Genomic DNA, 72089 nt, shown 5'->3' with positions numbered 1-72089 from the left:
TTATATTGACTCCAAGAGTAAGTTATAATAACTTACTCCACATCTTGACCATTAATTATTTTCAATCTAATGGTTAAAATTAATAAGGAATAGTTTTCTCTTTCCACATTTAATGACTTATTAATTTTAACCATTAGATTGAAAATAATTAATGGTCAAGATGTGGAGTAAGTTATTATAACTTACTCTTGGAGTCAATATAACCCTCCTAATATATATATATATATATATATATATATATATATATATATATATATATATATATATATATATATATATATATATATATATATATATATATATATATATATATATATATATATATATATATATATATACATATATACATATATATATATATATAACTTAGATGGTAGTATAGTGTGGAATTGAAGGACAAAAATTGGTTTAGTAGCAGAATCATAGAATCATATTGTGACAATAGGAATTAGTAGTTGCAGCAGAAGCAAGTTTTCAATAACAGGGACTAGTGGTAATAATAAGAATTGATGAAAACAGGACCGAATATGAGTATTAGTAATTTTGACCGACAAAATTTAATTAAACGGTTTGGATCGAAAAATGTCTGAATAATTACGGAATGCGTGTAGGTTGTTTTGATTGAATTGGTAGGTTGAATATTTGTTGGAAACTTGTAAACTTGCAGGTGATGTGAATTTAGTTGAATTACCTCTAGCTATTGGCAAGATAAAGTTGTAGGCTTGATAGCCAATGTTGATTTGTCGTTGAATTGTCGTTGAATTATTTGTGTTGCTTTATTGAGTTGTTGTTGAGTTATTATTGTTATTATGTTGTACTGTTGTTATTTTATTGATGCTATGACAAAGATGAAACAGTTTAAAATGATAAACCTGCAACGATGTGACGATGGTGATTTACCTCTAATTATTGGTAACAACAATGATATAGGTGTATGCCTCGCGACGAGTTTTGTTATTGTTGAGTATGTGATGTTGCATTCATCGAGTCACATACATTTGCATAATTTGTGACGGCCTGGATTGAAAAACTGTGATGAAGGCTTATGCCTTGTTTGATGCCTCTGTTTATTGGCAATTTAGAAATGGGGGAAAAAGCCCTGGGTACCACATGCATGTGCATAGTTATTGTCACATTTTATAATGCATAAGTGTGAATTGATGTAAAGTGTTGTGACTTGAATTGCTTGTCGGATATAATGATGTAAAGTGAAGTGAATTATGATGTTGATGTTGTGAATTGGTGATTTTAATTACTCGAATTCTAATATATTGTTTATCATACACTCGTTTATATGGTTCGATATCTCACCCCCTTTGTTTGAATGTTATCCCTATGTTGGTAACGCGCGGGTTAAGAAGATTAGTGCGCTTTCGGAGTGGCTTGGAAGATGTTAATCTTTTGTTGCCTACGTCGAGTCGGGTCTGTAGATGTTTTGATTGGCTGCATTTTGTGGTAAAACATTCATGTGTATTCTGTTGTCTTGACTAAGGTCATGACATGTGGTGTGTAGTGTTAAAGGTTATGCAGGTTCTGGTTGTGTAAGCTAATACATGTTGTGAGTTGGATGTCATGCTCGACGTCATGACATCAGTGTTTGACAGCAGTAGCTGCTACTTTTCTATTCTATTTCTATTATGTTTCCTTATTTATCTCAGTCTTTATTTTGGGAAACTAAAGATTGTGCTGATTGTACATCAGTAATAGAACAAATCATGGGCTGTCTTTTTGGCACCCTGATATGTGAGAAGCAGAGAATTGAAGTGAAGAATACTGTTTGCTGTGATTTATGCAGAACAGGTACAACATCAAAATGTTCTATGGAATGTCACGACATGCTCTGTGACATCAGTATTTGACAGCAGTTACTGTTATATTTAGCTGTCACGCGCCTGCTGAGCTGGAATATAAAGATTCAGTAAGTACTCAAAAGATGCAGAATTTTCTATGGAATATTATGCAATCCTATGTGGCGCAGGTTTAAAGGTCAAGAGAATCAAGATTAGAATATTCGAGAATTATGCAGTTTCTAATTATGAAGATAAATTAGGAAACTTATGATTGAAGACCTTGTTTTTAGCAGAAAGTTTTCTGTGATTTGTAACAACAAATAATGTTGTGATTGTAAGCCCAAGTCCAGTTGGGAATAGGTTATAAATAGGAAACTTTGTAACCTAGTTTAAGAAGCTAGCCGAGTATTGACAAGATGTAGTTTTTAGGGTTAGCCGTGTAAGTGAACCACACAGGTTGTGGGATGGTCACTGATTTGTGCCTCGAAGCCTGTAGGTAAGAGGTTTATTATATTCACTCAGAAGCTGTGAAGCAATGAGTGAAGATTGTGTTCTTGGAACTACTCCATTATGTATATTTAAATTGTTGGTGATTAAGCCGTCGATGCAGTGGCTGAGTTGTTGACTGCTAGACATCATTGCTATGATTGGGAGTGGAATGGAGATATTCCATATCTAGGGAGAACCTAGGTAGAAGGGTCATTGGGTAGTGATTAAGTGAGGAGTTGTAAACTGGGAGTTTAGCTCTGAATTGATACTGCTAATAGTGGACTTCATCCCTGGCTTGGTATGCCCCCAGAGTAGGTTGGTTAGACCGAACTGGGTGAACAATTTTGTGTGTTCGTTACTGTTTGTATGCTGTTCTTTATTTTCTGCACTGGTTTATTAATCTGGTATAAGATGTCGTAACATCCAATATGACATCAGGGAATACTTCCAAAGCTTGTTCTTTTACAGAACCACCTCAGATCAAAATCTGGTTGTGATAACTGAGTTATCATTATGCATAAATGGTTCCAGTATTAGTATGATAGTTTAGCATACAGGTGTTGAACCAAAATTAAAGATCATCCTATCCTACCATTGCTGCGTTTATAACAGACCAGATGTCACAGCATCGAATATGACATCTGGGTTCTGTCATACCAGAATTTCAATTGGTATCAGAGCGGGCATCCTGTCTGTTTCTGGATGAGATCCATGGGAGATACTTTCTGGTTGTTGGAGGTAGTTGATTTTTTGAACATTCATGTTCATATTGAATGGTCCCTAGAAGTGGAGGATGGACCTATGTGTGGAAGACTGGACCAAACTGACCATAACAGGTGTATTCTCTTGGCAATGGAAGATGGTGTTACTGATATCCAAATGATTCATGCGGGATTGAAGAATTTGGGGTGTTTTATTCAGCATATAGCAGGGTACAGAGAAGAAGATTGTCAAAACCTTCATGCGGGAGTGAAGTTAATGATAAGGTATCCTTTGTGCTTATCTGTTTCTTTCTGGTCAGAATATTGGTTAGGTCTTGTTGTGTTGCTTGAAGAAGAAGCAAGCATATCGTTGGATTGATCAGCTGCAATTCTTGGATGTCATACTTACAACTAGTTCTGGGAGTAAGCATTGTGTAATCTCTGTTGATATATGGCTGTTTTCTGCTGCATAGTATCTGAAGCATAATCCTATCTTTGAAAGAAGATCTCTAGGACTATATGGTTTTCAACAGAATTTGTAGCTGGGTTCTGTCAACTTTAGTACAAGTATCAAAGATACTTGAGATCTTTTCTCAAGACCACTCATAAAGGCATGAGAATTAAGGTTGAAGAGGTTCATATGATCAGTGTTCCTCATGTTCATCTGCAAAGTTGTTTGATAATCCTTAAGATTGTCAAGAATTGTGTGTTCCAAAAGAAGGAATTGATGGAATACTGGTATGCAGCTACCAGTTGAAGAACAGATGTTCTGGTGCTAAACTTATGTAATGTGTGTAAATCTTTTTGGAACCTACCCCTGATCTGGAAGAGGAGACATCTGCTTTTTGTGTTGATTGGTCAGAATACAATCAATTGAACCTTCCATCCCAAATGTCAGTTTAGTTCAGGCATAAGCTTATGGGAGTTGGAAGTAGAGCTCAGTGCAAGTGAAAGGATTCATTCAGGTTTTCTTTTCAAGACCTCTATGAAAATTCAAGATGAGCTTATATCTGGTATGTTCTTTTGATCAAAGGAACCAGATGTGTGAATTGTTTTATTAACCATAGAACAGTTAGTGGTGAAAACTGAATACTGTGTATCGTGCATAGTGAAATATGGTTTTGAATATTGTGTGATGATTCAAGGGAGTCAGATTACTGTGTGGAATCTGAGGTGTTTTCAGGAGTTATGTCATAAGTGAATCTGTTCCAGAAACCTTGTTGAGGGAATCTCCTCATGGGGTACAGATTGTGGCATCCATTATCTCAAAGTCAGAAGAGAAGTCTGAAGAAAAGTTTATTGAGATATGGCATATATTATCCCTTAATCATGACTGATGTGTAGCTGAGTTGATGATGTTGGTCGTGCTTTCTTTGTCTTTCCCCAAGTGTCATACAGGAGATGTTGAATGAGAAATCCAAAGAGTCTAAATGAATGATGTCATAACAGATGTTATAACATCATTTTCAAGAAGAATGCTTTCATGTATGAAGAAGAGATCATTTAGAAGGACCTGGTGTGAGCAGCAAATTCTATCTGAGTGACTAATAGGTGCTTTGACGGGAGACTTAGTACTTATTGGATGTACAGCCTGAATACAGATTCATATACTCTGTCGGGAGCTAAGTATGTGTATGAAGTGTCCATGGTCTGATTTGAACTATGCATCAATTATAGTTCTGTGTTATCTTCAATTAAGCATTAAGAAAGGCAATGGTTGGCTGGTGAGTTGATTCAAGAAGAAGAAACATATAGGAGATGGTGAGTGTCTTGATGGGAGCTGGATATTTACATCAACTATGTGGAAGAAGAAGAAGATGTATGTGATGCTTTGTTTTGTATGTTACATCACAACACTTGAAGACACCAGTAAAGATTAGGTTCAGACCTATCTGTTGAAGACATGTTCAAGAGCTATTTAGAAGTTTCTTCTACTTCAAGGTACATGAAGTGGCAGTCTGGATCTTGTGTAGCAAGCAAAATAAGGATTCCAAATTTGGAAAGTGTGGCAGTTCCAAATGAAGAATGCTTCAGGTTAAGGACAATTATTCAAAACATCCTTATGTTGTAATTCTCAGGGGGAGATGTCCGTTGCTTTGGCAACATTTATGGCCAAACAGGGGGAGAAGAGAGTGTCACCCCAGATCATATTGAACAAGTTGGTTCTGTTCATGTTATGTGACAGTGTAGCTTGTGGAACTTGTTCAGCACGACTGATGTTTTGATGTGCTTTAGCATGTGCTTTAGCATGTGCTTTAGCAATTTTGCATAACTGGTAGTTTGCTAGTTGTTTTTCTACTATGTTTCTCTAATGTGGTGACAGAATGTTTTAGCCAAAAATTTGTCAAAGGGGGAGATTGTAGATGTTTTGATTGGCTGCATTTTATGGTAAAACATTCATGTGTATTCTGTTGTCTTGACTAAGGTCATGACATGTGGTGTGTAGTGTTAAAGGTTATGCAGGTTCTGGTTGTGTAAGCTAATACATGCTGTGAGTTGGATGTCATGCTCGACGTCATGACATCAGTGTTTGACAGCAGTAGCTGCTACTTTTCTATTCTATTTCTATTATGTTTCCTTATTTATCTCAGTCTTTATTTTGGGAAACTAAAGATTGTGCTGATTGTACATCAGTAATAGAACAAATCATGGGCTGTCTTTTTGGCACCCTGATATGTGAGAAGCAGAGAATTGAAGTGAAGAATACTGTTTGCTGTGATTTATGCAGAACAGGTACAACATCAAGATGTTCTATGGAATGTCACGACATGCTCTGTGACATCAGTATTTGACAGCAGTTACTGTTATATTTAGCTGTCACGCGCCTGCTGAGCTGGAATATAAAGATTCAGTAAGTACTCAAAAGATGCAGAATTTTCTATGGAATATTATGCAATCCTATGTGGCGCAGGTTTAAAGGTCAAGAGAATCAAGATTAGAATATTCGAGAATTATGCAGTTTCTAATTATGAAGATAAATTAGGAAACTTATGATTGAAGACCTTGTTTTTAGCAGAAAGTTTTCTGTGATTTGTAACAGCAAATAATGTTGTGATTGTAAGCCCAAGTCCAGTTGGGAATAGGTTATAAATAGGAAACTTTGTAACCTAGTTTAAGAAGCTAGCCGAGTATTGACAAGATGTAGTTTTTAGGGTTAGCCGTGTAAGTGAACCACCCAGGTTGTGGGATGGTCACTGATTTGTGCCTCGAAGCCTGTAGGTAAGAGGTTTATTATATTCACTCAGAAGCTGTGAAGCAATGAGTGAAGATTGTGTTCTTGGAACTACTCCATTATGTATATTTAAATTGTTGGTGATTAAGCCGTCGATGCAGTGGCTGAGTTGTTGACTGCTAGACATCATTGCTATGATTGGGAGTGGAATGGAGATATTCCATATCTAGGGAGAACCTAGGTAGAAGGGTCATTGGGTAGTGATTAAGTGAGGAGTTGTAAACTGGGAGTTTAGCTCTGAATTGATACTGCTAATAGTGGACTTCATCCCTGGCTTGGTATGCCCCCAGAGTAGGTTGGTTAGACCGAACTGGGTGAACAATTTTGTGTGTTCGTTACTGTTTGTATGCTGTTCTTTATTTTCTGCACTGGTTTATTAATCTGGTATAAGATGTCGTAACATCCAATATGACATCAGGGAATACTTCCAAAGCTTGTTCTTTTACAGAACCACCTCAGATCAAAATCTGGTTGTGATAACTGAGTTATCATTATGCATAAATGGTTCCAGTATTAGTATGATAGTTTAGCATACAGGTGTTGAACCAAAATTAAAGATCATCCTATCCTACCATTGTTGCGTTTATAACAGACCAGATGTCACGGCATCGAATATGACATCTGGGTTCTGTCATACCAGAATTTCAGGGTCATGCTCTGATATGTAACACTCGGGGAGGGATGAACGTTTGGTTGTTTCATCGTTAAATCTTAATTACTGTTAAAGTATTTCTAAAGGATGATTTTGAGTAGTGTTGAACGTAGTTGCCATGTTGGCTTATAAATGAGATACATGTTGTGTATGTTGGATGTAAAATGTTTTGATAACATGAACAAGAATTATTTTCCGCTGTGTATTAAAATGCGAAGTTGATATTTATGAAGATACTTTGGTTCATCCAAATATAAGTGTTATGTATCAACTTGTTTAACTTGAGTGTGTTTTGTTGTTTCGAAGAAAATGTGACATCCTATCCTTATGTTTTAATTATTATACTCTGATTATTTGATTAATTACCAAGGGTAAAATTGGGGTGTTACAAGTACTCACAACACAATGGGATTATTGACTATGATGATATTTTTTCTTCGATCGTCAAACATACTTCTATCAGGACCGTGTTAGCCTTGGTAGCTAGCCAAGACATGCATTTAGAGTTTATGAATGTGAAGACAACATTTTTTTCACAATAATCTAGATGAAAAAATGGAGCAGACATAGGGGTTTAGTGACACTGGATATGGACGACTAGTTTGTAAATTGAAGAGGTATTTGTATGGTTTAAAGAAGTTTCCAAGACAATGGTACAAACATTTTTATTCATACATATGCTCATATTGGCTATAGAACTTGTGAGTATGATTGTTTTGTTTGCGTTAGGAGCCTTGATTATGGATCTTTTATTTTCCTGTGATTGTATATTAATGATATGTTGATTGTTGCTAATCATTTATATTATGTAAATGAACTGAAAAACATGTTGGAAAAATAGTTTGACATGAAAAATTGTTGCTAAGAAGATTCTTGGTATGGAAATTCACTAGGATAGAAATGGTAGAAAATTATGGCTCTCTCATAAAAGTTATGTTGAAAAGGTGCTAGACAAGTTTGACATAAGTAGTTCGAATGTTACGAATACTCCATTGGAGAATCACTTTAAGCTCTCATTAGATCATGATTAGAGATAGATGGAGAAGTTTAGTATATGTCAGAGGTTCCTTATGTCTCTGTTGTTGGTTATTTAATGTATGATATGGTCTGCACTAGACCAGATTTGCCACAAGTTATAAGTCAAGTTAATAAGTTTATGTCCAAACCAGACAAACGTCATTTGAAAGCAGTCAAGTGGATTTTCAAGTACTTGAAGGGTACAACTGGTCATGGTATCATGTTTACCAATGAACATAGTCATCCTTCAATTGTAGGATACGTTGATTCAGACTATAATGGTGTTATGGATGATAAGAGGAATACAACAGAGTATGATTTTACTTTACTACGAGAACCTATTTGTTAAAAATCATCAGTTCAATCCATAATGGCCATGTCAACAACTAAAGTGAAGTACATGGCAGCATGTGAAACAACCAAAGAAGCTATATGGCTTATAGGATTGGATAGTGAATTAGGTTTTGAGCAAGTGGAGTTTAGTTCCATTGTGATAAGTCAGAGTTCCATTTATTTGGTAAACAATCATGTGTATAAGTTTCACAAGATTAATGAGTTACTTACATCTAGATAGATATTACTTGAAAATGTTCATATTTTATAATTTGAAAAGATTCATACTTTAGATAATGTAGTTGATATGTTGACCAAACCAATCATCAATGGCAAGTTCATACATTATTTGTACTTGTTACATGTTTCTCAGTGTTAAGTAAGAGGTGTATCTTCTTAGTTGCTAGAATGTGATCACGTCTTGTAGGAAATTTATGTAAGGATTTGATATTCGTTACAACGGAGTTTGTTGAGCATGACTCATATTGTGGGGATTATAATAGGTGTTGTTGAGTATAACTCATATTTTAGAGATTATTATGAGTATTAATGATAGGGCCGATTTTGGGCATGTTCAACCTGGCCCGTTGCACAGGGCCTAAAAAAATTGGAGCCTCATATTTTTGAATGATTATGATGAAAACAAATTATAGTATTGATACATTAGTGTAGAGGAAGCATAATACTTTTTTAGACAAGAGAACATGTGTTCGAATCTTGAACACACCATTTTTTAATATTTTCTTTTTTAAACTGCTCTTTCTAAAAATTGTTACGACACAGGACAAACAAGGAGATGAGCCAAATTATTATTAATCAAGAAAATTGTTTTTTTCATATAATATATGTTGAAGTATGCCTTAAAACCTTCGTTGATGAAGAGAAAGAAAACATATTTTGAAATTGCCAAGAATTCAGAAAGCCGAAAAGTAATCTAGTTCGAGCGATTTACGGGTATCAAATTCGATCGGTTCGGTTTATTGATCCTTTCATTAATGTTAGAATATTTTATATTAATTTAGAGATCATATAAGCTAATATAAAAAGATATTATAAGATATTTATAATATTCTAAAAGATATTATAAGATATATTTATAATAGTCTAAAAGATATTATAATATATATATATATATATATATATATATATATATATATATATAATAGTCTAAGAGATGTTATAAGATATTTATTATATTTGAGAGATATTATAAGATTATAATAATATATTTTATTCTAACAATTAAGGAGATATTTTTGGGATTTGGTATGGATTTGTTGGATTTTGGGTATTATAAATATGTATCTCTTATATTATTATAGTGAGACAATCTTAGAGCTTACAGCAACAAGGGAGAACAAGGGTTTAGGGAATTCCAAGGGAAAACTTAGAAAGGCAAAGGTTTTTGGAAAACCTTTGAAGTTATCTAAGGGGATAGGGAAATACTTCTAAACACCTTGGGTTTGAGTGATTCTTATACTGAGAGTTGGAGAGGTTAGGAAACACTTGTAGGGATGTCAATTTGCCTCCGTTAGCGGGGATCTCCGTGGGGATTCTCTGTTTGGGGCCCCAAAGATGGGGAATTTTCCCCCCGCGGGGATGGGGATGGGGATCAAAGTCTCCCCGAAGGCACTTCGGGGACGGGGGTGGCGTAAATATCCCCCGCCCCGTGGAGTCCCCGCCCCGAATAAAATAGCATAATGTCCTTAATTAATTTATATATAATTTTAAATTATTATGTAAGTTTATTTGACATTTTATATAATTAATCTTATACACAAATTTAAAATATATATGTATTGTTAGTAAAAGAGTGATATAAATGATTTTTTCATTTTTTTAGTTTGAAAATTTTGTTCGATATTATAGATTAAATATTGTAAAAACAATATATTTATTGGTTAGTTTTTGAAGCTTTTACTATTAATTTGGTTTAAAATTATATATAAAAAAAATCATGTTTATAGATCTCTGCATGATCCGTGGGGATCCGTGGGGACGGGGATGGGGGACAAAATCCCCCGAAGCGGGGATCCGAAGTGGGGATGGGGACTAGATTCAATGGCGGGGATTGTGATGGGAATGTATCCCCCGTCCCCGCCCCGCCCCATTGACATCCCTAAACACTTGAGTAGAAAATAGGGTTTGTTCTTTGGGAATTATGAAGGCTATTTTATTGTAACTCATCTATAATCTCTTGTAACAACTTTCTGAGTATAGTGAATTGGAGAGCTGCTCTCTCCCCCAGAGTAGATCGTTTGATTGAATTGGGTAAACAAACCTTCTTCTTTTTCTCGCCTTATTCTGTTATATTATCTGTGTACGAATTATTATTGTTGTAGACCATTTATGTTGGTTCCTACTTTTCTTTGCCTCACAAATTGATATTGAATTTTGTCGTAATTAACAACAAGATTCATAACAAGTGGTGCGGTGAGCATGGAGCAAAGAGGTATTGTTTACAAGTGAGCATCATGGTTAGATGGAAGATCGAGAAATTTTCCGATAACAACGACTTCGGATTGTGGAAAATTAAGATGCAAGTAATTTTAATTCAAGATAAGTGTATCGATGCTTTGAAGAGTGAAGCATTGATTCCCGCAGGGCTTACACAGGTACAGAAGACCGAGATGGTGGATAAGGCCAGGAGTGCCATTATCTTGTGCCTCGGAGATAAAGTTCCAAGAGAAGTCTCTAGGGAGCAAACTGCGGTTGCTATGTGGGCAAAACTTGAATCATTGTATATGACTAATTCTTTGGCTCACAGGTTGTGTTTGAAACAAAAACTCTATTCATTCCGAATGGTGGAGTACAAATCCATAGTTGAACAGCTTACAGAATTTCACAAGATTATCGATGATCTTGAGAATATTGAAGTGAAGATTGATGATGAGGATAAGGTTTTGCTCCTGTTGAGTTTATTATCCAGGTCCTTTGAGAACTTTAAGGATGCCCTTATTTATGGTAAGGAAGGTACTTATGGTAAGGAAGGTACTATTACTTTGGATGAAGTCCAAACGGCGGTGAAATCAGAATTTTCAAAGTTGAAAGATTTGAAGATAGAAGATAGTGGTGAAGGCTTAAATGTGTCAAGAGGAGGAGGTGCGCTTAAAGGGATGTCCAAATCAAAGAGGTCCAACAAGTCAAAGGTAAAATGTTTTAATTGTCAGAAAATTAGTCACTTTAAAAGAGATTGTCCTGAGAGAAAGATTAATTGAGATTCTGTTCAAGTTGTTGTTGCCTTGGGTGAGGAAAGTTATAAGGATGCCGATGTACTAGTAGTATCCAGTTTGGAAACTGAATATAGTTGGGTCATTGACTCAGGTTGCTCTTATCACTAGTGTCCAAGAATAGAATACTTTGAAACTTTGAAGATAGTGCAAGGTGGAGTTGTTCGCCTTGGTGATAATAAGGCTTGCAAGGTTCAAGGTATTGATACAGTTAGACTTAGAATGTTTGATGATCGTGAACTTCTTATTCACAATGTGAGGTATGTTCCAGAACTCGAGCAAAATTTGTTATCGATAAGTATGTTTGATGATCTAGGCTATTGTACTAGAGTTGAACATGGAGTGTTAAAGATTTCGCATGATGAATTGATTATTTCTAAAGGGTCTAAAATATGTGGTATATATATTTTAGAAGGTTCAAATGTTGTTATTCATTCATCATTAACTAGTGAAGGCTTTCATGACAAAGAAGAACTATGGGATTTGGGTTTAAGGCATTATGAATGTCTTGAGAAAGTTTCAGAGGAGTATAATGAATTTTGCAGAAATCAAGGAATAAAAATGCATGTTACCGCTGAGTTGTTATTAAGTTTTTGGGGAAGAGTTGAGGTTAAAACATCTTACTTGGTTGGTAGAGAAATTCTTTAGAGGGAGAATAGTGAAAACAAAGGGAGAAACCTGGTAGAAACTATAACGGAGAAAACTCAGTTTGAGATGGAGTTTCCTTCTATGGATACTAGTAGTAGTGAGGAAACAATTACAGAGATCTCTGATTATCATTTGACTCATGATAAGGTAAGGAGGGTTATTGTAGCATCTCAAAGGGACGGTTATGCTAGCCTTGGATATTATGTTTTTAATATGGCTGAAGGACTGCAAAATAAAAGAAGAAAAACCTTCAGGGAGACATTTGAAAACAGGTGGAGTCAAGGGTGGTTGAAAAATCATACTTGTAGGCTTGTTAAATTACATAAGAAGAAAAAGGTAATTGGAAACAAGTGGATGCAAGTGGCGAGATCAAGATTCAAGAGTTGTTTGAATTTGATCAAGATTATTGATTAGAGTTTCAACTTGGTAGAGAGCAGCAATGTTGATGATTGTTAAATTAGTATCAACACGGTTTAAAGTCAAGGTGGAGATTGTTGAAGTATGCCTTAAAACATTTGTTGATGAAGAGAAAGAAAACATATTTTGAAATTGCCAAGAATTCAGAAAGCCAAAAAGTAATCTGGTTCGAGCGATTTACGGGTATCGGATTCGGTCGGTTCGGTTCATTGATCATTTCATTAATGTTAGAATATTTTATATTAATTTGGAGATCATATAAGTTAATATAAAAAGATATTATAAGATATTTATAATATTCTAAAAGATATTATAAGATATATTTATAATAGTCTAAAAGATATTATAAAATATATATTTATAATTGTCTAAGAGATGTTATAAGATATTTATAATATTTGAGAGATATTATAAAATTATAATAATATATTTTATTCTAACAATTAAGGAGATATTTTTGGGATTTGGTATGGATTTGTTGGATTTTAGAGCTTATATTATTATTGAGACAATCTTAGAGCTTATAGCAACAAGGGAGAATAAGTAGGACCGGCCATGGGCCGGGCAAGCAGGTCCATAACCGATGGTCTCACAAAAAATAAGGCCTCAAAATCATATTTTATGGGCTTTGAGAAATTAGTGCTAATATATTAAATATAATATATTTCTGGAAAATACAAAGCATTATTCAACTTGTCCCAGCGTTAACGATTGCCACTTAATCCTATAAATGAAGGATCCATAAGATGGATTCGATACTTGATTTTTTGTTAAACACTTAAAATTATGTTTTAGAAATTTGTGATCCTATAGCACATAAAATGTAATTTATTCTAAGTTTTTAATATTTTATTATTTTTTAGATTTTAAAATATCACTTAAATATAATTTTATTATACTAAAAAATTAATTTTTAGATAGATCATTTTAAAAAACTATATGATTTTAGTTATATTATAATCTTTACTAATAAAGATTTAAATAATTAGATGTCAAAATTATTCTTTTAATTAATAAAAAAATAATTTAAATAACTTTTAATACTTTTAAAAAAATTCTCATAAAATCATGTTTAAGATAGGCTAGTACTTGTGTGTCTGACAAATATCTAAGATTTAAGAATTTGAAACAAAAATCTGATCTAATCTTTAAATCAAAAGATCGAAGTGATTTTGATTTTCAGAAGAAAAAAAAATCTAGGTGAAAAGCTCAACAAGTTAGTTCACATGTTGAAGCGTGAAAGGATTATTTTAAGAATCCTAAAAGAATCATCATTATTCATCAAAGAGATTCTTTTATTGAAGAAATTGTGAAATCAACTTCATGGTTTTGTTGGAAAAACAATTTCAGTAGAGGAATGATCTTCCAAAGAATCATTGTCTGCTAATGAAGAAGCTTCATCAAAGAGAATATATGTTTCGAACAATAAAGATGATGAAGAAGTTTCGGTCAACAAAATTTTTAAACCAAACTAATCAAATTCTTTGCTCATATGCGCTTTTATATTTATATATAATCATTAACCTTTCATATAAAAATAGAATAAAAAATAATCAAAATTCAAGGTTAGTTGCTCTATTTTTTTTATTAGAGGTCTATTTTTTTATTTGCCCCGGGCCTCCAAAAAGTCAGGATCGGCCCTGAGAATAAGGGTTTAGGGAATTTCAAAGGAAAACTTAGAAAGACAAAGGTTTTTGGAAAACCTTTGAAGTTATCTAAGGGGATTGGAAAATACTTCTAAACACCTTGGGTTTGAGTGATTCTTATACTAAGAGTTGGAGAGGTTGGGAAACACTTGGGTAGAAAATAGGGTTTGTTCTTTGGAAACTATGAAAGCTATTTTCTTGTAACTCATTTGTAATCTCTTGTAACAACTTTCTGAGTATATTTAATTGGAGAGCTGCTCTCTCCCCCAGAGTAGATCGTTTGATCGAACTGGGTAAACAAACCTTCGTCTTTTTCTCGCGTTATTATGTTATATTATCTGTGTACGAATTATAATTGCTGTAGATCATGGTTCCTACTTTTCTTTGCCTCACAAATTGATATTGAATTTTGTCGCAATTAACAACAAGATTCATAACAATATATTTTTTTAATTTTTTTAACAAATTTTTTTAAAAATATTTATTCATTATCAAACTTTTATGATAAAATATAATAGAGTGGTTTTATCTATTTTTTTATATAAAAAGATTTATTATTTTATTATTTTATAATTTCTTAAAATTTCAACAATATTAAAATTATTTTTAATTAAACTTCTATAATTAAATAGATAATAAATAAAATTAAGAGATATAAAATATATTTAACAAATTCGGATTAATCTAACCTAAAATTTTTATAATTTTTAATCAATTCAACTTTTTTCATGCTATTATATAAACTCTAATAAAATTTGGAGACCTTTATTGCAATTTCTCAAAATTTTGAGAATCTTATAATTATAAAAATATTTTTAAATATAAAATTTGTAATGTTTATATTTTTCTATCAATATAAATTAACACATGATTACAATTGCACTAGTTATTTGTTAGATCTTTAAAAAAACAAAGAGTCGTGATATATTTACTTATTTTACGACAATTGTTTTCATGCTACTATATACATTTTAATAAAATTTCAAGACTTTTATTATAATGTCATAAAATTTTGAGAATCTTATAATTATAAAAATATAAAAAAATTTATGTTTATATTTCTCTATGAATATGCATTGACATAGGATTACAATTGCACTAGTAGTTATTTGTTAGATCTTTAAAAAAACAAAGAGTTGTGATATATTTACATATTTTACAACTAAATTTTTTGTTGTTTATTAATTAAAACACTTTATTTTTAATGTTTGAAGTGTTCAAAAAAAATATTTTTCTTTATAAAATGATATGATTTTCTCTTTAAATAGAGAAATTTTACATGAAAAAAATTTCAAAAGTCATACTTTTATGAGTCAAAATTTCAATAATTTTTTGTTATAATAACAAAGAAAAAGAAAAAAATTACATAAATCGTCGATATGTTTCATATCTGGAGAGGAGAGACGTTGAGATATAAGATATTAATTTTTAAAGTTAGATTAAGACCTCCAAATTATTTGAGAAGCTATGATAATTGGGAATGATAAATATTGTAGATATTATTATACATATATCACTTGAATCGAGTCTATATAATATGAAAATTTCTTTAGCCACCTCCCTATGGGGGTCACCCCCAGCGAAAATTCTAAAATACCTCTGCTTCGGAAGTTCATTTCCGAAAGCGTCTTTTTTTAAAAAAATTGACTTATTTCGGAAGTTCATTTCCGAAAACATTATTTCGGAAGTTCACTTTCGAAATACTGCGATTTCTGCAGATTTATCAAAACACTCCCCCCTCCCCCAATCATTTACCCTAAATCAAAACAAAAAGTGGCAAAGGCGAAAATTTGTGCAAACAGAATTCTAAAGCTGCATCAAGGCTCCAATCACACTGCTAAACAACATTCAAAAGCCCTCAATCCTAACACTTTGTAAGTTTTGAAATTTTTAGATCTATTATTCAAATGCATGTTATTTAGGGTTTTAATTGCATAAATGATATATGGTTAGGTTGTTAGTAGTATTTAGGTTGTTTAGAAGCATTTTGATTTGGTTTGAAGTTTGGTTTAGGGGTCTGCCATGGAAGTTGCAGAAAACTCCATCGCAGGGGTGTTTCGGAAGTTCATTTCCGAAAACACCTCCATCCCAGTTTTCGGAAATGAACTTCCGAAATGTATCAGAAGTTCAAATTTTTTTGTTTTTTATTTTGTCTCGCATATTAATCGATTTCAATTGTTTACAGGAACATGTCAGACAATCAACCAGCACGCAGGACTGCGTCTTCTAGAGAGGGTAGGGAGTGTCCGTTTTAATTTGCAAGTACTTTATTTTTAACGCCTTTGTTTATTGTGCCTGTTTCTTTGAAGTTTGTGTCCCTTTCTTCTTTTATAAAAGGAGGTCTCATGGACCTTTCTTTCTTCATTTTTACGCAGGAATGGGTGGCGCTAAGGGAAGAAAGGGTTCTTCAAAGAAGGAGGTGAAGGAGGTGAAGGAGGTGAAGGAGGTGAAGGAGGTGAAGGAGAAGAAGAAGGTTTTGACTGGTTCTGCTTCTCGTCCCCTGGGGGTCCATGGCTCGGACGTGCAGACTCAGTCTTCAGGCGTGATCAACGCTGATGGTTCTGATACTGAGTGGGATGAGGATTGGTATAATTATCTTCATTCGGAGGAGTTCGCTCGTCGGGAAGAATAACGTGTTTTTATTTTGTTTGATGTGTATTTTGTAACGCTCGTCGGGCAGAATAACGTGTTTTTGTTTTGTTTGACGTGTTTTGTTTTGTTTTGTTCTGATTTCGGATTGTATCGCACAGTGTTTTTGTATTGGATTTATCATCTTAGTTTTTGGATTGTTCTGATTTCAATATGTAGATTCTTGGATTTCATCGCCGCGAACACTATCCATCTTCTGGATTATAAACATAGAACTTTGACTTTCCCAGCGCACCCCTTTGTTTGATTTTTTTGTAATGACGTCCCCTGATCAAGTAAGAAATGTGGACACATGTGCCTACGTAAGCCTTCTAAGACGGTTACCTTCTAAGAAATGTGGTAACACTTTCCTACTTAAAAGCCTACGTAACAAAAATTGGGAAGCTCCACAGCCACGCCCTATTTAAAAGAATAAAAAACCTTTTGAAATTTCGAAGTTCCCTTTTCCTTCTCCCCACCACTCTCAGACGGTTAACTTCTAAAACACTTTCCTATTTAAAAGCTTCTCACCCATTTTTCTTTCAAAATATCCCAAATCATTTTCGATCCTAAGTCTTCTTCTTTGCTTTAACGTTTTCTATCTCTTGTTACTGCTTTCATCACAATGTCTCGCCGCGGTGGAGGAAATCATCCCGAAAATCGCTGGAGTCAACCATCTCCTGCACATTCTCAACAATCATCCATCAATGCTGCAGGATCAGGCCGTGGTGGTGGTGGCCGTGGCTCTCGCGGTGGACGTACCTCCAATCCTTCTTCCTCCGGACATCCACCTCCTCCGTCATATGCTCCGGCCCCGGTTACCTCTCCTCCGTCTGTTGTTGCAGCTCCGGTTGTTCGTCCATCTGTTTCAGCGTCGTTTGTTCCATCTGTCGCAGCGCCGGTTGCTTCCTTGAGTTCGGCTCTGATCTCCATCGAGAGCCTGACTGCCGAAGTTAAACAGAAGGCTACTCTAGAGTCGGCTCCGTCGTCTCAGAAGGAAAATTGGGAAGGAAAATTGGGAAGGAAAATTGGGAAGGAAAATTCAAGTTTGTGCTAATCATTTTCAGTTGCGAGTGGCTGATAAGGATCTACACCACTATGATGTAGGTATAGTTTGCTCATAAGTTTTTTGTTGTTGTTTATTATGTTGGTAAGTTACAATGTGGTATGGATTTCTAGAGGATCAGGACTTTCTAACCTGTTGCAGCGTCTCCTCCATCGTCTTCATCCGATTAAATAAAGCGAATCGTTCTTGTTTGTTATTTTTCTTCTGTCCAGACCTTTTTTCGGAAGTGCATTTCCGAATTCCTCCAAGGGGGGTGAATTCGGAGATGAACTTCCGAAACACCACATTTTCTGAAAATGTAACTTTATTTCGGAGATGCATCTCCGAAATCAATATTTTATATTAAAAAAAACACGTATTCGGAAGTTCATTTCCGAAAATACATTTTTTTCAAAAAAAATACCTTTTCGGAAATGAACTTCCGAAACAAGGGATAGTGTTATAAATTCACCATGGGTGAGCAAGAAGGTTAGGAGGTGGGTGAAGAAATTCTCTATAATATTTATAATACTGAAAGTAACTATTATTCAAGTAGACAGAAAGGGAAGTGGTTGTTGTTCTTTCAGCTTATTACTACAAATGAATGCAAGAGATTCTAACTTAGCCAATAATACAAATAAAGATGCTATCCGAATATCAAGTACTACTACTACATGTTTTATATATAAAAATTAAAAACTAGTGGAGAGGAAAATGGTGTCGTTGCCTAGTATACCGTACGATAAAGCAGTGGATGATCCAATTATGGTTTTGGTTTAACGATTCTAGTTTTTAACGAACACAACAGTTCTGGATTATTTTTAATGTTCTAAAGTCACATTTACTTTGGAAAGAACAATATAATTTAATACTACTGTATGAAGTTGAGTTAACTAGGTTGGTCCATAGTGCTTTAAATATGGTTATTTATGAATGACAATAGTACTCTATATTTAACTGAAGCCACTGTTCCTAAAAGCCCCACTCTTTTATGAGGGCTTCTATTACAGGTAGCAAATAACTGCTGCCACTTCTATTCAATAAATAAATCATGGTCACAAATATTTTAACATATTTAGTATATGTTTGGATCCACGTTTGTCTTGCCATTTACGCTTCCCAATGTACTCCCACTGTGATTTTTACGAAGCTGGAATTCCTAGCTTTTAGTAAACGTGCGTTTGGAGTAGTTTCCACCGTGGAAACAAAAACATAGGCCTAATCAATCTTTAACATATACACAAATGAGTCTCAAATCGAAAGATATATAATCTGAAGATATATGTATGATTAAAAATTATTTTAATTATACAAGTTAATTTTATAGGATTGATCATATTTATTAATGTTGTATTAGAACTTCATTTAAAATCTAATAGGTCATCTTCTATTAAATTTTCATATCATATCTCAATCCAGTGTTTGGTGACACTATATAAAAGGATAAGTTAATCCTGAAACTTATCTTATCATGTCTCATTAGTTCAAATTGTTATCCTGAATATGAGCTGGGTTAGAATCCGGCAGGTAGTGCTGACTGTGCCACATTGCTTATGTGTTGTACAGTCAACACTACCAAAAATGCCACGTAGGCAAGATTCTAAGAATCTTGGCCAAAAAAACTGATCAGGGTCAATATTGATGGAATCTTTATTTTGCAAGGTTTGTCCAATAAGTTTTTTTTTTAGAGGGGGGTAAACCGAATCTCGCTTATATGGCAGGGGGGTAAAGTAGTATTAACCCTATAAATTTTAAAATATTTTACAAAATAATTTTTAGAAAATATAATTGATTTACAAGTATCAATAAGTTTTTTTTTAATTATTGGAAAATATTATTTTTTTACCAATTATTAATTTTAAAATATTTTACAAAATAGTTTTGAAAAAATATAGTTATTTTACAAATATATATATATATATATATATATATATATATATATATATATATATATATATATATATATATATATATATATATACTATTTGGTATCTTGTGTCAACCAAATATATTATAGGATAAGTCTTATTATATCTGTATCATATCATATCTTTATTCTATTTAATATCCTATCATATCCTTCGCATTAAACTGCAGCTAAAAATCTTATATCAAACAAATATAAGTATATAAATATATACCTATAAGTGAGTGAGACAATTCTCCTAAGCATAAGAAATTATTAATAATCGTCATTTCTTGTGCTACATTGTCAAAGATATTACTCACATCACATGACATGGGGATGCTAGGCTGCTAGCTATGATTTCTTAGAAGCATTTAAATTGACAAAAAAACAAAACGACAAAACGGATATTAAATCAATATTATATATCAACTGGACAATGTCTACTATTTAGGGGAATTATATAATTAATTTTTCCAAAAATTAAATTCAATGCATATACTATGTGCATATGCAATTCGTTTGGTTAGAACTAACAACATGGTGATCATGACAAACAAGTGATTGGTTGACTTAAGTTTCAATTTAGATTAAATTTTAATTTAAGAATTTCTCTACTGAAATAAGTATTCAGATCTTTAATTAAAAAATATATATTTTCTTAAGAAATTATGTAATTTTGGCCCAAACCTTTAATAGCTTCATCAACACGAACATTTGGGACATAAAATGTGAATTTCACGTATTTCATAAAAATACTTACTTTAACATTAGTGTATTTACATATACAATTTGCTTACAATAAGTTCAATTATTGTGATAAGTTTATTCCTGGTTTTTAAAATTAATATAACATCATATTTTAATCTGTATATAAAAAAGGTTATTAGTGTTTGTTGTAGTGGTATTGGTTATCATCTACTACCAACTTCCCTCAAAACAATTATTTATCTAACTACCAGCTAAGCAAATAACAATTTTTTTAAAGATGGAATGACAATATTTAATTTATCTCTTTTCTTTTTTTGCTGAAATATTTTAAAGAATAGTAAGGGAAATAAAAATTACTAAAAATCATAGACACAAAGTCAATAGACAAAAAAAAACTCAATTAAACTTTGCAATTCCTAGACAAGATCCATATGCAGTGGTGGTTTTTATTCACTCTCTTGAATTTTCTTTATAAATAAATAGTACTACTAATTATAATCAAAACAAATATAACACGTTATCTACATAAGCATGTGCAATTAATTAATTTTTCCAAGTAAGTCTCCTCCAAATATGAATAATTAATTACAATGTTATACTAAAAACGTGAAAAATTAACGAATCTTTGTTTAAAATTCAATTAAGAAACATCATCTTTGTATCAATTTTTTATTAGTTTGTTGATGAGTCCATTTTCATGTTAGAAGAAACTTGAATTAATTTAACTGATGAAAATGACACTTAAAATTCCACTCCATCTTTCTTCTCTAAAATAATCCATGTCGGTAAAATCAATAACTAGTTCTGTGTGAAGGGACAGATCATATGATATATTAATCATTGAATACAAAAGTGTATAATATAACAATGTAGCCAATTCATATAGTTGGAGTCATTAATGTTATGTGAAATGTAAAAAAATAAAATGAAATATTTTTCATGTCTAAACATAGGTTCTGCATAATATGTGTATTGTACATTTATGGTCAGAGTCAACAGCAGAGGAAGAAGTTGTCATTTTCTATGATTAATGAGTGGTTCTTATCAACTGCATAAGTTATGCAGAAAATCAGAAACTGTTTTTGTAAGAATATAGCAGATTTCAAGAAAATTAACAGAAAAATAATTTATAAACATAGCATATGCTCTTACAAATAATTACTCCCTCCGTCCCAAATTATAAGAGAAAAAAACAAAATCACGTTTATTAAGAAAAGTAAAAACACAATTATTTAATTTATGGTTTTTTTGAAATAAAGTGTTTTGAAAAATGTAAAAAAAATTCTAATTGGTTGTTGGTTATAGAAATGATGAGAGAGAATGTAAGTTAAATGCAATTTGCATTTAATTTTACCTTGAAAGAAATGAAAGATGATTTCTTCTCTTATATTTTGGGACAAGAAAAATGCATTTTTTTCTCTTATAATTTGGGACGGAGGGAGTACATGATTGTTTATGTTATAGGATAAACTCAAATAATTTCAAGACAACTTGAATCATAAGTTTATAGCTAAGATTCTTGAACATCCTCTGTTGGTTTTGTAATAGGGATGGACCATCTCCCCAAATGTGCAGTGTAATTTATGCACCTGATTACGCCTCTTCCCTTAGGTCCATCGGGGAAGTCGAGGACGCTTACACTCCCTGCGTCAAGATGAAATGATCCCAGCCATTCCTTGGTCAAGTTAAGGCAGTGCGCCATTAGCCCTATGTGAATCGCAGCATGAGAAACTGCAACTACAATTTCTCCTGACTTAGATTCATCGGATATTTCATCCAGCAGGGATTGCCAGGCTTTTCCAGATTGATCCCATAATGTTGTTCTCGAGTCGTCTTCAAATTTATTTAACCATCCAGGCTGAAATGGAGGGAAACCAGATACATCCTGCAAAAATGCATACGTAAATTGTTCACCGTGCCTCCAGTCATATAAAAACACATCTAAACTGTAATTTACTTGCCATGTTGGATTTTTTAAAGATAGTTTCAATATTAAGGTTCTCCATCTGCTTCATCTCAACATAGCGTGGCAAAGAGTCAGCACCCAAGCAACCTGCAGCTTCTTGTACCTAAAATCATGCCTAACGATTTAATTAGACTATAACATTAATGAATAGAAATAGAATATCGAAATTCACAAGTTCAAGCATGCAATTTAATAGATATATCAAAACAAGAGTCTATTCAGAAGCAGATGAAAATACTAGCAAGTTTTAGATCGGCCACAATATGAAAATTTTAAAGATCTCCACAACAACATCTCAACTGTAACTGTGGCCACATCAAGTGCATTTGTCTACAATTAATCGTGCTATTAAAATTTGCAGCATAACCACAACCGTGATGTAAACCATGCTTGCAAGTTGCAACTAATAGCTTGACATAGGAAATAGGAGTTTGTCGGTATAACAACCAAGAATTTAGCATGATTGAACAAAGTGAAAAGTACTGAAACTGAGCTTACCTTGGAAATGGCCACGGCTGTCTCAATACAAGATTTGTTAGGACTGCTAATTATGGAACTCACCTTCAAATCAAGAAGTAGCTCTGCAGATTTCTGAGACTGTTATACATGAAAAAGGTCAGATGAGATAACTTTTTCAATCTCCACTTAATACTGATAAATGGGCTAATACCTGTATAACACCAAGCATGTTCAATGGATGATCACCAGAAAAAATAAAATTTTCCTGTTATATAATTAGGTAGTTTGATTAGAAACCTAGCATGAAGAACTGCATTTGACATATAACTTATAGAAGCTTTCTGTCATGAATCAACTATTCCAAAGGTTTACGCCATTGGGTGACAGCACATGAATAGATATGGGGAATTTTATAGAACTAAGAAACGACACAACCCAAATACGTGGACAAGAACTAGTTCATAAATGCACAATGTTTGTAAAGAGGCATTTACATTGCTAATAAAAACATAAACATATAAATAGCCACTATATGATGATCCAGTTGGCTACTTGTGATGATCATAACAAGTAGGCATAGCGTGTTTGTTTTCAAGTTTGCAATCTTTTCACCATGTGTTAACATGAAGCTTCTAGATGTACCTTCGCAACGAGTGTGCGTTTTAAAGTCCAATTAGCCATGGTTCCGAACACACTTATAGTTACATATCTCTCCTCTCCCCCATCCGTATCAGAATAAATTCTTTCTAATACATGTGTCATAAAAAAACATACAATTTTTTCTCTGCAGTTACTATGATGCAGCTAAGATGTACTGTACCCAAATGTATCTGAGATATATTGGTAGAAATTTTTTTGAAGAATTTATTCCATGCTTTTAAGGTACTTATCTGAAAGTATCAGACGCATATTGATATCGGATACATGTCAGACTCTGGCACTGTCACCTTTGAAGTATCTGGGCTTGATAGCACACCTTGGCAAAACATTTAAAACTTCAACTAACATTGCCAAGGGTCTGTATGCAGGTGCACTTTGCAACTCGTATTAGGAAAGAAATACCACATCGAACAAAGTATTCCTTGGTGTAACAGCTATAACTTAAGAAACTCGAAATATTACAATGTTATTAATGACCCTTTTAGTTTAAATATATACATTTTATCCATTTCTTCTTACCTCCGCGGTACTTCCTTGTGTCGATCCATTACAAACAAGTATGATCTGCTTGCTTGCCTCTCTACCTCCAGATTTCCCTCCGGCAACAGGTGAACCAGGGGTCTGCATTAGTAATTTGATTCTATTTAAAGGAGCGTCTAAACAGTTGTCGACATTGGAAAGATAGGCAAATAATATTTGTTTCAGAAAGAGGAAACAAATAAAACAATCTACGATTGCAGAAATTCCCATCAGCCTATAATCTGTAAAAGGGATAATAAAGCCAAGCTCTACATCCGTAGTTTTAAATTGCAGTCCACGATCGCAATTGTGGCTCCAACATAACAGTTTTAGAGGTCTTTACAACAGTATGGCAATCGTAATTGCGGCTGCATTTTCCAAAAATACTAAAGTTTGCAGCGTAACTGTAATTGCGACCAATATTTAAAACCATGTCTACATCCAGATTCAACCAGCCAAGTAGATGTACTATATACCTGGTTTAAGCGATTAAGGCAAATGTGGGGAGAGCCGCCCTCCGGTCTTGGAGTGAAATCCAGCACACTTACACCACAGTTGCTCTGAAGTAAAGTTCTGAAGTACTCTGCCTCCAGACCTGATTGTTTGGAATGGAATTAAATGTGCGAATGTTATTCAAATTGACAAAATTCAAAACCTTTTGATCATTGAAATTTCCTTAGAGGTGGAAATGGGTACCAATTGCTGAGGCAATAAGAGCCTGATTAACAGCATTGTGAGCAACGACAAGAACAGACCTGCTATCATGAGCTAGAATTTTAGTCCAGCAGTTCCTAGCACGATCCCACAACTCTCTCACGGGATAATGATCATCAATAACAAAATTCACAGGATCAACCTGCCATTGATGAAAAGCCGAACCAAATCTCGCTTTCCCCTCATTCTTCAACAGACCCTAAAGTACAACAATAGCAAAAAACAACAATTTCTGTCACACCATACCATCAATAGTCCTTAAAAAACTATGAACATATTCAATTTAGTTCATTATAGATTAATTATGTGAATTTGATTCACATTCTCAGTATTTTAATCCTTCCAGTTCCATCCTGTTAGGTAAGGAAATGAGAAAAAAGCTTGAAAAGACTGAAAGAGCGCGATGAGGAGCTGTAATCAATAAGCTGAACCAAGACCACAAAAATGGACTGGTATCACGCTTTGATCCAAAACCTTAATACATGAGCCTCCATACTCATATTATCTTTACTTAACCCTCTGCCAACCTATGTAGGACTTTCAGCAACCTTTGCATTTTACAACACATCCCAATAATAGAGGTGAATAGTGTGTGGGCTAGACTAGGGAAGTATTTGTAAGAGCTTATTTGAATTTATCTCGTGATATAAGCATTAGTGTGTATGTATTCAAAATAGTTTATAAAAATAAAACTTATGATATGTTTATTTTAGCCTATTTCAATAAGCTACTCAAGATATTTCAGAGAATGAGTTAACTTAGGCACAGTTCCATACCTACTATTTTAACTGTTTTCAACTACAAATATAGCATAACCAATTAAAACTTCCTCTATCCATGTTTCAAGGGATGCAACTTGTTAAATCATCTCCAAGTTTCTTAAAAGAAACTGTTGGAACAAGTTTTTTTTTATCAGTGCCTCTCCTTTTTCCTTCCTAGAAACATCATGAGCAAAACCTACCTCATGTGTCTCTTTGATTCTCTTCTAACCCAAATTCTATTCTTACGGAGAAAACAAAGGTTGAGAATGTAACTAGCTTTTCAATATGCATATATAAGCAAAAAATGCCAAATAGCTTATTGAACATGAGTATTCATGATATAAGCCATCATATTATAGATGCTATGTTTAATTATGTAAATACAGTTAGATAATGAAAAACTGAACTCTCAAGGATGAAATTCATAATATGAACTTACAAGGGAACCAAGGTTTTCTTTTACCATTGTTGGTTTATAAATACCAACAATTTCAGTACATTAATATTTAAATATAAATAAATGTTGTCGTCAAAGATTGAACTCTATGCCACCAATTTACACACATTTAACTCAACTATCACATATCAAGTTTATGAAACTAGAGCAAAATTAACCAACATAAAGATCAATATGAAGCTTACTTGAAAGGAATACAAATCAATTTCCCTTAGGTCGAACTCGGGAATAATCGGTTGTTGTCGAGGTCCCCAAATGATTTCAGCGGTTCTCTTTGATCGTGCCAAAGGACTAAAAACAAACAAGAACAACAAACAGAAAGCACGAAATCAGAAGCATGGCATCGGTATCAGCAACTAATAAACAGATTGATATACAGAAAGATAAATAGACCTCGCGAAACAAGCGTCGAAGTTATCGTCGGCGAGCATTTGACGAGAAATCTCAGCCTGAGACTCACCTTTCTTTGTAAGAACGGAAAAATCAGAACTACCTTGGATTCTTCCTTCGGCATTCCACGTGCTCTGTCCGTGCCTAACCAAAATCACTCTCTTCGATGATTTGAATGGAGGGAACGATAACGAGCTTCTCGATGATTCCATATTCTCTGATTTTTCATGAACGCTACTCCGATTGCATCGAACGACGACGTATTTGGGACGAAGTGACGAACAACAAGGACTTGTTAGTAAAACCATCTATATGGCTTAGCTCGCTTTTTTTCAATTTCGTGTGTATGGTAGCCGTTGGTTAGTTCCGTTCCATATCGCTCTGTTTGGAGGGAGATGTCAAGCCAAAGACACGTGTTTTGTAGCCAGCCAGAAATTAAATCTTCCAGGATAATTATTTTTATTTTTTATTTATTTATCAAATAATAAAATGTATACATAGTGCAAGGTCTTGTATAATTGAACTTCTTAAATTAAAAAAAGAAAATTTCTCATATCACCTCATGCATCTCTCACGCACTATCGAATGGCAAAAATGACTTACATTTTTCGTAGATGCATCTTCGGACGCATCTTTTTGTTTTGTTTAATGTTCAATCTCAGAATACCAGAACAACAACGTGTAACCATAAAAGATCTATTCATTGATTAAAATCGGCATTACATTGAAATTTCTAACAGAAAATTAAGAAATCTAAGAACTAGAAATCTAAGAAATTACAACAGTGAAAACTATATCATCTGCTCCATGCATCATTTGAATGGCATCAATGTTATTTTCCACTTCATCCCACCAATGTTTTGTTTCTCCGGTCTCAAGCGAGGTCCTTGTTCTAAACCTCTGGATCCTTATGATGACTTCGTCGGATTTGTACTTCCCCTCTAACCAAGACATCAGAGTCCTCTTGAGTTGATCAATGGATGTTCCAAAATTTAATCGGCATCGGGGGTTTGAGAGGAGAGAAAACAACATGCCCATCCCTTTTGAGAAAAATCGGTACACGGGACGCTTAGATGATGTTCGCTGCCATGATGGTGGCTTTATGTGAGTCATTTTTGTGTTTGTGATGGTGTGTAATACAACCCTAGATATTCCAACTTTATAGAAGCCCTTGGTGAATATGGACCACACAATCTCTGTTACAGAAAGTTCCGTAGATATATCCACGGAAGGGTCATAGATTTCTACGTTTCGTATATGTACCTACAGAAAACACCCATAATTGTCCAAATTAAAATCTTTCGTAAATACATCTACGGAAGTTTCCCTGTTTGTTTATTTTACAAAACTCAATGCAGTAGCAGTAGAAAGAAAAAGACATAAACACATAAACATATAAACTAATACTTGACAAAAAAGGTTTATATTGCAATGTTATAGAATGCATATATTACACTTTGAAACTAGAAAATACATCACAAGAACTGTCACCGGCTAAATCTATTGGAGGTTCCAATCTTGAATTTTCGGCATTTGATTCCTTTTCGTTGTTGTTCAACCTTTCGAACTCGTGCATCCTATCCACAAAAAGATTCGACCACGTCTCGACAGCTTCTGTATGATGAAGCGCTCATTCCGGTGACATAGGTGGTATGGGGCATCCCGGTTTCAAGTACACTTGCACAAAATGTTTCGATTTTGCGAGCCATCCAGCACACATAATACGATTTTTTGGATTTGTAGGAGATGTTGTGCGGAGCGGAAAAAAGGTTTCCGAAAAACCATAACGCATCAAGTCAATGCATACCATGTCATATGCGCATGCAATAAGATGTCCCATTTCCGAGATCTCATCCATTTTGAAATCGGTGCGTAAGCGCTCAACCAAGGAACAAGAGCTTCGTTACCGATTCAAATTTAACTTCGTCTCCAAATACCCGTGTGTACGAGTCTTTATGGTTCATCAACTCTTCGATAAGTTCATGACGGACAAGCTTATGGCCATCCTCTCCCTTACCAAGCAAAGTTGATACCGCCTGGAATCCGCAATTATCGTCCCCCGCCACATTGACGATCCGGTCAATGTATTTGTGCATAAAAATCGGCATCTCGTCGATGAATGAAATTTTTGGAGCAATATGTACCTCTTTGATTGATGGAATTTTTGGAGCAATATGTACCTCTTCAACTGATGAAATTTTTGTGGCAATAGGTGTCAGAGTTGGAACTTTCGGAGCAATAGGTGTAGGAGGCGGTTTTGCTTATGCAAGCTCCTTTGTTTGAACTTTTTTGAGATTTAGGAGTAAGTGAATCGGGAAAGAGTTTGTCGACCTGCTCAAAATATGAAGGAGACCGTGATGTCGAGTTGTCATTCGGCGTAGGCTTCACTTTCTTCGGAGCACCCTTTGTCTTAACCGGTTGAGACGCCGGTTTCATGTCAGTTGTTTCTGGAAATCCAATCTTCCGCAATTTTTCTTTGATGTATATTTCACTAAATTGAGATACTTTTAACATACTTTCCGAAATTGCAATACGGCATCGATGTACAATTCTTTTGTCGAAGAACTTGTAATACGAGCCCATGCCAACATTATTTGGTCAACAACCACTCCGGGCTTCATCGGTTTCCCACCTTTGGTCTCTAATTGTTTCGTCCCCATAAAGGGTTTAACTTTACTTCTCACATTACACGATGTACGATATTGACAAAGTAATGCATTAAAAGAAGGAAATACCTTTGTAACCGCATTCATCAAAGCGGTATCACGGTCCGTAACAATCGCTTAAGGCATCTCAACTTATTTCTTCAAAAGTGACCGACACACCTCCAATGCCCACCTAAAATTATCCTCTTTTTCACACTCCAGAAAAGCAAAGCCAACGACGTACGTCTTTTCGGTGGATGTAACACCGAACATCTCAAATAATGGAAGTCGATACTTGTTGGTCTTGTAGGTAGAATCGAGAAGGAGCACTGTCGGAAAAGTGTTGAACAACTTTATCGAATCCGGATGAGAAAAAATATCTCAGACTGTAACCACGTCATCGCAAGTTATGTACCACGACACGTATTTGTTATCATCCAACATTTTCAACAGATGTTGCATCTCACTCCTATCTCCCCTACTCGCCTTATTATTGCGGTACCGTTGATTATACACTTGCCTTATATTCAATACGTTGTCGAGTTCCTTCCTTTTCAATGTGGCAAGTATATTTTTCGGTTGGAGAAGATTCAAGGACATGTCTTTAATACAAGTCTTCTCTTCCGAATTGAGCCGACATACACTATGATGTCCTTGTAATTTTGCGCACAAATCATGGTTATGCAAACCACAAATAACAGAGAATCTTTACTTCTTGCTAGCTAACATGTAACAACGAACTTTAAATGGACACTCGCATTTTCTAGTACATGTGTCATCTCTTTTAAAATTCTTTAGAGGAGAATGGTATTTCCCGCTTCTTTAGCATAACATTGTTACTAAAGGGTTTCTTCTTGCCGTACCATAATCCGATCTTCCTATTACCACACCAAAACCAATGTCAGTTGCATTCCTACGAATCCATGTTAGCATGCTTTCACGATCATCAAAGTCTTGCTTGCTATTAAAGTCACCGCAGACATCTACCTCATTTGCGACTACCCCATCAACACTCGTAGAAACATCGACTAAAGGAGTTAATTCTCTTGAGGTATTATCGGGGTGCACCTGTTTACGGTGATTTTCGGTAAACAACCGCTAGTCCTCCAAACTATAAAATATACTTTGGTTACTCGCAGGATTGACTAGATTGATCCTAGGACATAGTCAAACAATTGTCTTTCGATATGATTTGGTTCATGTTTGTTCTGGCTTCAAGAAAACTTGTTTGTGATGTATGACTATTCACTTGAAACAACACTTGTTATACATGTTAATGTGACTTTCGACAAAGAAAACATAAATAAAAGCGTGTAAATTGCAGGAATGTAAAGTGCAAGAATATAACGTGCTCGAATGTTAAATGCAGGAAAGTAAAGTTGCTTCGAAATGAAAGTTAAACGAAGAAAATAAAAGGAATTGAAAAGATACTTGAATAAAGAAAGATACAAATGTATTTAAAATGGTGTTGGTGTCATACGTACATTTCTCAGCGAACTCGTTCTCTAAACACTTGATACTTGAGTGATTTGTGAGTGATTTGTACAAAATGAACACACAGAATCCTAACATTAAGACCCTTATTTATACTAATTTCGACCCTAACGGTCCTACACTAATCTGATGCCACGTTGCTCACAAGAATCCTTGGGACGCCATCTGTCCTTGTTCGGTTACACAGATTACTTCGAAATTCAAATCCTCCCGCCTGAATCCTCTTTCGACGCGTGGCAACGTGATCAGAACCGAGAATGTCACGAAAACACGTTAAGCTTCAGTACCCTTCGTATTTCGCAAAACGTTTAAGTCTTAAAGATAATTCACTTCGAATTAGCTCCGATTCTAACTATCTTCGCTTCCAACCTTAAACAACATCCTCGAAACATGGCCATCAGTAGCCATTTTTAATCTCAAAAATGGTCATCAGTAACCATCTTTCCTCGAATTCTAATTCTTCAAAGAATGTTTCCTCTAAACGAAATCTCCAGCCAACAGCACCATACCTATTTACAAATAATTGCCAAAATTACACAGAATTATAACACTGTTGGGAAAAAATAACACAGACATTGTTCCGTAGATGCACCTACGGAAGTGTTCATCTTCAACACGTTCCGTAGATGAATCTACGGAAGCAGCGTAACTTTTTTCACAAAAAATTGATGCATAATGTGAGCAATGCAGTGGTTGAAGATGAATATTTATCTGAAATTCAGACTTCCCTTGTTCCCTTTGATTTGTTGCACCAAAAAGTTTGAGTTTTGGAGTGATATAAGGTATTAATGATGTAGGGTTTTTAGGGTGTGGAATATGGAGAGTTTGAAGAAATGTAACAATGGGGGAGTGATCTGTAGATGCATCTACGGAATAATGTGGCGCTAAGTCATTCTGTAGATGCACCTATGGAGCAATCTCTAAACTGGATTTATTTGTATTTTTTCCCATATACACTAGTTTATTATACTTCCGTAGATGTATCTACGCAATGAATTAACTTTTTTGAAAATGGATACTTCCGAAAGTGCATCTATGAAATCAAAAGAGATATTTAAAATTTCGCTTGATGTGTAAGAAATCTATGCATTGAGAAATTATTTTTTTAGTGGTTGTTAATGCTCTCTTTGTTTTGCATTCAAAAACTAAATTTGTTTGTATTACTTTTATGTTCAATCAAACCAAGAATTCTGATAGAACACCATTAATGGAGTAAATTCAGATGTTCATTCTTATTTATCTAATTTCAACATGACTTAAAATGAAAATAAAGTAGCAAATATAAAGTTCCTGAGTTGTGTAACATTTTAACATGCCATGATCCAATTGAATAATAAGTATACTCATGATAAAATAAAAACATCCAAGGGGTATTACTAGTCCACTATCTCAAACTATTAAAACATTATCTAAAAACATCATCACAAACATATTCTCAAATAGTACAAAAATTCGTTTCAAAATTTCATCATTCACATTACTGATGGGCAACAAATCAACTTTTAATTTATATCACTCTTCCATCGCAAGATTTTGCTCTGATTGTTGTTGGGAAACAGCCACTTTGATCTTATGCGGTTCCACCACTTTGACCTTAGGAATAGGAAGCATATGGATGCTCTGTAGCAACTCCTTAACGCCCTCCTTCTGAATCTTCAGCTTCTTGCCCTTCATCCTATAAGAGATTTAACAAAATGTCAGAAGAGAACGGAAAGAAAAACAGCCTGTAATAATCTTTGGGATATATCAATTAAAGTATGAGTTAAAGAATAACCTATTCATGTGGTGTCTCGCTTCCCTGTCGACTCTGATCTTTTCAATCTTTGGCATGATACCGAGGACAGTCTGAGCAAGATTCCTGTCGTATCTCTCAGGCCTGTTACGCTTCCTCTCAAACTCAAAGGTTGAATCCTAAAACAACAAACAAGAGTGTGAAGCCTCTCCAACCCAAGAGAGTAATTAACAAACACACACACACACATACACGAGAGATTAGGACAAGGGAAATGGAGTTTTATTTACCTGTGTCATATCCTTTCCGTGCACTCGCCTATATGCCTTGGTCCATTTCACTTTACGAGGGTTCCTCTTCATTTTAAAGTTCTTGTGGCACTTAGATCTACAAAATCGAAAAATCTACAACACAAATAGTTGTGAGACACTGTAACCATAAATGACATGTTAAGTGGAGCTACGGACAAACAAACACACGCACGGAGCTTTTTTTTCATTTTCGGGATCAGCCAGCCAGCTTAATTTAAGAATTAAAAGTGAAATAGTGATAATTGATAAACAAGATAGATGATATGTGCAAGCAATTTGAAGCTGCAACAAAAGTCTAGTTAGTAAACCCATCTAGATTGGTTTGATTTGATAAGGTGATTTGGAGGTTGAAGAGGGATATCTAAAAAGGGCCAATCCAAATCTATGTAACATAACTAAAATAAAATCTCAAATTACAGTGCACTTGACTATCTAGAACTTCAAAACTCCAGAGTAAGAAAACACTATTAGACCGTGTTACTACTATCGGATAAAAGAGAATAGTGGAATACAAACAATCTGCTATGTGAAATAATGGATAGCATTGCAGACAAATAGCCAAAGAAGCATCACAGTTGAATCAAGTCAAGTTAGTATATATATTTGAAAAGCCATGTTGCATATAAATAAAAGAGGGAATGGAAACAAAGCATAGCTTAAATATTTAAAGGTTTATAAATTTTACATATTATGGTGAATACAAGAGTAAGCACTGACTGTATACAGCATAAATGCCATCTCTTCGGTATTATTGTTGAAAAAACCCTAAAATTTCCATTTCACTACTATTGCCGCTATACTATATTGCCGTGCTATATTTGAGTTTATCTACCCATAAGCTGATATAAGTTTTATTATACTGTTTGGGAGACCTCTTCAAAACAGCTTTTTTTAGTGTATTTTTATAAGTTCACCAAGATAACTTAGGTAAATAGCCTATAACATATATAAAAAACAATTTAAAATTATTTTATCTTTTGTTATAAAAATAGCCTATGCAAGCTTATTTTGATAAGCACTTCTACTATAAGCTGCAAATAAACTAATTGGCAGCTAATCCCCAACAACGAAATTATGATAGTGTCACAGTTGCCGCTATTGTTTTCAGATACCTCGATCAAAATCAATAGATTCAACAAGAGTTAGGAGTATAATAATCTCTAGAATTAATAGCTTACCTTTGCATCATTGCGAACAAACTGGATTCCATGTCCAGGATATACAGTAGAAGAACAGAACCAGCATTTCTCCAATCTCATTGTGCCTCCAAACTAATTCAACAGTTTCACTACAAAAACAAAAACAGTATTCATGAGTTGAATGACCTAACGAAAAAGTAAAGTAGCATTGATTTTCTTATGGATTATTGTATCGTAGTTCGAATTCGATTGAATAGAAAGTAAGCGATAATTGTACAATTGTAAACTAGTAAGAAATTGAGAATGTTGATAGAAAAGATGGAGGAGGAAGATGAACCTGAGGAATAATGGAAGGAGAAGGTGAGGAAGACGATAAACCCAGAGGCGGTGTGGCCGCCACTTCTGTTAGGGTTACAGAAAGGGTTTTTCTAGTTCTGTTTCAATATAATAATTCCAAGGCGAGGGTTAAGTGGGATTTATTTTATTTTATTTTATTTTAAATTGATTTTTTTCTTATTTCTACCCGTTGTGGCTGTGTTATTTTGTTCAATATAGATATTATTGTAGAGATAAATGTCCTAAAAATAAGTGTGTAAAATATAGAAATTTATTTTTAGTAGGTTGGGCTATAGTATACACCATAATGGGATTAGATAATAGGTTGAGTTTAATGATGTAACACAATGTGCTAAAGTTGGGCAATATTGTTTTATTAATGGTCCAAAAAGAATGACTCGAGGAGGGGGTCCCATGTCGTAATATGCTACATAGTAAGACATGGCATTAGATTATATAGATATAAAAACAATTGACTCGTATGGATTTAAAATGAAATACCTTTAGAAGAACCGACGCAGTTATCGTGAATTGTAAAAGGTGCTTCGTTATCTTCAGGATCGGAACAGAAATCCTCATCTGATAAATATGCTATCAAGGCATCCAAACTAAAAGTTAATAGGTCTAAATGATTCATATACCAACTTTTTCGTGGACAGCCAGTCATTGTTTTTAAAAAACTTCAAATTGCAACTAACTTACTCGCAAAAGGATCGTAATCGCTATCTTCATTTGAGTCGCTGTTAAAATCTAGATTGACTATGGGCATAAAAACAGGACATGGTGAATCTGCTGTAGGAACTGTAATAGGTGTCCTATCTCTGACAGGTTCTGCAATAGAGGAAACCGGACGTGTGTTCACTATTGGAACATGTTGAGCAGGGGTTTTATTTTCCCTTGTAAACTTGGAACTTGATAAATGTAGTGTTTAGAAGTGGTTGAATACAAACCAAAATTATATATGAGTTAGTTATGATAAAACAAAAGCCCTGGTCATTAAATTAGAAGAATGACATTTTAAGAAAATAAGAATCTGTACCTAGTTGGCTCTACTATGTTTGCCATCAAGTTACCACTGGTCGTTGATATATTAGCAGCTTTAGCAGGGAAATTTCGATTCAAATTGATGGCGAGATTTGGTACTCCCAACGGTTTTTTAGGCCTCCCACGAACTGACTTGCGACTCGCCGCATGTTTGTTTTAAGATATCCATGCGAAATGCATAATAATATAAATCACATAAGGCAGCTTTTGAGACATGCAATTTTCCTTTCCAATGAAATAATCGGAAGACGTAAATGACAACATATAAAGCTTTATAATTTAAAAACCAGTCAGGTTATGAACCTTACTTGGGATCACTGGAAGAACTTCCTGACTCATTGAATTTGTTGTGTTCCAAAGAATAACGATGTTGGTCATTTTCCATATTAGAAGGATCACCATTTTGAGTCGTAGAATCCGTAGAAAACTTAGACAACAAATTTTTCCTAAGGAATCTAAATGGGCTGACTTTAAGTTTGTTCGAAAAGCATGTCTGCTTATGCTAGGTTCAGAACCTTGAAATCGTGCACTTAGCATAATACCTTCTTCCACGATTTATGCGATAGTCTTTTGGTTTTGAACGGAGGGAGTCAACTCAGACAAAGGTTACCTCAGTGTGAAGCAATTAGGAGAATTAAGACATGGATTTATTGCCACATGTTGGTGAGGACTATGTCTCTGACGCTTCGAATGATTTTCTTTCAGAATAAGCGATCTTCTTGCTCTTGCCTTTTTTCCAAAGATATCTGGGTCATTAATGTCCATGTGTTATACCCCAAAATTTGCCCACATATTTTTCAAGAAAACTCCAATCTGAAAATTAAGGGTCTCATATAATCATGGATTTTTATTTCAACAAATATCCTGACATATGAAATACTTAGTTTTTAGAATTTTTCTTATACAGTAATTTGGCTTGCAGTTGAATTTATTCTTACGCAAACACCAAATACTGTGTATTACTTCACACATGCTATTTATTTATTTACAGATAAATGGTACTGACACAATTGGTACAGAGTTAAATCTTTTTGCAGGCGCAGAATCAGGAAACTCAGACTGTACTGGTAACAAGTAGATTATTATTATCTTTTGTTTCCCACTAATTTTTGTACTATATTCCATTATTTGCAAAAATCTTTTCAAATCTCTTTTTCAAAAATCAAATCTCTCCTTTTTCCAACACTATCATACACTTTCTTTCAAATCTTACTTCCACTCAAATTTTCCTTTTGTACGGAATCACATCATTCCCCAACGTCTCTTTCCTTCTTTCCATTCTATAAATACCTCTCATTTTCTTCCATAAAATCTCACATCAAATTCCAACTCATCTTTCAAATTCCTACCTCATATCTATTTTCTCTTCTTCCCTAACAAGAATGGCAAAGTGGATAGAGACACTGTTTCTTACAGTCATCACCATTGCTACGGTGATCATGACTTTCTTCTGCCTGCATAGTCCTGAAGAGTGTGGACCTGCAATGGTTGCACTCCCAATCATCTACATGTTATTGTTCATAGCATGGGTCATTAATCGTCATTCTTAAAATTTGCCGTATTTCTTATTTCTTAAATGTACCGTTTATTCGTCGTACTGTTCAATATAGTATGTGATATTTGTACTGTCAGTATTAAATGTTGTACTATTTGTCATAATATTGCTTAATTACTAAGATAATATTTTGTGTGTTTTCTGCCAGTCAAATATTCCTATTTCTGTGCATTAAATGATTTTCAGGGTTATTATCGGTAATTTTGCCCGCATACCGTAAATATTAGTTATTTATTATGTCTGTGTTTTTCTAACAAGTCATGTAAATAAACTTTCATTTTTCACATAAAACAAAAACAAAAAACAACAAAAAAAGAAAATTAACTTTGACTGTTGATTTTTCACTCTAACTGCTACATCAATACCTGAACAGTCAGTTGACAGCCAAACTGCTGGCAGTACAATTCTCAGTGTTTTGTACCATCAATCAAATCAATCTTTCACAATTCAAAATTCCAAGATTTTTGTTCTAGAAGTCTTCTGAATATCACGCGATTAGCAGAGACTCAACACTGCGCAAAAATCAGGTACGCTTAACTGTCTCCTACATAAACAGTCCCTGACTAGGGTTTTTCTTGTTTTTACAGGAGCAACAAGTTTTTGAGAGCTCAAATGGATTTCATACACATCCATATATCTCAAAGTACCATCATACAAATTTTCAAACTTCAATTCACTCAGACGCACCGTCAGCAGCTCAAACAGTCAACAGACGACCCGTTTGACCAAAAAAGTCAACAGACAGTCAAAAATGAAATTTTTTGTCAAAGTCCATATTTTGTCAAAGGATTCATCATTTGATCATTGGATGATCATAATTCATCAAGGAAAGATCAAAAATCAACAAAACCCTAAGATTCAAAATTAGGGTTTTTGCCTGAAAAGTCAACTCAACTTTGACTGATCATAACTCTCTCATCCTTCATCCAAAAAATTCAAACCAAAGCTTGTTTTGAAGGAAATTCAATTATCTTTCAAATGCCATTGATCCCATGGTCATTGGATTCACCATTTGAAAAATATGATCAAAGACATTACAGGTCATTTTCAAAGTCAACAAAAAGACACTTTTTTCAAAAGGACACACAAGGAGCTTCAAAAATCATTTTGACATGAGACCAAAGGCATTGGTTAGAGGACTCTTTGAGGTTTCCAAAAAGTGCAAGATCTCCTTCATATGACAAAAATTGAAGGATTTACACCTTGTTGAAGTTGGCTAAATTTTGGAAAATGCATGAAACCAACATTGTTCAAAATTGCATTTTTTCCAAAAGGGGCCAAGTTTTCAGCATTCAAACATCATTTCCATGTTATAATGGGCCTCCCACGACCAAGGCTAAGCCCATACCTTTTTTTATCCATTTTTGCATGATTTTATCTTACTTTAAGATTAAAATTAAAAGGAAAATGCATGGATAAAGGTTAGCTTACAAATCAAGCATGACTCACCTCAAAGAATCTTCATCTTTCTGCAGAGAATTGAAGGACAAGGCAGGTGCATTGAAGGCAAGATGACTTGGTCAAGAATTCAAGCTTTTTTATATTAAAAAATGCAAAGTTTCAACAAAGGCAACTAAGGCACATATTAGCTTCAATTGTAAGCACACATAGCTTATAAATAAGCTATCATAGTTCAGCAAACAAAGAGGGACGAGTTCAGAAGCATCCATAAGCATATAGCATACTTGTAACCACTTGTAATTTTCAAAGAAACTTGAAATTCGAATTTTAAGTTTCAGTCCATTTCAATATAAAATAAACATTCAAACATCATCTCTGAGCTACACTGAAACAATTCCAATCATTTCCAAGTCCTAAACTTCACTGAATCGAGCTATATAAAGCCACGGTTTGTTCAAACTAAAACCAACTTATATCTCATAACTCACGCATATTTAACAAGATGTAGATGCATAATTGTGTTTGGTTTGAAGCTCTGGTCGTTTCTGGAGCTTCAATTGGACTTTAAGGGCTGTTTGTAGCATATACCATTTTAGGGTTTGCTTAGTTCAAAATTAGGGTTTTTCATTAGGGCCAAAATTAAGCAAAATTAAGGACATGGTTACATTCAGTGGAACAAGACGAATCCAATGGTGCCATCGCGCCTGATTTTTATGCTTGTTTACCCCTATTCGTTATTTTGCAGATTTAGGGTTCACTTACTATAGCGCTTTTTTACAAAAGCGCTGTCAAAGGCCTTGTCTGAAGGTTGAAGACGAAGATGTGTCTTCCTCCTATTGGATGGCACGCGCGCGCAGGTTTTAAATTTCCCACTAATTCTGTGTTTTGCAGGCGCGTCATAAGCCATGTGCCTCAATTTCTGGACCACTTGATTTCATTTAATGAATCATCCAACGCTCCAGATCACGCGTGCACATCATGCTCCCTCAATCAAACCACACAGGATCAGTATCCTTTTATTTTCTATTTTATTTTCTATTTTGTTTTAATTTCTTTGTTAAATTAATTAAAAATAGTTTTAAAAATCCAAAAAATACACAAAAAATATTTTTAGACTTCTAAAATAATATATTATTTTCTGAAATAAAAATATTTTATTTTTCTTCAAAATTTCAATATTTTGTATAATTAATTAGTATATATTTATATATTTGCTTTTTAATTATTCTAACCAATCAAAAAATCATAAAAAAAATTGTTCTTAATGTTAAAAATTATTTATATATTATAAACTAATTTTGTACATATTTTGAATAATTTTATCTTTTTAAGTTTTAATTATTTGTATAATTATTTGTATAATTATGTATTAATTAGCTTAATCAATTTCCAATCAATTTCAAAAATTCCAAAAAAAATTAGTTTTGTTTTAAAATTAATTAACAAATATTTTGTACATATTTTAAACTTAATTTCTAGGTTTAAATCTATTTTCATCTTTTTTCTTCATTTTAATTTAATTAATCATGCATTAATTATAATTAAAACCAATCATAAAAAATCCAAAAACATGCCTTTTATTTTTCTTGCAATTTAAAATTCCTAGATAAATGTATAGGATGTCAAATTCATGTAAATAGGCTAGTTTACATTTCCTGCACAATCGATGTAATAGCGTAGATTTACTTTCCGCACTTTACATTTCCGCATTTTAATTTCCAGCACATATAAACTGCGTGTATGTCAAAGATAAAATTGAACCGTTAGATCACTAACTTCAAAGATAAATATCTGAATCCAATCACAATCACACTTGCACCTCTTAAGGTAATCCCTTCTCATTCCTTTCAAAATCAAAGTCAAAATTCCACTGTTTTGAGTACAAAATCGAACCTTGCTTTTATATCCGATGAAAGGATAGATTTTTAAAGGAAATAGGATAAAGACCTTACAACTCAGGGTAGACCTCCTAGTTTGCTTGCTCAAATCAAAACAAACAAAATTCTCATACACTGTTGATTTTTCAAAACTTTCAAAAAAAGACAATACTTTGTATACATCCAAACACGGGTTATTACAAAGTTAACGTTTTTTCCAAAACATCTTTCGAAAGATAAACAAGCATTTTGTATACATCCACACACGGATCATTACAAAATTCAATTTACAAAAGTATTTGAAACCACATATGAGCAATTTCAGAGCAATTGAAAAGTGATCGAAAGACAAGTGAGCTAAGCAAACTTAAGAGCCCATGGATAACCATGGATACAAAGGGTGCTAACACCTTCCCTTTGTATAACCTACCCCCTTACCCAGAATTTCTTAAAGGTCTTTTTTCTGTTTCTTTTATAAACCTTTCCTTAATTGGATAAAATAAAAGGTCGGTGGCGACTCTGTGAATTTTCAAAAAGTGCGAAAGCATTAAGCGACAAAAAAGAGTCAGTTCACGTATCTCTACAGATCAGAGGTATGGCCCGGTATTAAAAAAAATCGGAGGTCCACACCATGATTTTCGAAGGAAATATATGATCTGACAGAGTCTATAAACAAAGGTGATGTTGGACTTTGATGTTAGTATTTAAACCATAGTGCAACCATATATAAAAAACAAATGTGATATTCCTAAAAGTTATGCTAACAAAATTACAATATGAAAAGCTAGAATGTCACATAGAATGTGTTTAAGAGACAACAATATTGGCAATAATCTTTGCATAGCCTTTTATATTTTTGATGTGGCAACTAAACTAAAGTATCACATATGCACATATCAATAACTTGTCAGAATTTGGCAGACATGGAGAATAAAATGGGAAGTTTGTAACGCCCGAAAATTCAATTATTCGCTTAATCTAGACGTTTAGAGTGTTTAGTGATATTTTCGCATTTTTGGACAATTTAGTCGGTATTAGTTCGGAAAAGCGGATCGATAATTAATAGGAAATTTTAATATTTTTGGTATTAAAAATATTATTAGAGTGACGTGTATCGTTTTGGGAATTTTACGAGTAAATAAAATTAGACCGTCAAAGATGAGGTAAAGAGTAAATTGAGAGTTTTAATAAAATAAATTAGATGGGCTGAGTGTTATGTCGTACATCTAATTTGGTTTTGGCCCATATTGGAATAATTGAGAAGTGAGAATACACCTAGGTTTTTAGAAATTCAGTAACATAACATTTGGGAAAAAAAGAGAAGGACAACAGAGAGAAGAGGAAAATTGGAAAAGAAAAGAGATACGAGAATTATGTCGTGAATGTTGGTGATTTTAGTATCATCAATGTAATTTTGGTAGTAATGTGATTTACTGAAGGCCGATGCAATTATGCGTTAAGCTTGAAACGAGTTAGGGTAGTGCGGAGTGCACGCTCGTGGAGCCAAACGTACAATTGAATACGAATAATAGAAACGGGGTTCCAAGGGGCGGAGCCCCTGGCGGGGTGCGGGGCAGCGCCCTGCCGGGGTCCAAGGGGCATAACCGTTTTATCGAACAGATGCTTCGTTTCCAACCAACATAACTGTTTTAGCGAACAGGTGTGTCTGTTCGTTTCTATTATTGGTCTCCTATATAAGGAGTCTTTTGGTCTCGATTTGTAATACGAAAAAATATACTTCCTCTACATTCTGATCTGTTCTCCATTGTCAGAAACAGATTGATTCTTCAAGAATTATCCCTGCAAAGATTTCGTGAACCCAGACAAGAATAGGGTCGAAATACTTTGTTCGGAAAGTGAACGAACACGATTCTTGAAGATATCCAGGATTATCATACAAATATCTAACAGTGAAGAGATAAACGGAAGAATTATGCGAAGCCGGAAAGCTTGGATTCGACTGGAATTGTAGAGCGGACTCCGAATATAAGGTAAGGGTGAGGTTCTTGCTGTATAAACGGGGATATGATGGACCGTATGTGGGGTTTAGGGTATTAATATTATCTCTATGTGTTGGTATGATTATTAGTGTCTGTGTTGTCGCTGTGTGAATTTTCTGGAAATTGTTTGTAGAAATTGTTGCTGTGTTGTTGTTCTGAAAATTGTGTGGGATATTATATTGATGTGTGATTTGAGAGAAACTCTAATAATTAAATTATAGTATATATTTTGATGTGGTTGTTGGCCGATATATTTTTGGGACTGTTAGATTGATTCGGTTCTTGTTATTGATTTTAAGAATAAGAAGCACATGTGTATGTTTTAGTCTAGCTTACAGTAAAATAGTCTGAGTAGCTTGACACCATGCATATTTTGAAACCAATATTTTATCAATGATTTGAATTAGTTATAACAAAAAATTTCCATCGCCGAATCGTATATGTTACGTTTTGGCGGAACACACATATATATGGTGCTGTTGTACGGAGTGTATATATGCATTCAAGAAAAGTTAACTTTATTATATACAATAATAATTATTAAATATTATTATTATAATAATTTTTTTAGGACTTTTGAGTAAGAGATAGTATTGAGTTATTTGGCTAACTTAGGTTATTTTCAATTCTATTAGAGTTGTCAATAGGATTGTCAGAGTTGCTTCTGAGAAATTTAGAGTTAAGTCTGATAAGTTGTAAAGATTAAAATTTAATGTATTTGACCCTTTAGAGTTGTTCTATTATTACTTGAGTCGGATCATTAGGTTTATAAGAGTTACTCTTATATGTAAGAGTTACCAGTAGAGGATTTTTGGGCACCTTAGAGTTATAGGGATTATTGTAGAGTTGTTTAGAGTTCCTTGGAAACTCTGTCAAGTTATAACTAGTATCTCGTTATAACTTTTTACAAGTTAATAATATAGAATAATAATAGGAGTGTTCGGGAATAATCCGATAACCGTTGTGCTTGCGGTGTTTTTGGTAATGTTGCGACGTGACGTATTTTCGTGAGTTTTGTGAAGTATGGCGATGTTTGCGTGAATTATCTGTGATGAATTATTGTTGTTGAGTTGTCGTGTGATATATTGCGATGTTGCGATGAGTTTTTGTGAAATATTGCGAAGTGCAGGATTTAAAGTGATGATTGTTTATCAATAATTATTGATATATTTTGGCGATGTAGGCGAATGCCTTTATGACGATGTTTGGCGACGTGTTTGTTATTTGTTGCATTTCATCAGTGTCTCATGATTTGCATGTTTTAGCGATGGCCTGGATTGACAAACAACGAAGAAGGCTTATGCCTGTTTTGATGCCTCTATTTATTGGCAATTGACGATGGGGGCTGAAGCCCTGGGTACCACATGCATGTGCATTTGTTAGAGTCGCATTTCATTTGTGTGATTATGAGTTTATGCGTTGTGATGTGTGAACTTATGTGAATCGTTGTGTATTATGAATATGATATATGTGAGATATTGTGACATGTGTTGTTTTAATTTAAAACGGTAAAGTAAATTAGACAGTAACGATTATATCGCAAAGTGATGATTATTATGACTTGAACCTAAATATATTTTTATCATCACCCTGCTTCTCACCCTTTGCTTGTTTTCGCCGTTGCCTTTATATTGGTAGCGTGCAGGTGATGCTAGTGAGTGAAGATTTAACCGCTGTGAGTTGAGTCGGTTGTCGCTCTGATACATAGAACTCGGGGAGGGATGAATGATTTTCTTTGTTGTTTCTACTGTTGTTATTATAGTTGTTGCACTTTAGTTGAATAAAAATTGACATGTTGTTTAAGTTGAATAATTATGAATCTGTTGCGTATTGAATAAAAGTTATTTCGTGATCCTCCGTGATCAAAGTGCTATTTATCTGATTAAGTGATATCTATATGAAGTAAATGTGATATCCCAAATAACTGTTGAAAGTTTTAAAAATACTATGATTTTTGTATTATAATTTATCGGGTAGATTTGGGGTGTTACAAAGTTAACTAAGATTAACATAAGTATGTAACCAAGGAAGATGGACATCTTCAAACTTGCATTTTGCACATAAGTATGGCAATATAATAATGATGCACATTTTAAAAGATAGGATGTAGAAACAATCTTTTCTTACAAATAAATATAGCAGTGTGTGGCTACACTCATGAAACATTAAAAAATATACAACTTAGTAGCAATACCTGTCTTGCAGATATCATTTATCAGTTGGTTAAGAGCATGGCAAGAAACTGTAAAATTCTGGGTGGATATAGGACTAAGTTGCAAGGAACACTTGATTAATCAATGGCAACAATATGCATACCAGGATAATCCAAAACTAGATAACTAAATTAAATTGAATCCTATATCCATATTGAAGCCTATATCCATATTATTTTGGAAACAAAAAATAATATAAAAGGAATGGTGTAATTACGTGAAAGTAGTCATTTTTAATTAATTTGTTTTATCATATATATCAAGCTAAATAGTTTTAAAATAGTTAGCCTTGTTCAATAGAATGTGACTAACTTGGTTAGCATACAACTAAAATGTGTGTATAGGGATCCTAGACTATTTTGAGTATCCTAATTATCAACTTTCCAAAAGCCAGTAAAAGCACAAGGTACAGCAAACCAGTCAACCATGATTTGTGGTTAAAGAATGATTATTTTAGTATTTAATTTGACTTTACACCATAAAGTATATTTTTTTGGAAATAGACATGTCGAATAGTTTAGAGGATATTACTGCAATAAAGTAGTATAACATGGCAAGAGATTAAAGTAAAAACTTTTGCATTTAAGGATGATTAGACATGGAGTTTGAGAAGTTGCCAAAACTACTGCAAGCTGTCTAAAAACACAGCTCAGTCGATGCAGACAAATACACAATGATCAAGATGATAAAGCTGCCATATAGCATTTAGCTGCACAATCAACGATTATACACAATTTACATGAAAATATGTTGTTTGAAAAGCAAATAAGGGCATGGGTTTGCTGCACATTTTATCAACGATTATAAAGCTGTCATTTAGCATTTGCCAATGGAAATTTAATGACGTTTTGTTGAACCATTAGTGAGCACACAATGCTTCACGAAGGACTGTGTTGAAACTGCCAATTACGGTAAAACGTGTTATATATTATAGGGTCTTGATTGTCAATAAAGTTTTATGGGGAGAATGTGTTTAAATACGTTATTTGAATGATTATCACACAACATAGATTGAAAATAATTGCTGGATGAACTATTTACACAATTCTAGAAAATACATTGAACCGACAAAGCTGATATGTCTGTGCCATTTATAATTTGGCATGAATAGATTGGAATATGAATGGAAAATATAGTGAACATCATAAATGAAGTTGACATAATAGATTCATTATAGAATACATAGCTGATGAGTTTAGTAGTACAAGATTGCATCAGACATCACAAAAAATGCAAATTCTAACCCATAAACATTTAGAATTCCTAACATTGTGGAATCATTCAGTACCAAACGGGTGTGAGCCAAATTATGCATAAAAAAACGGGGTTTTGACATAGGACCCCTAATTACTGCTTTTTTATATGCTTGATATTTTTTCCAGGCTTGACCTTAGTGGCAGAGTGTTTTGGAGTAAGCTCTTCAGCCTCAATAAGGTCATTGACTGATGTTGAAATGGAAACCCTCTTGTCAAGAGTGCTGCTGGAGTTTGCAGAAGGACTCCAAGCATGGTTTGCCGCAACCGATGGTTGAGTAGACATTGACGGTTCAGGCTCAATTGTCATCTAAGGATGAGATAAAAATGATATTAGAAAGTCAATATCATAGTGAGTAATTCTATGAACGAAAATAATTGAATAGGTGGTATTTGATTCTCACAACTGGTTCTTTGGGATGATCGTTTGGGTCAGAAGTTGACATGTCAATAACAAAAGTATTCGAGGTATGCGGCAATGAAACAGTACATGAGAGTCGCAACCGAAACATGTATAAGAAAAGTAGCGTATCAAAAGTCAAACAAACATGTATTACCTCATATGGGGTTAGGTAGTTCTTAAGTTTGTTGTATACATTATCCTAATTAAGTATTGTCACAATAGAAAACTGTTGGTAAGAGGATTGGTACTTGATACAGAATGCCATATCTCTATTCAACAAAACGTCGACGTGAGCCGGCCAAATTTTTGGGTTGTCCTCTCCATTCTATTTTTTTCAATAAAGTTAGTTGGTTTTAGCAATACCTATAATAGAGTGATATATAAAATACAAGATTCATAAAAGGACATTAAATTCTCACCGCTTTCATGAGTTGCCTTATCTCCTTAGCAGACAATTTAGTATATGGTATACAATCCTTATCCAAAAGACAAAGGTTCCCTTAAAGCCATCGTATTCAACTTCAACTTCTATTTTGAATCTATAATAGAAACGTGAGAAAGTTACTGCATGCTACATACAATGACATTTTGTGTATGGATCATTAAGAAGTTAGAAAGGAAATGACTTACTTTGTTAGGAGGATTGTAGTTCATGATTTGTTTGCCATAATCTTCCCACAAAGCAACCTCAATGACATTTCCTTCAACATCACGTAAAGTGATATTGGTACATGACTTCTTACCGCTACCTCCCATTTGTGTTTTAACAACTTCTCGTAAGACATCAATCACATCTATTAAAAATCAAGACAAACATAAAGGAAAATGTTATAAATAACACATAGATGATAAACCAAACAAATTGTAATGAAAAACAACCAAACAGATAATAAATGACATTGAATAAGCAACCATATAACATATCAGCTTTGTAACATCCATTGAGAAAGTTTTCAATTGCATGAAAGTTGAATTTGTGTGTTGGAATTTCTGGTATCTCAACATTGGTGATGGTAGTCCCTCCATTAAAGAGAAGCTTGAGCTGGTTGGAACAAACTTTGAAAGGGCCTTCATTAACCACAGGCTCACCATTATAAAGATAATAAGTTTCATGTTCCTTTATTTGATCAATCCAATCTTTATAGTCCCGACTCCTAGGGGTGACATGGATTTGGTCGGTCTGATATTTCAAAGAAGAAAAAATTAGCAAAAGCAAGTATAGCTCTAAACGTGTATACTACAGGCATACCTTTCCATCTTGTATGACCATTTCTAGGTGTTGTTGCCCCGACTTCTCCTTAACCACCCACATGTCAACCACCCTCATATGCATTTTCCACACCTGGTTTCCTTTTACCAGGTCCTTGATGAGAATGGGAGCCCTAGACATTGTTAGATTTTCAAAGCTGGAAAATGTTCACAGAAAAAACACGTTAACAAAATGCCCTAAAAACACGTAAAGTGTTAACCTTTACTTAACAAACACGCTCTCATAAGGTAAAAGCTGCGGGGAAAACGGTCCAAAACCAACCATGAGTCATACAACATTACAGAAAAAATCTAAGCTCGGTAAATAAAGCAACGTTACGGTTACAAAAAAAACAATGTAACCATTGAACAACTTTACAGAAAAATGGTGAAAATGAATGATTTTTACGGAACAAACATGTTCAAAACACATTATTTTTACGGAAGACATGATTATAACACATAAATATAAAAGTTCCATAAAAAAGAGAAAGTAATGATAGTTACATGAGGAACAAAGATGGTTGAGAAAGTGTAATGGGATTCACAAATTAGAACAAATAAAAATCGATGCTTTTACAAAGAAGCTATCAGGCCAAAGACAAGATGGGAAAGAAAGTGTTGTTAGATGCAAAGATGAGGAAGAGAGGAACCTGGTTCTTAGATGAAGAATGAAAAGCAACTGCAGAGAACTAAAGGTATGAAAGACAGCTTCTTTGGACAATGCTTGAGTTATGAGCTGCAAGTGTTGGACAATGCTTTTGTTGGAAGGAAGTTGAAATAATTGTGTGGGACCAATCAAATAGAGACACTTGCGACGTCGTTAGAAGGGAGCAGTAAGTATGGAAGACACAATTTGTTAATTACTTGTTTGACCTTTTAGCAGTGCAATTTAAATTTTTGAAATAAGGGCATTAATGGTGTTTCGGGCAATAGATGAGTAAATGCTTGATAGTAGATAATAAATAGTAGAAGTAGATAATAAATAGTAGAATAGTAGATAGTAGATAGTAGATACTTGATAGTAGATGTCATCTCACTATTTCACCATATGCTTGTGATTCCTAGCTAAATAAAAAAACCATATCCCATCTTTAATTTTATTATAGTTTTTAAATAAATTTAATTTTGAATTATTTACCTCTACAAAAGTGAAATTATTAAATCATTCCTATTACCACTCCGTTTGACCGGGTACTACAAATCCTCCCACTTGTTTGCTTTCTTAATCCAAACATACATATCCTTTGCCTCCACCGATTGTCCCGGGAAACAACAACATTCAAAGAAAACAAGAAAAACCCATTAATTAACACACTTAATTAGTCAATTAATTAATTAATAACCATGTTTAAGTCCACACTCCCAAGTTAGACTCAACTTAACTCGTTCCTTCAACCATTGGCTTCATTTCACACTTCCCACTTCTAACTCCACATTTTCCAGTTTCACTCACTTCAACACTCTCTTTTTCTGTTCCATTTTTCGCCGTTGGAAAACCCAAAACCCTAACACCTCCACACTTCCACATTGTTGACACGTCACGCGCCACCACTCACCAGATCTATAACCAACTGTTTCAAGCCATGTGTGAGTACTAGCTTCTTCGCTAATATGTCCAACTCCGATTCCGATCTCCGTCACGGTTCTTGGCCACCGCCGGCTGATGCTAAACCAATTCCGCCTTCTTCTTGGGCAAAGAAAACTGGTTTCAAGCCTAAATTCTCCGGCGAGACTAATGCTAGTGATTCCGGTCAGATAATAAACATTCTCCCTAATAAGGCTAGACAATCTGAACCACAACCGCAACCGGAACTGGATCTTGAAGCCGGTCGTGTTCGTCCACCGGTAAACGGTGTAGCACAGAGCAACAGTGTTAGTATTCCGGTATCAGTTCCGGTTGTTAAAGAACAAACGGTGAAGAAACGGAGGGATTCTGATGGTGTTCCGAGTACTAACGGTCAGGCGAATCCTGCGCCGGTAACGGAGCAGCCTCCGCAGGTGCGGAGAGTGTCGAGGCATGAAGAAATGGTTGATGGTTTGGTTGTGGATGATGAAGGATTAGCGTCTAGGCATCCTCATATGAAGTATGAGCTTAGAGATTCTCCTGGTTTAGGTATTAGTTGGAGCTGTTTTGGAAATTTGGAGTTTTGATTTTGATGATTTTCCCTCTTTTTATATTTCTTTCTAATTTTGAAAATTTGTTGTGTTTTTGTAGTTCCTATTAGCGTGTATGGTATCCAGCATTACGTTTCGATGTTAGGTTCATTGATTCTCATTCCACTTGTCATTGTTCCTGCAATGGGAGGTTCTCATGTGAGTAATTTTCCACTTCTTTAGTTGTTTCTTTCTTGCTATATTAACGGCTAAGTTGTTGTTGTATGTACTGTTGTTATCTAATGTGTTAGTGAGAGTATGCAGGAGGAAACTTCTAAGGTGGTATCAACCGTGCTCTTTGTTTCGGGGTTGACTACTCTGTTGCATATTAATTTTGGGTCTAGGTTGCCCTTGATACAAGGCCCTTCTTTTGTTTACTTGGCACCGGCTCTGGCGATAATAAACTCCCCAGAGTTGCAAGCATTAAACGGAAACGTATGTATGTTTGTCTATATCAAGCTTCATCCAACAATGTTAAAAAATAATCTTTTTATTCATAAGGTCTTGAGGGATTATAAATTATTTGGTGGCATAATTGAGACAAAGGCAGCTGATGAGTCTTCTTACTCAATTTGCAGAAATTCCAGCATATAATGAGGGAGCTTCAGGGGGCTATAATTATTGGATCTGCTTTTCAAGCTTTTCTCGGATATACTGGACTTATGTCACTCTTAATAAGGTATAATATTGTGATTTTCCCTGCTTGTTTATTTTTCTTACTCGTTTTTATCAGTACATGCTTCAATGCTTCATTGTTTCACCAAACATAATTGACTATTGCTGTGGACTGAGGGAATGTGCAAGTCACTCTTAACACCTTAGTATTGACACAATTCAATTTTAATAGTTGAGATAACTCTTATTAGCATTGTGATAAAAATTAGTTAAATAATACAATGACAACAGAGGACCTATAAAATTAAACATAAAGACTATAATAATAGTAAGCTCATAGAATGTATTTTGAACAAGGATCCCATGTGACAGGTTTATAAAAAAAACTCCCTCCTTGCCTCCCACAAACTGTGTTGGGGAAGTTGCTCTAAATATATTTACTTTAGCGGGATAAGAAATGTATTTTTGGAGTACTATATATATATTTCAAAAGTATCAATTACAAGCAAGCGATCGAAACGATCCAGCTCCTAAACTGACAAAGATAGATGCAAAAACAATTACATCATAAGTAGAGCAAGTTTACTTCTATATTTGGGCCTCATCCACCATCAATACAAAATAATGTCTATGATGTTACTAGCTATTTTCTTATTATCAACTATCGTATTTGTGCCAAATATCTTGGAATTTCTATACATCCAAATCCCATAGACTGTTTCAGCTATGACTATCTTCAACATGTTTGGAATAAAACCTTTTCCTTTAGTGTGCCTTATTATCCATTCAACCTCTTCATGCCACTGCAGAGGGGAGTGCTCTATCTCTAGCCACTTGAGAATATCCTTCCATATACCATGCGTGACCCTACACATAAACAGCACGCTGCAGGAGGAACATTGCAGCTTGTGCAATGATATAAATACTTTTAAAAAGAAATGATATATATTATTTGGCTGTTCAATAATTTAGGCTGTTATCTAATTTTGATGATTTGTTGGTTTAGAAATTCTAATTTTCTGTCTTAATAACTAAGATATTGGGATCATTCTTCCATGGAAAAGGTTGCACATTGCTTGTTTGAATAGTATTTCAATATGGCTCCTATGTCCTATGCATCATTCCCCTCCCTTTGGGTGCAATTAGGAACTTTCTCCTTCCCCTCCTCCTGATTCAAATCACTTGAGCGCTTGTGCTTTTCAAAATGATAACTTTTATGCCATTTCTGTTCAATTTAGTTGATAACGACCTTCATGTTTCATGAGTTTTGTTTCAGGTTGATCAATCCTGTAGTTGTATCCCCAACTATTGCTGCAGTTGGACTTTCATTTTTCAGTTATGGATTCCCATTAGTTGGTACATGTCTTGAGATCGGGGCAGTACAGATATTAGTGGTTATTGTTTTTTCTCTTGTAAGTTTGTTTATCTGTCCTATTCCTTTCCTAAATTATTTATTTAAAGGGAAATGCTAACCAGTGTCCTCAGGGCAATGGTTAAGACTTTAAAAATAGTAAATTTATCTCAGTAATCTGCGTATTTAATGCCTCGAAAATTGAAATATTAAATTTTCTATAAAATATTTTCTTTTTTTGAAATATCATCTGTGCATATTGTATTGCTCACTGTGCTAAAATTTGTTTTCTGTTGTTTCTTGCTCTGTACAGTATCTTCGTAAGATATCTGTTCTTGGACATCGCATATTTCTAATCTATGCAGTAAGTTGAATTTTATGTTATCTTTTAAAGTTTCAACAGTAGTTGAAATAAAACCCGATGGTGTAATAAACGATCTGTTTTCTTCACCTAACTGCCAGATTCCTCTTGGTCTAGCAATTACATGGGCATATGCTTTCTTGCTTACTGAATCAGGATTTTACAGCTACCAAGGGTGTGATGTAAATATACCCACATCAAATATGCTTTCAGAGCATTGCAGAAAGCATTTTTCTAGGATGAAGCATTGTCGGGTTGATACTTCTCAGGCTTTGAAATCCTCTCCATGGTTTAGATTTCCCTATCCATTACAATGGGGTACTCCTGTCTTTCACTGGAAAATGGCTCTTGTAATGTGTGTGGTTTCTTTAATCACATCCGTGGATTCGGTTAGTTTCATGTCCTTTTCTGTTTTTGTTCCTGGGCGGTATTTATCTTAGTTCTTTCTGAATATTTAATATTTTGTGTTTTTTGTGTTATTATAAACTGGTTTTGTACTTGGCCCTCATGTCATTTTTATAGATTGTTATTTTCTTAAATTTGATCCAAACATAAAAACAATAGATGTCAGTTTGCCATGTTTCTACATGGTTAATTAAGATCTTTCCTTGCCACTTTTCAATTCCTTTTCAAGTACATATCAGCTGCATAGGCGAGTAATTGAGTTCAGGTTCTATCTACCTGGGAAGTGACTGGATCAGTGGAAATAGCCTGTTTGGTTTGTAATCTGTTCTCACTAATAATTAAAGCAGTGTCACATTTTTAACCAGTTTGTTTCTTGTTTTTGAAGATTTTCAAATGAAACAGTGAAAACAATATAAATTGTTCCCTGTATTTTATACAAATATTTGAAAACTAAAAAAAGTGGCATTTTGTAATTTAATGTGAAAATAGGAAATACAAATAGAAGATGTTTCTTAAACCAATCTGATTCTACTTATATCCTTGTGATTAGTCATATATTAATATGTACTAATTTTTATGAGATTAATAGCTATTTAGGAAAGAGCATCCAAGGAAATGTTATGTCGTATTTTAAGAGATTAGCAACTATTTATGAACCTGTTGTAGGCAATATTATGTTGTATTTGCAACAAATTGGTTCCATGACTGATGACTCAAACCTATGATCTCCAATCACGTGACAGTAACTCCAACCTTTTTTGTGCCAAGGCTCCCCTTCTAACAATATACGATCTTAAAATTAAGACAAAATGGTCTTTCTATTTTTTTCTATATGCTGGATTAACAAATCACTGAATTTTGTTGTTGATATTCATTTACATTGCAGGTTGGCTCATACCATGCATCTTCTCTATTGGTAGCATCGAGACCTCCAACTCCTGGAGTTCTTAGTCGAGGAATTTGTTTGGAAGGTCTCTCTAGTGTCTTGGCTGGTCTCTGGGGAACTGGAACTGGGTCTACAACTTTAACTGAAAATGTTCATACAATTGCTGTGACTAAAATGGGAAGCCGTATGGCTGTTCAACTGGGTGCATGCTTTCTGATATTGTTGTCTGTCATTGGTAAGAGATTCTCTTACCATCCTGTTCTGTTCTTAATTTTAACATTTATTGGAAGTACACTTATTTATGAGCAATGGGTTATAAAGATGAAAACTGAAAAGCGATTTGGGCTATGCTTATTTGATATTTGTCAGAAAAAATTCATGCAGTCAAGCTGTTTGTGAAATTATCCACCATTCAATTTCTTTAGTTTCCTTGTCAGAAGACACCAAGTTTACATTTTGCTGGTCCATGGCAATTAGGCAAATTTGTGTGTTAAAAAGAACATGATGTTTGCAACTATGATCTTTTCACTTCAGGACTTCTTGTAGAAAAATTTGTGGGAGTAAAATTAATAGCAAATTCTTCATTAGTTTCATCTATTATGACAATTTAGTGAAACTTTAGTTTCTAATCTCATGCCAATGTTTTTCCTAACAGATGATTACTGCAATTTTTACTTGATAAAAAATTTCTAACAAATGAACAAAGTGGTATTGTTTTTGTGGCCCAAGTTGCTTACTGCTTTTAAATTAGCCAGTGATGTTAAAATTTATAGTATATTGTGAATATTTAGCCTTTATGTAACACATTCATTAAGTATTGATAAAGCATAAGGCTTTATGAAGTCACATCTGATGTAGAATGTCTTAGACTGGTATAACCACAGTTGAGAGTGGAAGTAGATTATAATAAACTGTAGTAGAAAATAGATGCAATAAGCATTAGACATTTAAAGGCTTCTGATTCTTGATATTAGATAACACATGAGTTTTTAATATACATTTTTCATGTCATTTATGGTAGGTCTTAAGTCTGTCTGTTTTATATGCATTTACCTGTGCCCTAAATGATTCTGAGAGAAGCTGGTTTTTGAGATTCTAACCGTACATAATGTTTATAACCTAACAGTCAATTTACCAAAGTTTGCAGCTGAAATTTTAAAGTCAACATTTATTATGGGTTACTGAGCAATGATTTTGTTGGAAATAGAAAAAAATACATTGTATGTTTTCCATTAAAAAGAGCATTTAAGTTTTAGGTTCATGTATATTTAGATTCATGCATTTAGGAAGTTGGACTATTATTTATTTCTCCTTGTAAACATAATATGTAATTAATTATATAGTGTATAAATATTATGGATGCTGAGTGCTTTACTCACTCAAGCACATTCAGAACACTCTGATTTCTATTTTTCACATGGCATCAGAGCTCCTAATCTAGGGGACTCTACTTCCGCTAATATCAGTATTTAGAAATCTGACCGGGCATTTTTATGCTGTCAGAACCCTTAAATCTTGACTGGGCAACACGTGCTGTCAAGTTTTTTCAATTAAACGCTATCTATACTTTTCCGGCAGCCGTCCATACTGTTTCATACAGTTTTCTGCAGCCGTTGGTACAACTCTGCACATTTTTCAGCCGCTGTTTACACCGTTCCAGCCGCTGTCTACACCGTTTCAGCCGTTGTCTGCACAGTTCCAGCAACTGTCTGCAAGTTCCAGCCACTGTTTGCAAGTTCCAGCCACTGTTTGCAAGTTCCAGCCACTGTTTGCAAGTTTCAGCCGCTGTCTGCACTGTTCCAGCCACTGTCCCTGCATTTTCTGGTATGGAAAAATCATCAAGTAATTGTAGTGTGGCGTATTCTAGTAAGCTTCCACTCTCATTTGGATTTCATGTCTCAGAAACACCTTCTCATTTATTTTGGATATTAGATTCAGGAGCCACAGACCACATGACACCCTCTTCAAAACAGTTCTCCACATATTCCCCTTGTCCCAGTAATAAAAAAATTTCTACTGCTGATGGTACTCTTGTAACTGTAGCTGGCTGTGGAGATATTCAATTAAATCATTCTATAACCTTAAAAAGGGTTCTCCATGTTCCGAAGCTATCCATGAACCTTGTCTCCATACAAAAACTTACAAATGATTTATCCTGTAGTGTGACTTTTTTTAATGATTGTTGTATATTTCAGGATAAGGACTCGGGAAAGACGATTGGACGTGCTAGAGAAAGGAATGGCCTTTACTATCTTGAAGAACCAGGTCACTGTACAAATGTCCACTTGTCTCACTCATTTATGTCAGAGTCAATACTCTCCAAAAAGGAAAAAATCTTTCTTTTTCATTGTCGATTAGGTCATCCTTCTTTTGGAGTCATTAAAGTTTTGTTTCCGTCTTTATTCAATAAGGTAGATATTGAAAGTCTTCATTGTGATGTGTGCGAGTTTGCTAAACATAAGCGTCTACCATTTCCATTAAACAACAAAAGAAGTCTTTCCCCTTTCTATCTTATTCATTCAGATGTTTGGGGTCCCTCTACTAATCCAAATGTAACAGGTGCTAGGTGGTTTGTGACTTTTATAGATGATTGTACCCGGGTTACTTGGGTATTTTTACTCCAAAACAAGTCTGACGTCAGTACTGTTTTTCCAAAGTTTTTCTACATGATTAAAAATCAATTTGGAGTAAACATTAAAAGACTTAGGTCTGATAATGGAAAAGAGTACTTCAATCATGTTCTTATTTCTTTCTGTCAAAAAGAGGGAGTTGTCCATGAGTCTTCTTGTGTTAAAACACCACAACAAAATGGAATCGCAGAAAGAAAAAATGGGCATCTATTAGACCAAACCCGAGCACTATTGTTTCATAAAAATGTTCCCAAATATTTATGGGGGGAGGCCGTTCTCACTAGCACATATCTTATTAATCGATTACCCTCTAGAGTATTAGGGTTCAAGAGTCCTATGGATGTTCTTTCTTCCTTCTATCCAAATTTGTCAACAAGTAGTAATCTCAAACCTCGAATCTTTGGGTGTGTCTCATTTGTCCATGTGCATAGTCAAGACAGGAAAAAACTCGATCCTAGAGCCCTAAGATGTGTTTTTGTCGGTTATTCCTCTACTCAAAAGGGATATAAGTGTTTTCATCCTCCATCTAAAAGATTCTTTGTGTCGCGGGATGTAACCTTCCATGAAGAGGAACCGTACTTCACTCAACCTTATCTTCAGGGGGAGAGTTTTAAGGAAGATAAGCTTGAAAGTCTTGATCTTTCTGGTCTCGAGTCAAATACACTCAATTTGTCTAGTATTAAGTCAAATACATCTGGTCATGACTCAAATACACTCAATCTCTCTGGTCTCGAGTCAAATCCACCTAATTCTTCCAGTTTTGAGTCAAATAGACCCGATCTTTCTGGTCTTGAGTTAAACACACTTGTACCAAACCCATCTGAGCCTAAAGAATTAGGGGTTGAGTCAAATCAATCAAATATACCAGTAGTTGAACGTGAACCTGAAGTGGATGTGAGATATGGAAAGAATCTGGTTTACATGAGAAAGTCAAAGGCCGTTCCTGAATCGACACAAGTTCAAGAGCCTGACTCGACTCCTTCAAATGAGGTAATTAATTCTTCTGAATTGCAGGATAAAATTATGACCCAAACAACAGATGATGACCTAGACCTTCCAATTGCTATTAGGAAAGGTACTAGAAAATGCACCAAACAGCCTTTATATCCCCTTTCAAACTATCTTTCTTTTCAAAAATTCTCACCTACCCATAGAGCCTTCCTTACAAACCTTAACGCTACTTCCATACCTACTAATGTTTCTGAGGCATTGTCTGATGAAAAATGGAAGCAAGCCATGAATATTGAGATGGACGCACTGAAGAAGAATGGAACGTGGGAGATAGTGACTTTACCAGAAGGAAAGAGGCCAGTTGGATGCAAATGGGTGTACACGGTAAAATATAAGGCTGATGGATCAATCGAAAGATATAAAGCCAGGTTGGTTGCCAAAGGGTTTACACAAACCTATGGAATTGACTACTCAGAAACATTTGCACCGGTTGCGAAGATGAATACAGTGAGAGTAATTTTGTCACTTGCTGCCAATTATGGTTGGAATTTACAACAATTTGATGTGAAGAATGCTTTCCTACATGGGGAACTTGAGGAGGAGATTTATATGCAGGTACCACCGGGGTATGAAAAAAATGTGTCTGACAATACAGTTTGCAGGTTGAAAAAAGCGTTATATGGCCTAAAGCAATCACCTCGAGCATGGTTTGGAAGATTCACTAAGGTTATGACATCCTTGGGGTACAAGCAAAGTCAAGGGGATCACACCTTGTTCATCAAACACTCGCCACAAGGGGGAGTAACAATTTTGTTAGTATATGTGGATGACATTATAATGACTGGAGATGATTGGAAGGAGCAACAGATCTTGAGTCATTGTTTGGCTAAGGAGTTTGAAATAAAAGCTCTTGGAAAGCTGAAGTACTTCTTGGGAATCGAGGTGGCACATTCCCGAAAAGGCATTTTTATATCACAACAAAAATACATTACAGATTTACTCAAAGAGACAGGAAAAACAGCGTGTAAACCAGCGAGCGTTCCTATGGATCCAAATCTTAAATTGGGTAATACAGAAGAAGATGTTGCAGTAGATAAAGAAATGTATCAACGTCTAGTTGGGAGATTAATTTACTTGTCTCACACTAGACCTGATATTGCATATGCTGTAAGTATGGTTAGTCAGTTCATGCATTGTCCTAAAGAGATCCATTTACAAGCAGTTCATAGAATCCTGCAGTATCTCAAGGGAACTCCAGGAAGAGGAATTTTGTTCAAAAGAAATGGAAATACAACACTTGAGGCCTACACTGATGCAGACTATGCAGGATCAATTGTTGATAGAAGATCCACTACAGGGTATTGCACCTTTCTTGGAGGAAATCTTGTGACTTGGAGGAGTAAGAAGCAAAATGTAGTAGCACGTTCTAGTGCTGAAGCTGAATTTCGAGCCATGGCACAAGGCATTTGTGAATTACTTTGGCTTAAAATTATTTTAGAAGATTTGAAAATCAAATGGGAAGGACCCATGAAGCTCTACTGTGATAATAAGTCAGCTATCAGTATAGCACATAATCCAGTTCAACATGATCGAACTAAGCATATTGAGGTTGATAGACACTTCATTAAGGAGAAGCTTGACAGTGGGCTGATTTGCACCCCATATGTGTCCTCACATGGGCAACTTGCGGATATTCTCACTAAAGGATTGAGTTGCTCAAATTTTGAACGAATTATATTCAAGCTGGGAATGGAGAATACTTATTCACCAGCTTGAGGGGGAGTGTTGGAAATAGAAAAAATACATTGTATGTTTTCCATTAAAAAGAGCATTTAAGTTTTAGGTTCATGTATATTTAGATTCATGCATTTAGGAAGTTGGACTATTATTTATTTCTCCTTGTAAACATAATATGTAATTAATTATATAGTGTATAAATATTATGGATGCTGAGTGCTTTACTCACTCAAGCACATTCAGAACACTCTGATTTCTATTTTTCACACTGTTAAGAGTCCCACATCGGACAATATATGGCATGAACATGTCCTTATAAGTGGGGGCAAACCTCACCCTACAAGCCGGTTTTGTAGGGTTGAGTTAGGCCTAACCACACTTCTTAACATGGTATCAGAGCCTCGTTTAAGATCCGGTGGGCCACCTTCTATGGTTTCCGCTATCGGACCACCCACCATTTATTTCCACGCTCCAGTTGTCTAGGTCCTGGGCGTGAGGGGGTGTGTTAAGAGTCCCACATCGGACAATATATGGCATGAACATGTCCTTATAAGTGGGGGCAATCCTCACCCTACAAGCCGGTTTTGTAGGGTTGAGTTAGGCCTAACCACACTTCTTAACAGATTTTATTCTATCAATTGCTGAACATGCCTGTAGAATATATTAGCCACTTCTTTGACTTGCTGCTTAATGTATTCTGTATGGTAACATTTTGTGATTCTGCAGTTGGTTGGCACTATCAGAGAAAATTTGATTACATAATATTGCCACCATGATATTTAGTAATTTCATCCAAAATATTTACAAATGCTTTGCATCTTATGCTGCATATTGCCAATTTATCAGCCCATGTTATTTTGAAGTTGCAGTCAGTCAGTAGTATGTTATCTTAACACCAATTCATAAACTCTTTACTTAAGAATCATAAATAGACAGACATGTAAAATCTAAAAACTTTGAATTACTCAATTGTTTCTGAGGCATCTTTGTTTCATCCCTCTTTGTTGCAAAATGGTTCAGGGGAGAAAAGCTGCTGATTCTTATGCTCATCCTATCCCTTTTTGTGGCCGCACAAGCCATAGGACAAAGACAAACCGAATATACAACTCGTTTATAGAAAATATTTCATGCAAATTTATCCAAGTTTAATTATTCTTATTCTGTACAACAGGTAAGGTTGGAGGGTTCATTGCTTCAATTCCTGAAGTTATGGTTGCTGGTCTGCTCTGCTTTATGTGGGCAATGCTCGCAGCTTGGGGCTTGTCAAATCTACGCTATAGTGAGGCTGGAAGCTCTCGTAATATCATCATAGTTGGGTTATCATTGTTTTTCTCTCTTTCCGTACCGGCCTACTTTCAGCAATACGGCATATCTCCGAATTCCAACGTGTCTGTGCCAAGTTATTTTCAGCCCTACATTGTTGCTTCCCACGGGCCTTTCCACCTCAAATATGGAGGGGTATGCCATTTGTCATGTTTTTCACTCTTATGACGCCCTAAATTTGCTTGGTCAATTTTTGTGATTTAAATTTGTTAACCATTGTGAAATTTTTGGAAAAGTTAATAAGTAATCCAAATGCCACTTTATACTCGAGGATGTGCTGTTATTGCAATATTTATCTCCATGATCTTGTGATTGGAAGCTGAAGCTACCCTCATTCAATAGGGAATAGTTTGTTGATTCCATATGTTTTAAAGTCAAATTATGTCATCTAGAATTTGTGCAGTGAGCTAACTAAAATGAATATGCAGAGTTAGCTTTAGATAAGCGATTCCCTTGTTATATTAATCCTTGAATGATGGTTAAAAACACTAGTAGAGATGTTTTGAATGTGAGGAATTGGTTGATAACACTGTCTAACACACACTTTCCTACACACTCCCTTTTACAGGTTGACCTTCAAACGAGTCTCACTAAATTATGCAAGTCTCATAAATTTGGTGGGATCGATATATTCAAACCAATATGAGAATGTGTGTTGAAATGAGTGTCAGCTTGTATTTGTTTATAAATTCAGCTAACATGTCTGGTTTTTCTGAAAAAGCACTTATGAATCTGTTTCTTTTGCAGTTGAACTATGTCCTGAATACTCTTTGTTCACTACACATGGTGATTGCATTTCTTGTTGCTGTTATCCTGGATAATACTGTACCTGGCAGTCAGCAGGAGCGAGGGGTATATGTTTGGTCCGAACCAGAGGTGGCCAGAAGGGAGCCTGCTGTCGCCAAAGATTATGAGTTGCCCTGGAGAGTTGGTCGGATTTTCAGGTGGGTGAAGTGGGTTGGCCTGTGAAAGATTGGAGTTTTGATGGTTACATTTTTCATATTTATTCAATGTTCATGGGACAGGACACCATGTAATTCACAGGTCATGTTACATAGTAAATTTGTATACATTTTAGGGGGAAGTGGTGGGTGAGGGAGATTCGTAGGAGTCTACATGTGCTGTAATTTATTTAGTTAGATTAATCATGTATCTAGTTCCAATTCATTCAAAATCTCCAGCTGAATTTTCTCTCTACCTCTAAGGCTAGGTTTAACATTTTGAATGTACATATATATATTTTTCTTTAATCAGTTTTATGCAGCTCCATTTTAACTCTATCTAATAGCTGAATATGTAGTGTTTGCTGAAATCAGTGACTGAATTAGTTGATAAATTAAAAATGACAAGATACTAGTTTAATCTATAACCTACTTGAAACTAGTAAAAACCTACTGATTAAAATATTTAGATATGGTTGAACTAGCTGATAATTATTATCAAATTAATTGTACGAATTTAAGCTATCCACTAAAGTCATTCTTGTCAATTAGAGTCTTTGGGTGCAAATGAATTTAGGGAATTTCTTTTCCCACCCAATACACCTCTGAAAATCTAAAACTACCTCTGAAAATCTAAAAATGCTTTCATAAATTTTCGGATGTGCATTTTCAAATGCACTATGAATTATTTTTGTCAAATAATGATTTGAAGTTGCATCTTTAAAAATATTTAGGATGTATTCAGACATGCATATTCGAAAATATCTCTGAACTCATTTTCAAGCGTTTTTTAATGAGTATTATCATTTATTCACTTAGAAAATTTTCGGATATACATCTTCGAATATTTATGAGGTTATTTTGGATATGCATATCCGAAAACATTTATGAATGAAGTGTGAGCAGAAACATTGTCTAAGTTTATATATATTTTTTTAATCTGAAGTCATTTTAATGTGACTAACAACGCCATAATCCATAATTTAATTCAACCAATAAAATCTCAAAATAGGATAATGCATTAATAATTAAAAAACATGTCATAATATTACAAACATAGTTCTTAAAGTATGAAAAATGTTGGAAAACACCCTAAAATACATAAAAGGCATAACCTACTGCATATGCCTAATCCTAATCTCTGACTCCTTCTTTGCCTCTGGTAACCCAATGCACTTTGTGCTTCAGTAAGAATGAAATGTGCTAGGGCAACCACAACATCACCACCTCTCTTAAACAACCCAGTCTCTAGATCCTTTCTCGTAATTCACATAATATTCTGACAGATCGACAACGCATCAATGACATGGTCTTCCCTGACCTACTCATTCTCCAGGATCTCCTCACGAGCAGACCCAGAATGACGTGTAGGAGCGTTTGTTGTCATGATAGGGTGTGACACAAAATAGAACCAAGTCATGTAATGCCACTCTGATACTCCTCTAGTACCAAATAGCTCGTAATTCGCCAGTATGTCATCAAGATGTCTGCAGACGATACTGATAGAAGCTCTTAGGATTTATACCCTCAATTTTTAATTGTCCGAGGTGAAAATTTCGTCATAAAATATGTTATTTATAACAATGATTAATAAACTAATTTTTATTATTATTTCGTATTAATGTATTTGAATTCAAAATTCCAATAATAGTATTTCGTGTATCTCATTATTTAGAGGTGTGCTATTTTGACACCACTTTTCCTATACTGTATTCTTCACCATGCATAATAACAAAGCAAAATGTATTGCACATAAATCAAAGTTGGTTAAATAATTTTAAAAAACTAAAACGAGTACATTGGATAGATACATACACGGTGTAGGTGTTAGATATCCCGTCGATATAATTTTTCTCTAATTTTTATTATAAATTTTATATATAAATATTTAATATTGTCTTATATATATATATATATATATATATATATATATATATATATATATATATATATATATATATATATATATATATATATATATATATATATATATATGGGAGCATATCAAGTAAGAGCATTTTAAAATGAGAGATGAGAGGAATAAATATCTACTATTGGATTCATCAAGAGAGAGAAAGTTAATGCATTAATGTGGCTATTAATTTCTCTCTCTTGATGAATCCAATGGTTGATATTTATTCCTCTCATCTCTCATTATAAAATGCTCCCACTTGATATGCTCTATATATATATATATATATATATATATATATGTATATATATATATATATATATATGTATAATAAGATAATTAGAACACTAATTTATAAATTAAAATGTTCTTCAAGTATCAATAATTAACATGCTAGAGAGAGAAAGTCCAACATCTCTCTAACTACAGCCTTTTTTTCATCTTGTATTTTGTATTCTTCTTTCTATGGGTGATAGAGGTGGGAGGGGAGCATGGACGAAGGTGATGAATCGGAAATGGATCGTAAAATCGCAATGGGGCGCTAAGAAGGGGATTGGAAACGACGTGGCTTTAGATAACAAGATGAGTTCTTCCTTTTCTTTTCTTCATTTCCAGACTTTATGAATGCCAAGGATTTGTATGAGATTTTTAAAGTACATGGGGATATTGATGAAGTGTTTATCCCAGCGAAAAGAGATGTCAGGGGTGGTTGTTATGGTTTTGTTCGTTTCTTTGATGTGAATGATGAAGGGTTATTTGATACTAAGCTAGATAATATATTCATTAAAACCGGAAAATTATTCGTTAATCTACCTAGGTTCTCAAGAGGAAGGCAGCCTCGTATGATACAAGAGGGCGGAGATATGGAAGTGCAGAAGAGGTTAGGGAAGAAGAAGGAGGAGGAGGAGGAGCCATATGGGCAGAGGAGGGTAGTGAAGGAGGTTGTTAGGAGTATCCCAGTTAGTTCTGCCAGTTCCTTTGCTGAAGTCTTGAAATCAAAGGGACCTATCTTAATAGAGAGAGATAATCACATCGCTAGTGTTTCTTGTTTTTGTGAATAATGAAGATATAAAGAGATTCTTTGGGGCTTTCGTCGGCCAAGTGAAAAACCCAGGGTCAACTTACAACATGCAGGAAACGCTCAACAAGGAAGGCTTTTTCTCGATTCAGGCTACACCTTTAGGGGAGAATTTATGTCTTTTGGAGGATAGGCAGGAGGGGTCCGTTCAGAAGTGGCTATTGGAAGAGGATGTTTGGATCAAGATGCGGTTCTTGGAGGTTCGTCCCCGGAGTCCTCTAGAAGTTGATAATGAGAGGGTGTCCTGGATTCGGTGTTATGGTATTCCTTGCCATGCATGGTTGCAAGATATTTTCAAAGCTGTTGTTTCGCCAATAGGAGTATTCCTCTCCGCGGATGATATCACTAGGAGTGGAAGGAAAATGGATGTTGCGTGTGTTTTAATTAGAACCAAGGAGGTTAAAGCCATTAATGAGGAGGTCCAGATATGTATTAATGGGGAAAGTTATAACATAAGGCTTGTGGAGGATGCTCAAAGTCTGTTAAGGGAATTCGATCATAAGTCTGGTGATGAGGGAGAGGACTCAGATGGCAGCTCCAACTACATTTCTGATACTGATGAGGATGAAAGGTTGGAGGAAGAAGACGATGTCCTATTGGAAGAAGGAGAAATTGCCTGTAACATAGAAGGCACTTTTGATGATATGGTTAGGGTGGCGGGTCTAAGGTACAGTAGGCATTGGCTTCTACCCAAAAAGGTGAAAGGTCAGCAGTGAAAGGCCCTATGATTGAGGTATCGCAGGTTGACATTGTAGGTACTACTAATCAGGTGCCAGGCATTTCGGGCACTGTGTCAAGCCCTATTCAGAAAGTTCCATCTGAGCATACCGTAGTTTTACCCAATGCATCTGTTTCAGTTGGTGTGGTTCAACAAGTGGGCCCACCTCTTTTGGGCCAAGAGTGTGATCTTGGATCTATTTCAGCAGGCCCAATTTGTATGTCTAAGGGTATTGGATCTGGGCTTAAAGAGGTTTTTAATGAAGCCCAATTATCCTCTTTGCAAGCACATTTATCTCCTCTGCATATCACTCAGCCTCAGCATAAATGTAAGTTGTTATCTAAATTGAAAGACTCAGGGAAGGTTCCAAAAGCCACTCAAAAATTGCTCTTTGCTGGGAATTCCAGATCTGCAAATCTATTTAAACCGTTGTTTTTTCCCCTCTCTCAAAATCAAGCTCTATTTCGGAATCCTCTAATAACTCCTGGCGTAATTTTTCGGGAGGGATTGACTTATGCTGTAAATCAACTTCAGATGGGGATTTTCATCAAGGGAATTCCAGATTTTGGTATGATCAAGGCACAGGTGGGGCATCTAAGATATGGAATAAAGCGGCAGACATGGGTATACGAGGTGGTGGCGATGAAGCGACTATTATTGAAGTAATCCGTCGTGCGGAATCTAGGGAGGCTGCATTTTATTATCAGAAGGAAGGATCTAAATTGGGTTCATCATGAATTTGATGTCTTTTAACATTAGAGGGGGGGGGGGGGTTGTTCAGCTAAGAGAAAGGTGATTAGAAATTCGATTAGTTCTGGGAAGGTGGATTTGTGTATGTTATAGGAAACCAAGATGCAATAGATGAACAATTCTTTGGCTCAGAGTTACTGGGGCAATGGTGAGGTTATGTGGAGTGCAAAGAACTCTATAGGGATGTCAGGTGGTATGCTGCTATTGTGGAATCCCGCAATTATTGAGGCTCAGGTTAGTTTTGAAGGGGATGGTTTTGTGGGGATTCAGGCGTTGTGGAGAGGCACTTGTATTTATTTTGTCAACATTTATTCAGCGTGTACGATACATAGTAAAAGGAAGTTATGGTCTGATTTGGTAAATCTTAAATCTTCTTTCCCTTCGGGCTACTGGTGCGTTGGAGGTGATTTCAACGCCATAAAGAGGTCTTCGGAAAGGAAAGGGAACAGGGCTCGTTTTATTCACTCAGAAATGCAGGAATTTGATAAATTCATCTGCGACATGGATTTGGTGGATCCACCAGCGTTTGGGAATAAGTTCACGTGTTTCAGTTGTGCGAGAGACTCTATGAGCAGGTTAGACCGTTTCATACTATCTGAAGGGCTGATTGATTTGTGGGGAATTAAGGGACAATTTGTTGAGAATCGTAGTATTATGGACCACTGTCCTATTGCTATCAGGGCAAGTGTTCTTAATTGGGGTCCGAAGCCGTTTAAATTCTTTACGGCTTGGACTAAACATCCGAGTTTTCTACCATTGGTTAAAGAAGTGTGGTCTTCTTCGGTTATTCAAGGTCGTAAAATTTTCTGTTTTAAAGAAAAACTCAAAATCCTAAAGGCAAGGCTGAGAGTGTGGAATGCTGAAGTGTTTGGGATGCAGGATTTTCAAATTGATTTGGCATTTAAGGAGCTATCTGATTCTGATTTGTTGGCTGCAGCAGTCCTGGATGATGTTACCGTTTCTAATTTTCAGGAGAATCGTAAGGAGGTGTATACTCGGGTTTGGGATAGGCTGCTAGAGAGGGAATCCTTCATTAGACAGAAATCTCGGTGTCGTTGGCTAAAGGAAGGAGATCGGAACTCAAAATTCTTTCATTCATTCATGAAATTAAGGTTTCGTCGTAATGCGATTATTGGTTTTAAACAAGGAGCCGAAATGGTTGAGGATGTGGTGGGGGTAAAGAGCGTGGCGGTGGAGCATTTTAAAGATCGTTTTCAGGAAAAACTCATAAACAGGCCCGTTCTTGACGGGGTGACCTTCAATGAACTCTTGCCTATGGAAGCTGCAAGCTTAGAGGAGCCTTTTACGATGCAGGATATCAAGGAAGTGGTGGAGGGATTTGCGTCTTTTGCTGAATACGTGGGGGGCTGATCCTACTTGGTTTCGTACGAGTGTTTCGTGTAAGGTGGGAAACGGAGAAGATATTGATTTTTGGTGGGACTGTTGGTTGGGGCAGGATGCGCTGTGCATCCAATTCCCCCTTCTGTTCCAGGGCTTGCATGAACCGACGGTCCGTATTTGTGATGCTGGTTCGGTGATGCTTGATTCATGGGAATGGTCTCTGTCCACCATTCATGACCCAATTCTGTCGCAGCAAGATGAAGAAAGGCAAGCTTTGTGCATCATTCTGATGAATTATCAACCTTGGCCAAATATGAAGGATAGCTTTAATTGGCGATGTGCTCTGGGAGGGTTTTCGGTGAAATAAGCTTATGACAAACTGAGTACATATGGGGAAAGAAATACTGTTTTTACACCAGAATTTTTGTCTTCTTTGAAGTATGTGTGGAAATCGACTGCTCCGGGAAACATCCAAGTCTTTGCGTGGAGATTGCTTCATTCTAGACTGCAAACTCGAGATGAGCTTTTTAAAAGACGCGTTATTTCTGGTCAGCACAATCTTGGATGCCCTTTATGCTTACATCAGAATGAATCTCATTTCCATCTGTTTCTTTCTTGTCGAGTCGCGAAGGAGGTATGACAATCCATCTTTGAGTGGGTTCGGGTGGCGGGTAATTTCTCTTCTGTTTCGGTCTCTGATCACGTTATATGGTTTGTTTCTGTCATGTCGGGTGGCATTAGAAACAATTGTAAAATTCTCATTTGGTTATTGGTTGTAAGGGCTATATGGTTAATTAGGAATGATATTCTATTTAATGGAGGGTTGCAAGGGAGTAGGGAGATTGTCGTTGTTGCTAAATCGTTAGCTTGAGAGTGGTTTTGTGCGGTTAAGCAAGGACAATGTTCGTTAACTCTTGATGAGTGAAATTCTTGTCCGATATTAGCTTTGTCTTAGTGCTGTTTGTTTTCTTTGTAATGGGTTGAATACCCCTTGTACTCAATTTAATACATTTCACTTGGCTTATAAAAAAAAAATCAATAACTATCAATTATCAATTATTTTTACCAGAGAGAGAGAGAGAGTCGTAGTCTATAATTACTGTCATAGATTACTAGTTTTATAAAATTCTTATCTATATTTAAGAAGTTAAAAGAAAACTATAATTCCAAGATATAGTTTTTTCCATGACAATATTTAAAGAAAAAAAAAGAGAATCACCATTCAAAATATTAATCAGTTATCAATTAGTTTTGAAGTTCCACAACAATTAGCTAGCTATACACACAACCACTTGTGATAATGGCCACAACCACAACCGTGTTTTGACACAGACTTCAAATACAGTTAAAATGATTTTTTTTCCCAACAAATATAAACATTGCTAATCATATCTGCAAAATACCTCTAAAATAAAGCACAATAAGTGGTTATCTTTATCATATGCAAGTTAATTTACAAACTAGTTTTTATTTAATTAAAGTTAATAAATAGCAATCTTCCGAACATATACTATGTATAGCAGCATGGCCAGTATACTTGTTACTACTATTATACAAATGGAAGCAAGTGAATCATACTCGATGCTTATATATGAAACCTATGCCACGAATATGCATGTATATCACTGTCAAGTTTGGAAACTTTTATGCATTTAATGTCTTAGATTTTATTTATAAAAATAATCTAAACAAGAACTTTCATTGTCAATTCAAGATATCCTAGTCACACACCAACAAAAAACTTATTGTATAATTTATCATCATTCAGTATTATATTAGAGTAAACTATATTTTCTTTCGAGCATTGTGGTATTAGGAAATTGGGTGCACGGCGCATGACATATGTACTGACTAGAGCTGTTAATATGGACTATCCGGTTCTAAACGGGCCGGCCCTAACAAATTCTGGACTTTTTATGGCTGGGCCAAAAAGGCCCTGTATAATATGGGCTCGAGATTTACTATCCGAGTCCGGTCCTAGATGAGCTTCGGACTACCCGACCCTAAATGAGATTTTTTATTTAAAAAAATTAAAATAAAAACTCCATAATATTTATTATAAATAAAATTAAAAATTATGTTATTTTAAACATAATACATTATTAAGTACTATATTATCTCTTATAAATACTATAATGTGTTTCCATTCTCCTCTCATGTTGCTAGCACCATCATACCTTTGGCCGAGGATGTTAGAAACATCAAGGTTATGTCGAGAAAGTATCACATATTGCTTCCTTAAGAGTTAAAGATGTGGTGTCTTTAACATGTGCCACATCAAAAAACCTCTCTTGTATTAAACCATCTTTATCAACAAATTTTAATACAAGAGTCATTTGTTCATTTTTTGACACGTCACGAGCTTCATCGACAACGATACAGAATTTGGAATCACCAATTTCCTCACGAATATGCTTTTTCACCCTACTAGAAAGAATTTGCAAGAGATCTTTTTAAGTTTGATGTGAAGTATACTTGCAATTTTGTGGAGCACTTTTCAACACAACTTTTGCAATTTCATCATTATAAGATGCTAAAAGTTTTAACAACTCAAGAAAGTTTCCTTGATTTCTTGAAATGTTGTGTGGTGAGCAAGGATCCTTCATTATGTGTTTAAGAAAGGAACAATTTTTTCCATTACTCACTTTCTTCCAAGTTTTAAAACCTGTAGAAATGAAGACATGTGACCTGGGACGTCCACTTAGTTTTTACTAAATAGGTAACATGGTAAGCAATATACAGCATCTTCGGATGGTGAATATTTTAACCATGGGGGAAATATGCTAAACCAAGTGTGTTGAAACCTTCTTGGATGATCCTCGCTACCGGACAAAAGATAGATTTCTAAGTGTATTTGATATGGACCTCATTTTAGATAAGCTCTTTGTATTGAATCCACTTGATTTGGTGGATATTGCCAAATCAGAGGACGTTTTCCAGGATCGTGTTCCAAAGAATTTTCCAAACCATAATACTCTTCAGTTGTTGGATTCTCAAAACCATGATGCTCTTCAATTGTCGGGATTATAATTTCTTCATCTCTCTCTTCTCTTTCAATTTCACATGCTTTCCTCTTGAGAAAAGAATAAATTTTTCTATTATTCATCTTTAATTTTCCTATAATATCAATTCAAAAATCAATTTAGAGAACATATATAAATTAAAAGAGAAAAATATTATAAACTAAATGAGACCAATTGTAGTTTACTTGAGAAAAAAAGTATAAACTAATTCTAAATGAGACCAATTGTAATCAACTATAAACAAAGGTCCAAAACCTCAAATTTTAACACAGAGATTATATACTATATATCAAACTTCATATTTTTATCATTTAAACTTCAAACTTAATTAACTATATCAAGCTTCATAATTCATATTTATATACTTACTATACATGTTATCTTTTCCAACAACCAAAAATGGAAAGAAAAGTCGGATTATATCTTTTCCGCTTATTTTCTTTACTTCAAATTTGCGATGCATATTCAAACGTTGTTTTTGATAAAATATTTTCAAACTTTGATTTAAAAAATGATTTTGTTTTAAATCAACAATTTTCAAACCTCCGTAATTCACCCCCTCTTGTGTATGAAGTCACATGTCCAATAACTTCTTCATGTACATACTAGTTTCTCCATCTCCCGTGAAGCCTCCAACAATTGTATTCAACATGTGGTGTGTTTGGATAGGCTCATGAACCTATTTAGTACTCAATATCGTTCATGGCCAGGGAATTATTTGGAAGGGCACTTTTTGTGTGGGGTTCATCTTTTTTAACCTTGTGAATTTTTGTGTAGATATCTCTATTGGCGACCTCCTTGAATTAGCTTTTGTGTAGATATCTCTATTTAGTACTCAATATCGTTCATGGCCAGGGAATTATTTGGAAGGGCACTTTTTGTGTGGGGTTCATCTTTTTTAACCTTGTGAATTTTTGTGTAGATATCTCGATTAGCGACCTCCTTGAATTAGCTTTTCAGTATCATGCTTCAGATGGTGGAAGTCTTAGGTATGAATTCCCCATGTCTTGTGACACATGATCCATTTATATGGATCCCTACCCATGTAATAACATCCTTTGGGGTGTGGGGCTCAAGAATGATCTTGGTATGGTAGTATTTGTAGATGTTTTCAAGTTGGCTGCATTTGTGGTAAAACATACATGGGTGTTTAATATCTTGACAAATGTCATGACATGCTTTATATGATGTTATTCAGGTTGCATATGTTTAAGCTAATACAAGTTTTTAGTGAATGTCATGATCGATGTCATGACATCCATGTTTGACAGTAGGAGCTGTTATGTTTTACTATTATGTTTCCTGATTTCTCTCAGTTTACAGTTTATGAAAATTTTTATTGTGTGCTGAATATTTCTCCTAGAAGATCTCGTATACATCATATTCTGTAACAACCTGATGACGTGTGAATTAGGTTAACTTGGTTAACCCTAATTTGTTCTCTTGGAAAGCCCGAGGCCCAAGAGCTGCATATAAGAAGAATGCAATCCTAATTTGGAGCGCAAAGATTTTTGTTTGTGAAGAACCATAGTTCTGTGTCTATGTGTTTAGTCTCCTGTACTCCAAGCAATCGTCTTTTGATGATTGTATTGGAATAGGCTTTTTTTGTAAGTTGTCACTCTAAGCTTTTAAGCACGAGTGTGTGTCTCTTGATTGAAGCTTTTAAGCAAGATCAAGGTGTGTTTTTGAAGTGTGTCTTCTCTCTTTTGATTAAAGTCTGTTTGTAATCACTGCTGTGATTGAGGGTGAGTGAGTGGAGATACTCAGGTCTAGCACTAGATTGAAATTGCATTGGGTAGGTCTTAAGTGATGAGTTGTAAACGGGGGAGTTTAGCTCTGATCACAAATCCAGTAAAGATGAGCCTACCTTTGAAGAACTTGCAGCCTCATACAATGAGCTATGTGTCAAGAGTACTGAAGTATGTAAAATAAGGGAGGAGCAAAGGAAACTTATAGAAGAGTTGGAAGCTGAGAAGAAAGAACATATGGCAACCATAGTCCATCTCAGTGATGAAGTCAGCATACTAAACTTCAAACTAAATTAGATGTCAAGATCGATCAGAATGCTGAACATTGGAACTGACTCCTTGGAAAAGATTCTGGAGCTTGGACAGGAAGTAGGAAACATGTCTGGATTAGGATTTATGGGAAAGTCTGAATCCAAGTTAGGATTCGAAAAGTCAAAACCTGAAGCTAACCTGATAAACCAGATGCCAGGACCGATGTCACGACATCATGGAAAGAAGAAATTTCAAAAATGGAGATGCCATTACTGTGGAAGGTTTGGTCACCTAAAACCTTTCTGCTTCAAACTGTATGGGTACCCTTATCAAACAGCTCAAGACAAGCCCAAGCAGCATGATCCTATCAAGAAACAACAATGGGTTGCTAAAGCTTCTGCCTTAATTACACACACCTCCTTGAGGGTGTCAACCAAAGAAGACTGATATTTTGATAGTGGATGTTCAAAACACATGACTGGAATGAAGAACATGTTAGAAGATATCAAGCCTCATTCCACTAGCTATGTGACTTTTGGTGATGGAGCCAGAGGAGAGATCAAAGGGGTAGGAAAACTAGGATGTTCTGGAGCTCCCCAACTGGACAGTGTTCTGCTGGTAAAAAGACTAGTTGCAAATTTAATTAGCATCACTCAACTGCGCGATCAAGGTCTAAAAGTCAGATTTATCAAGGACGAATGTGTAGTCACTAATGAAGAAAATGTGGAGGTCATGAAAGGAGTCAGATCCAAAGACAACTGTTACTTGTGGGAATCTAAAACCACAAGTCACTCATCTTTATGCTCCTTAGCAAAAGAAGAAAGACTGTTGCATCAAAAACTAGGTCATCTACATATGAGAGGAATGAAGAAAATCATTAACAAGGAA

At 34.8% G+C, this 72089-nt stretch overlaps 5 protein-coding genes across 5 annotated transcripts; 3 read left to right on the top strand and 2 right to left on the bottom strand.

Moving 5' to 3' along the window:
• The first annotated feature begins 15983 nt into the window (after positions 1 to 15983).
• On the top strand, positions 15984 to 16962 carry LOC131642078 (uncharacterized). The gene is made up of 3 exons (XM_058912362.1): positions 15984 to 16029; positions 16341 to 16390; positions 16531 to 16962. The coding sequence occupies exons 2-3, from the start codon at positions 16345 to 16347 to the stop codon at positions 16785 to 16787; spliced, it is 303 nt and encodes a 100-aa protein (XP_058768345.1). The 5' UTR covers positions 15984 to 16029; positions 16341 to 16344; the 3' UTR covers positions 16788 to 16962.
• Positions 16963 to 21700: 4738 nt separating this feature from the next.
• LOC131642074 (probable 2-carboxy-D-arabinitol-1-phosphatase) lies at positions 21701 to 26766 on the bottom strand. Its single transcript, XM_058912358.1, has 9 exons — positions 26375 to 26766; positions 26167 to 26272; positions 24746 to 24962; positions 24526 to 24644; positions 24050 to 24151; positions 23082 to 23135; positions 22910 to 23008; positions 22407 to 22514; positions 21701 to 22330 (listed from the first exon to the last, which is right to left on the bottom strand). The coding sequence occupies exons 1-9, from the start codon at positions 26677 to 26679 to the stop codon at positions 21956 to 21958; spliced, it is 1485 nt and encodes a 494-aa protein (XP_058768341.1). The 5' UTR covers positions 26680 to 26766; the 3' UTR covers positions 21701 to 21955.
• A 5093-nt stretch (positions 26767 to 31859) lies between these two features.
• On the bottom strand, positions 31860 to 34155 carry LOC131642072 (probable ribosome biogenesis protein RLP24). The gene is made up of 5 exons (XM_058912355.1): positions 34030 to 34155; positions 33732 to 33841; positions 32533 to 32646; positions 32285 to 32421; positions 31860 to 32185 (listed from the first exon to the last, which is right to left on the bottom strand). Exons 2-5 carry the CDS (start codon positions 33810 to 33812, stop codon positions 32023 to 32025), a joined length of 495 nt encoding a protein of 164 aa, XP_058768338.1. The 5' UTR covers positions 33813 to 33841; positions 34030 to 34155; the 3' UTR covers positions 31860 to 32022.
• A 14149-nt stretch (positions 34156 to 48304) lies between these two features.
• On the top strand, positions 48305 to 60818 carry LOC131642073 (nucleobase-ascorbate transporter 12-like). The gene is made up of 10 exons (XM_058912356.1): positions 48305 to 49138; positions 49241 to 49338; positions 49444 to 49614; positions 49758 to 49858; positions 51071 to 51206; positions 51459 to 51509; positions 51608 to 51895; positions 52798 to 53032; positions 59287 to 59573; positions 60186 to 60818. Exons 1-10 carry the CDS (start codon positions 48637 to 48639, stop codon positions 60405 to 60407), a joined length of 2091 nt encoding a protein of 696 aa, XP_058768339.1. The 5' UTR covers positions 48305 to 48636; the 3' UTR covers positions 60408 to 60818.
• Positions 60819 to 64948: 4130 nt separating this feature from the next.
• Positions 64949 to 66208, top strand: LOC131642077 (uncharacterized). The gene has a single exon (XM_058912361.1). It carries the CDS (start codon positions 64949 to 64951, stop codon positions 66206 to 66208), a length of 1260 nt encoding a protein of 419 aa, XP_058768344.1.
• Positions 66209 to 72089: the final 5881 nt, after the last annotated feature.

Source organism: Vicia villosa, unplaced genomic scaffold (assembly GCF_029867415.1).
Source record: "Vicia villosa cultivar HV-30 ecotype Madison, WI unplaced genomic scaffold, Vvil1.0 ctg.004457F_1_1, whole genome shotgun sequence".
NCBI lineage: Eukaryota > Viridiplantae > Streptophyta > Magnoliopsida > Fabales > Fabaceae > Vicia > Vicia villosa.
This window is presented reverse-complemented; position numbering and strand designations above follow the sequence as displayed.

What these genes read in the sequence shown, in the direction of transcription:
- LOC131642072 (XM_058912355.1), bottom strand. Translation starts at nt 33,812, where the DNA reads ATGAGATTGGAGAAATGCTGGTTCTGTTCTTCTACTGTATATCCTGGA. An exon ending in ACGGAAAGGATATGACACAG is followed by an intron (nt 32,422 to 32,532) that starts GTAAATAAAACT and finishes TTGTTGTTTTAG; the next exon opens with GATTCAACCTTTGAGTTTGA. An exon ending in GCGAGACACCACATGAATAG is followed by an intron (nt 32,186 to 32,284) that starts GTTATTCTTTAA and finishes AATCTCTTATAG; the next exon opens with GATGAAGGGCAAGAAGCTGA.
- LOC131642078 (XM_058912362.1), top strand. Translation starts at nt 16,345, where the DNA reads ATGTCAGACAATCAACCAGCACGCAGGACTGCGTCTTCTAGAGAGG. An exon ending in GACTGCGTCTTCTAGAGAGG is followed by an intron (nt 16,391 to 16,530) that starts GTAGGGAGTGTC and finishes ATTTTTACGCAG; the next exon opens with GAATGGGTGGCGCTAAGGGA.
- LOC131642073 (XM_058912356.1), top strand. Translation starts at nt 48,637, where the DNA reads ATGTCCAACTCCGATTCCGATCTCCGTCACGGTTCTTGGCCACCGCCG. An exon ending in TGCAAGCATTAAACGGAAAC is followed by an intron (nt 49,615 to 49,757) that starts GTATGTATGTTT and finishes CTCAATTTGCAG; the next exon opens with AAATTCCAGCATATAATGAG. An exon ending in GATATTGTTGTCTGTCATTG is followed by an intron (nt 53,033 to 59,286) that starts GTAAGAGATTCT and finishes TCTGTACAACAG; the next exon opens with GTAAGGTTGGAGGGTTCATT.
- LOC131642074 (XM_058912358.1), bottom strand. Translation starts at nt 26,679, where the DNA reads ATGGTTTTACTAACAAGTCCTTGTTGTTCGTCACTTCGTCCCAAATAC. An exon ending in GCCTTAATCGCTTAAACCAG is followed by an intron (nt 24,152 to 24,525) that starts GTATATAGTACA and finishes TTACTAATGCAG; the next exon opens with ACCCCTGGTTCACCTGTTGC. An exon ending in TCTTTAAAAAATCCAACATG is followed by an intron (nt 22,331 to 22,406) that starts GCAAGTAAATTA and finishes GCATTTTTGCAG; the next exon opens with GATGTATCTGGTTTCCCTCC.
- LOC131642077 (XM_058912361.1), top strand. Translation starts at nt 64,949, where the DNA reads ATGAACAATTCTTTGGCTCAGAGTTACTGGGGCAATGGTGAGGTTATG.